This window comes from Cupressus sempervirens, chromosome 1 (assembly GCF_028749045.1).
Source record: "Cupressus sempervirens isolate cs-2001-9-10 chromosome 1, ASM2874904v1, whole genome shotgun sequence".
NCBI lineage: Eukaryota > Viridiplantae > Streptophyta > Pinopsida > Cupressales > Cupressaceae > Cupressus > Cupressus sempervirens.
Genome location: NC_143118.1, coordinates 243,047,179 through 243,119,267, shown reverse-complemented (window position 1 = coordinate 243,119,267; position 72,089 = coordinate 243,047,179). Strand labels below are relative to the sequence as shown.

General features: G+C 33.4%; 2 pseudogenes; one reads left to right on the top strand and one right to left on the bottom strand.

Moving 5' to 3' along the window:
- Nucleotides 1-15,317: 15,317 nt before the first annotated feature.
- LOC149577068 (putative LRR receptor-like serine/threonine-protein kinase At1g67720) lies at nucleotides 15,318-56,120 on the bottom strand (annotated as a pseudogene).
- On the top strand, nucleotides 18,700-19,786 carry LOC149577069 (S-adenosylmethionine synthase 2-like; annotated as a pseudogene).
- Nucleotides 56,121-72,089: the final 15,969 nt, after the last annotated feature.

Sequence of the window (72,089 nt, the reverse complement as noted above, 5' to 3'; positions counted from 1 at the left end):
GTCCAAAGCTATTGGCAAAGGAACTAGACAACTCTAAAAACATTATAAATGCCTTTATGGTCATAGAAAATTATATTCATTGTCCAACATACTTGAAAAATTTATCATTAGTCAAATACACAACATTCTACTTTGGCCATTCGACATTAACAAAAAAGAGAGAAAAGCCACTTATCGTATGCAATGTAAGGTACAACCTACATATTGACTAAAAAAAACATTTTGAAGAAAAGATTATTTTATGTATAGCTTTCATAATAAATGAACAATCACTATTACTTGGTCATCAAACATGGAGTGCAATATTGCATGCAAACCAAAACCAAATCACACAGCCTGAAAAAATGTTTACAATACAAGTAGGAACCAAATGGAGAGACATTGAATAAGCTACAATACAAAGTAGCAATGATAACTTCCCAACAAGATACCCAAACAATGAGTTTCATAAAATATGCATGAAAACATCATAGATAGATATAACATCATTGCTGACCTCAAACATTATAAAACCCCAAAAGATACATATGATACTTGCAACTCCTCGCACTTAGAAGTTGTGCACCTATACCTCCTTAGTAATGATGAATACTTCAAGTTACAAAGAAAAATTTATAGATAAAGAGAAACGACACTAAGAGATGTATTAATGTCAAATAAACTTGCACCTAACAAGCCCCTAAACTTGTTCTTGACAAGTGGCATTGGCACATGGAAATCCTTCACAACTAAAGTGCTCTTGAAAGAACTAATACGTATCTATGATAATAAATTATAGAGTGACCTACTCAAAGCTAAGGGAATTATCATAGCCTCTATGGGAAAATAAAAATTCAACACATGTGTCATAACAACGCATTTGATCTTCCACCTACCATGTAATTCTACAAAGAAGCTACCCTTAGACTCAAATGCACTAGATAGCCTAAACAAAAGACGTGAACAATTTAAAATCTTTCTCATTGATCAAGATTCACTTGTTGGCTCCCGAATGTTGCATAACTTTGACACAAAAATTTTCCAAATCAAGCATACACCAAAAAATCCCTTTGGAAATATTGATATAATATTTTACCGAAACCTATACCAAGCACAACCAATTTATGATGCTTGGATATTTGAACAACCAACAATAAAAAAGAAGAAGATACCATACACATTTTGGCTTGACAATATGCTCATCTTTGAACTAACCAATTTCATTAGGAAAAAAGATGAGCACTTCATTTTGATATTGAACTGTGCTAGAACTTCTTAACAAAAAGATCAAGACATTGCCCACTTGAATAGAACATGTCACAAGATCCCTCTAAATGATTCAATATTTCCTCATTTGTTTCAAAGAAACTTAGCTATTGACAAAGAAAATAAGAGAATCATGGATTATTTTGCCACTTAGCTCTACATATTCTAGCTAGATCATCCCTAGCTAGCATAATATATGTCAAGCCATACGTTCTAATGAACCAATAACATGAAACTTAGATGTGCATGATGGACTTGTCAATGGAGCTGACAATATCTTCTAATTGTACTTACCTAATAACCCAAAAATTGCATGGATACAATTCAATGACTTCATTATTGGAAACTTAAAATTCTAGAAAATACAAAGCCTATACACAAATTCCATTTCACCATCTTGGACATCAATATTAAAAATAGCTAAGAAAATTAAGACAAATACAAAAATTGTCGCACAGACACAATTTCCTTTTCAATTGGCATGTGCACGAACTATCCATAGAGAAAAATTCCTAACAATGGATGCTCTTGCATTTAATCCATATAAAATCTCCTAGCATGGCCTTGCATATACTACTCTGTCTTGTTTTCAAAATATTGACTCATTGTACCTTATGCATGAACTAGAATAAAAAAACTTCAAAATTTGTCCAAAAGTACACAAAGAAATGGACAGGCTCTAGACCTTATCCAAATGGACACCTTAATACAACTTTCCCTATGTACTGATACACCACTTCATTAAATGTTCATTCAATACTTAGAGCTTCGCAATGCATGGTCAAGAAAAAGCCCATGACCATGATCTAATGGGGTGTGTACACCAAGATGGTGTGCAATTTAGTGAACACCACAAAAGAAAACAAAATATCCATAACCTGATCAGGATACATAATATTTAAAAAAGTGGCTAGGCTTGGTTACCATGCCTAGCAAAAATAAATAAAAAACAAAACTCAATCAGGTTTCAAAGAAATAAAATAAGGCTCTACTCCGGAAGCCATAACTTTCACATCCAAACTCTGATTGAATCCATTCAAAATGAATTAGAAAGATATTAAAGATATCTAAAACATAATTAAACTAAAATAATAGTAGGAAATAAAGATTTTATTTTCCATCCTTTAGAATGAATCATGGTCTAAAGTAGGTAGTCAGTGTTTCCCAAACATGGAGCAAATAGGTAGGTTAGCATATTATCATATTTTATATATTTATTTCACCTCTCTCCCTCTCTCAATCCCTCTATCTCTTTCTCACACACAAATTCACTTACTCATTTATTCAATAACTGATAATCTCTCTCTTACTAATTTTTAACCTCTCTCATTCTCACACCAACTCCTAACCTCTCTCTCTCTCTCTCTCTCTCTCTCTCTCTCTCTCTCTCTCACACACACACACACACACACACACACACACACACACACACACACACACACACACTCTCTCTCTCTCTCTCTTAAACTCCTAATATTTGTCACTCTTACAAACTCCTATCCTCTATCTAAATGATAATCCTTAAACCTCTCTCTCCAACTAACCCCAACCCCCCTCTCTCTCATACCATTCTCTCCATATTTCTCACCCTATCTATCCATGTCCTATCCCCTCTCACTCTCTCCATGCTCTCTCTCTCTCTCTACCTTAAGTGTTGTCTCTCTCTATCTCTAAGTAATCCCTAACCCCCCATCTCTCTTTGTCAACCTCTCCCACCCCCTACTCTCTCTCTCTCTAAGTAAGCCCAAAGCTCCCCTCTCTCTCAAACACATTTCTAACCACTTACCCATCTCTCTTTGAGCCCTAATCCCTAGCAATCCTCTCTCCCCCTAACCTCTAATCCTTGAAGTGGGAACTTCATGTAGAGAGGGAGAGGGAGAGGGGAAATGACAAGAGAGAGTGGGAGAGAGATGCAGAGAGTGAGTGAGGGATGAAGTGATGGAAAGAGAGAGGGACATAGGAGAGATAAATTTGGTGATAGGATGGAGAGAAAGAGAGTAGGGGATAGGAGAGGGTGGGATAGATAACCACCGATCTCTTTTACTTTGATAATATACTATGCATCACAAACCTCTATATGATACCAAGAGCACCTGTAGGAGACTTTTTAAACCTAATGGAAAATGTTATTGCACCATTTCCACCCAATTCAAAGGTCATTGTCACTGGAGACCTCAACATTGACATGTGAAAACCATAAAACTCACAAACAACATTGCTACAATTCATGCATTCCCATAGATTTTATCTAACTATTGACTAGCCAACAACAAAGTTTGGAAGCTTGTTAGTTCACATTTGGATTCATGACATTGAAATTTCTCATGCCAAATTTACTATATTGGATATATTGGACAAACCATAATGTAGTATCTTTACAAGTTGACCTACAACCCATGTGGAAAAAAACTATAAAAGAATGACCATAGTTTACACATCAACTATGATATGAATTAGCACACAACTTTGTCCATAACTCTTTCATCAATATTTTATCTGATGTCAACTTATGCATATCCCTATGATTAAGAAATCGTTAAAGAAGATAAATCATAAAAAAGACAAATGAAATGAGCATGGGTTGCAACATGACTTGTAATAATTGAGAATGTAAATCAATCCACTGCACAACACAAATGTACAATGTAAGGGAATTCTAAGTTCTCCACATCGTCAATGATATGACAACTATATGTGACCAGAAGTAGTAAATAATGGGATAAGTAGTAAGTGGAAATGAATAATTGTAGCACTATGCTGAAATGCCTAAATACTTTGTGACAATGAATAAATTCTAGCTTTTTTTATTACAATAGGTTTAGTACTTACTCATAGGGGACATGCTTAAATTCTCAACATATTCATATATTTTTTCATAGCATTAATAACATCGCTAATAAGATGAAGCACAATGATGGAAGTAGAAAATGTCCCCATCTCGAGAGTAGGTAATGCAAATTTTGTAGCAATCACACCAACTTATTCATACTACTTAAAACATCAATAACTCTACTGATTAGTTGTGTCATCTTCCTACATGTACTTCTACTTTCCTTTGATGGAGGCAACCTCCTTAAATACCTATTTCTGACAACATATATTATCTTTATTTCATACTTTAATGCACTCATTACTTCATCACCACACTAAATTATGCCTCATATTTTGTAGGCTGAATGATACCAATGGTGTTGCCACTCAATCTGTCATCCATGACACAAAAGAACCAAAAAGGTAGCTTCTATACTTCACAATATAATCATACAACCTAATATTTTACCCATGCAAAAATTGACATATCTCTATACTATCTCCAAAATAAGGGTTCAACTAGATCACATATCCAATGTGTTGGACATTCATACAACCTAAACTGGAAATGCTTTCAAAGGTTATACACTACTTTCTTATGGCCCAACATTTTCCAAGGACCAAACAAGTTCACCACGATCACAAATAGCACACATAGACATGATTGATAGTGAAGGCTAGATGATGCTTACTACAAACATTACAAACAACCTAATCAAGACATTCATATCTAAGCTAAAACTAGGCACAAGTGTATGCCTAATAAATTTCTCCATAAAGAAAAGATTCTAGTTTGAAAGAGGAGATGTATCATATTATCTCTAGGTTCGATCAAACACAATTATTGACACTACATAGAGATTTTTTAAACCATAGAAACTTATTCCTAACACAAAAATAGTAGAGCTACTGAAATCACAAAACAACTACCCAATTGGTACATTAGGCATTATTGTAATGGATATAATCATCTAACAAATGAGTACTAGCTGTAGGTTCAAGATGGAAAGAAGAGTTTACACAAGGCAACTGAATGCTAACTAATCCCCATATTATTCTAACTCTCATTTGTAAAACATTGTCCTCATGCAATTTAGAGTAGCTAAAATATGGCTCTTCTTTGTAGGTCTATGACTCAGACTTCCATGAAGTGTATGGTAGACTACAACTCCTTTCCAAAACAAGAACTCCATTACTCCTAAAAAATGTCACTCGGAGCAATGCCAAGGACCCATGCAGTTTTAAATCCACCTCTACAACCTTCATTGATTAGCGCAATGATGACTATAGCCAAGCAACACTTAGCAACCTAATTTCTGCCATCTTCAAGCTAAACTATTTAATCACTTTTGATTTCTATCACTTCATCTCCTTCTTCCAAATTCTACATATGGATTTTTAATCACTATAAGTAAATATCAAAATTCCTACTCTTAATACTAACTCTCTAATAGCTTTCATGATTAAAAAAACAAGACTAGTAATATTCATAGTAGACATGATCATTGAGAGCCCAAAGTAGGGGATCAACTACATACAGTCATAGATGTGCTAATGCTTATTAGAAAATGCCAAAAACCTTTTATTTTGATTTTTCATTAATGAATCCATTAGAATATTCTACCTTTCTCCTTTATTAGAATGTAACTTTATGTATGTATGTATGTATGTATGGTAAGTGCACCAAGTTGTGGTGCCAAAAGGGTGGGTATAAGTGGCCACTTTTTTTCTAAAATCAATAATTTCTAAACTTCAAGAAGAATTTGAAGATAGTTACACTCAAAATTTTAAAATATTAAAAAAAAAAAGAAGAAATAGTAGTAGTCCTTTGAATCTAGTTTCTAAACTACTAATTTTTTTTCAAAATGGTTTAGTTTTAGGTCTTCAAAAAAGGGGACAACACAAAGTGGTACTATTTTTCAAAAAAAAACATAACATAGAGAAAAGTGTGGCTCCCCTAAAATTTTAACTTTTTTTTTGAAATTCTTTAATCACTCTGATCAAAAGTTACCTAACACCATGTAGTTTAGCCTAGATTTTTTGGCTAATTTTATAATACATAATTTTTTTTTTAATTTATGAATTTTGTAATTGGACACATCCCAAAAATGTGAAATATCTATGTGCTCTCCCTAGAAATGATTGAAAATTAATCTAAAATCAAAACTTTTTTTTTCAAAGTGTGTAGAATGGAGTCTAGTTTCTAAAAACCTAAGTTGTTTTGAAATTCGATGAATGAGCTAAAATCTGCACCCCAATTAGTGCATGTTAGTTTTTCAAAGAAAGTGGACATACATTCAAAAGAAATTATAGTTGAAAGGTTTGGTATAGTTCAAATTTGAAATAAATTATATTTTTATATAGCTAACATAGAAATCTACAATGTCATGAAACCTAATTTTATCGATGCTCAACCATGAGGAAACTTGAAGAAGAGTAAAGGTAAAAGTACAAAGTTGTGTCACCTTTTAAGCTGACTTATCAAAAAGATTGAATTTGAGTATTTCTATCTAAAAATCAATTTTGTTAAAATATATGATTTAGATAAGTTTATTCTAGCTAAGTTATATATGGTCTCGCACTTTACCAATTGGAAATGGCTATTAAATATATGTTTTATACTAGTTTGTATCCAATTACTAAATAAATAAAATTATTTCAGAAAAGTGGTGTTTCAATAACTCTTACTATTGTTTATGATATTTTTTTAATAACATATAAACACCATTTTATAGAGCTCAAAGTCAAAAATATTCTCATATAGAGTTTATAGTGTTTTAATTAGATATAGTATATTGTAATTAAAAAATTCTACAAGCACAGGCAAGAGCCTACAACACAATGGTGATTTGTGAGCCTCTCATGTGGTTGAAGTCTTGGGTTCAAATTTACTTAACAAATAAAAATAATTAATTACAACAAATACCAATAATCAATGTAGGCTTCAATCGTTTACCAATAAAAAAAAAAAATTCTACAAGCACATATTTTAACACTCGAAAAGATGTTAGTTTTGAGAAAGAAAAAAAATTAAACCATATCAAAAAAATCTAAAAATCATATAATGTTCTAGAGGAGAGAGTTATCTTCTAGAATGAATAATTTTTCTCTTGGTTAGAATAGATTTATTTTGAAAAATGTGTTGAGAGATGAAAATTATCAATTTCAGATGAGTTGAAATTTGAATCATTATAATAAAAGAGAAAATATAGGTCTAAAGTTGATTTTTATTTTTGATTGTTCTAGCTATGTATCTTATCTATAACATAGTCTGAGATCAAAAGGAAATAAATTTATTTCCCTATAGTTTTGTGGTGGGAACTAGACCAATAATTTTTAGCATTTTTCAACAGCTAAAAAATTGTCTATACAAATTAGGAAAATATATCAATTCTTATTCCAAATAATTATTAAAAATTATAATCCTAAACTTCATCCATTTCTACATATTTCATTAGTTTACTTCATTTTCAAATTCAAGACCAATTTTATGTCATTGAAGGTGAACAATTATACTTTTGTCATGTAATTTAATTTTATTGATGCTCAACCACGAGGAAACTTGAAGAAGAGCACAAAAGAAGAAGAAAAGAATTCTTTTTTGTATGCTTGCTACAAAACACAACTTAGACCAATTTAAAGATTCCAAATCTTTGGGTTGTATCCCCAAGGCATATTGAAGCCTTAGGTTTGGTAGAATCCAAAGCTTTAAATTGTGTGTATGTGTGTGTGTGTGCTATAGTGTCCACATGCTATTTAAAGCATTTTTAGATTCAAGCTTACATAGTGCATACATGATTTAGTGCACACACATTTTGTAAGTCTAGTTATCAATAGAGAGGGTAGAGAGTGAGAGGGAGTAGATGATGGAGAGAGAGAGTAGGAGATGGGAGAGGGTGTGATAGGGAGAGAGAGAGGGAGGGAGGGAGGGAGAAATGATGGGAGAGAGAGCTAGAGAGAGAGAGATGTGTGTGAGAAATATATTGTAAAACAGAGGAGTGTGAGAGAGAATTAGCTAGAGAAATATGGAGACCAGGATCAAGATAGATACATGAATACATATATATATATATATATATATATATATAGAGAGGGGGGGGGGGGGGGGGGGGGGAGAGAGAGAGGGGAGGGGGGAGAAAGAGGGAGATATAGAGATAGAGAGTATAGGGGATGGGAGAGGATGGGATAGAGAGAGACAGAGGGAGAAATGGGGGGGAGAGGGGAGAGAGAGAGAGAGAGAGAGAGAGAGAGAGAGAGAGAGACCATGGGATTGAGAGATATAGAGGGATAAATGGAGAGAGAAAGAGAGGTTAGGGGATGGGAGAGGGTGAGATAGGGGAAGTTATATATATATATATATATAGAGAGAGAGAGAGAGAGTAGGGGATGGGAGAATGTGGGATAGGGAGAGATTTTTCACATAGTGCATGTGCACTTTATAGTGTGGATGTGTTTATAATGAAAGTTTGAGTCTCTATTGAATCATATTCTAGTTTTTTTTCTGTTGTTTGTTCGGTTGTTCTGACAGAAAACACGGGTTTCATGCTGTTGGAAGCTAGAAAATACCAAATTTACACTATTTGAAGGCTTTTTAAACATTATTTAATGTTATTGGAAGCTAGCAAACACCAAAGTCAATCATTGGATACACTATTTGAAGGCTTTTTGAACATTCTTTCTATAGAAAAAGTTAGTGCGGTCCTTTTTTAATATTCTTTGTTACTATAGAGACAATTTCATTATAATTTGACAAATTGTTTAATATATAGTGAATTCGTTGAAATTTGTATGTTTGAATGAATTGTTATTTGGAAATGGTTAGAAATTTGACAAGTTGTTTAATATATATTTTGTAATCATTTAAATAATCGTAATTTATATAAGTATTTCAATGATTTGTTATTTACAAATTGCAAGTAATTCAGATGTTTGAATAATTTGACATATAGAAATCATCATCATGTCATGGAAGAAATAAAAAAACTCAAACAATGGAAGAGAGGGAGAGAGTTCTAGCAATTAAAAGAGATAAAATGAAACTACTACATGAACAAAGAAAATTGCACTTCAATAATGAATTATCTTTCGAAGAGGAACATGAACCACCAATACAAAGAAATAAGGAGGAAGAATTGGAAAGACAAAGAGAACAAATGAGACTCTTATGCTCAAAAAGACAATTGAATTGTGAAGCTACACCATCTTCCAATGTTGGAGTCATATCATCATCTCAGTTTAGAAGAGATGCTAATTTCTACATCTGACAATGTACACACTCCATCATGTCATGTTGAAGGCACAACATCAACATACAAGTAGGTGATATTCCATCTTTTTTATCTTATTGCTAAGGCACATCACCTTCAGTTCAAGGTATGTAAAACACTCAACCTTATGTTGATGTTCAAAATGTTGAGGGAATGGAAGAGATTATAACACCTTCTAGAATTCATTTTAGAAGACCAAAATATTTGATATTGATACTAACATTTTGAAATCAATGCCTGACAAGATTAGCAAGTGTACTTTTCAAACAAAAGTTAATCGTATGTGGAGATTATTCTTTGAAGAATTAAATATTATAGGTCAATGCCAATTATTTGTTGAAATGATGACAAATTTGAAATTTAGGCCCATCATTAAAATTATTGGGCTAAGAATGATGGATGATTCAAATGAAAAAACATTGCAAAGAATCTAATGAGTGCATATGACAAAGTTCAGAACTAGGTAGCTTCAAATGGACTTTCCCACTCTTTGGTACAAGGCACCTCCCTTTTTTTTGGTTCTTGAATTTTGTTAAGGGTTAGTTAAGAGGTTGTGTGTCTAATAAGTTCCAAGATTCCTTCGAATGCAACTAGTACCAATGTGTTTGTAAAAGAACCAAAATTTCTCATTAAGTCCTAACTTGCTCAATGAACCAAAAGTTGCTCAAATTTACATTGTTAACATTAAATTGTATTATTTAATTAGAAACATAAATCATTACATCTATTAAACTTTCCTATTCAATAATTGAATTTTCTTCTTTATTTGTCATATTATGTTCTATATTGTATGTAGTATAATACTTTTAATTATAGCTTTTTTTTTAATAAATGAAAAATGTGAAAAATCGTAAATGTTCAATATCATAATATTTTAATTTTTAAAATATTAAGAAATAAATTATAGAAAAGGTTATGGATGGAATTTAGTGAGGGTAAGTTAAAAAATTAAAAATTTCTTTTGACCTAAGTTAAGATGTTTTATGAAGTCATTTAGATTAATGAAATGAAAAGACATATACCACATCAATATTTCCTACCAACCAATGTTACAAAGTAAGTCTTCTAAAGAAACCCCCCAAAAGTATATACATTAAGTTTATTCTCCAAACACATTATTCTAGCATAACAATAAAATGAGTACTAGGTAGTAATCATATAGCTAAAATGATAACCTCTAATTGTGCTTTTCTTAGGCCAGTATTATTGCATTCACTTTATATGGTTAGTGAATTAGTTTTGTACATATCACTATATTTTTTATTTCTTTCATTTTATGTTATAGGAGCTCTCCATATTGCATTTTTAACACCAAGATTTAAGGGACTATAAAATTTGATAATTTTAATATTTAATTTTAAATTAGTTTTCCTTCAATTAATTATACTTTTTAAAAGTCCAATCCTATATCACCTTTCTCTATTTTTTGAAAATATAATATATTTTCAACTGTCATATAAAATAAGTATATAGTTTCTACAAATGAACTCTACTTTTTTAATATTCTTATATAATATTACAAAACTTAAATAAATATATCGATAAGATATAAATTCAATAATTTTTTTGATTACACTAAATATAAATATCTAAAAACCATTAATTTTTTACAAAAACATATGACATGCTAAATAATAAAAGTTAATCATATATTTATTTAATTAACTTTATTATCTAAACAAATTATAACTTTTATACTAATAATAAAAAAATTTCTTATTTAAAAATAGTATAAACACATTTCAACATATTTATTGAAAATGATAAGTTATTTTTACCATATTATTTTCTATTAATATCATCAATTTTTATCTTTAAAATTAGAAAATTATATTTTTAAAAATATCTATCTATATGAATCATGCATATATGAAGGTGGTGTCATTTAACTCAATTTTTTTATTACGAGGGTGACTAGTAAAACAGACTTAGGAGTGTTTTCCTTTGACCTAAGAGTAGAGTGTTTTCATTTAACAATCTTCACTCTGCCTCTAGCAATTTTAACAAGTATGTGATTTCTATTGGAGTATCGTAATTTCTTCTAGTAATTGGAGAGAGAGAGAGAGAGAGAGAGAGAGAGAGAGAGAGAGAGAGAGAGAGAGAGAGTAATCATCATCATCAACTAATCTATTCATATATCAAGTGTTTTTTTACTTTCTCTATGTCTTAGATTAAATAAAGCATGAGATTTTTTCATATAATAGTATGCAGAAGGCATATGGCATGGTACAAGCATGTTAGGCATGGAGCTAAGACATGTGTAGGAACAAAAACTATGAGTTATTTGGTATATAGCTTGGGTAATCTTGAAACGTTATGCTCCAAAATCTATAGTTTAATTAGGAATCTTAAATAGGAATAGAATTTAATGTTGAAGATAAAATACATGAAATTAATCTTTGTTCAATTGAAGAAATAAGGAATAAGCTCTTTTTAAAAGTTCTTAGAAAAAAAAGTTATTAAATCTATATAATTGAAGAAACAAGTAAATAAATATACTCTTAATCTTTAGAAGAATAATTTCTTTTATTTTTAAAAACTTTCTTTTAACAAGGTGAAAGATTAAAAAAAATTCACATTTTAACATATAGTATCTAAATATTAAATAGACTATGAGACAATGGACCTTGTACTTTTTTTGAAATCTTAAACTGAATAATTCCTTTCCTAAACAAGATGGTGTTAAGCACCTCAAAATTCTCAACAATCCCTTTAGCTGAGAAGACCATACTACAAATCAACCATTAATATATTGACATAATTGCTCTAAATGTCACTATAAGCATCAAATTTGAAAATGAAATTCTTAGGAAGAAACACACTCGTATTTATGATGTTTGAAGAGTCACATAAAAATATTAATAAAATCAAAACTTTTGACAAAAAGTGGCAGACAAAAGTGAAATACCTTGCCCGTGGCTAACTAGCCGACCCAATTGCCATTATTGTCCTTTTTTATTGAATAAAAAAATTAAAAGCAATGTAAAATATTTTGATTATTGCACATGGTTTTGCAGCTTTCTCTACTAATGAACTTTCCACCCATTTTCTAGATTCAGTGGTGTTCTAGTACGATTTTATTTTAACATAAAAATCTCATAATTAATTTTTTATATCTCATTTATTTAAATATTCCTTTCAAGTGTTTCCAATATAATCGGAGTCTCGAAGTTTATTTATCCATTCCTATCTATATTTCTAGTCTGAGAGATTACTTTTCTATATTTCTAGTCTGAGAGATTACTTTTGGTTTCACAGAAGTGCACTTGAGATCTCTCTAAATGTTAAGAGGAAGAAGTTGCCATGAAGGCAAGTTTAAGAGTTTCCTAAAATATTTTTCAGCACACTATTGAGTATGAATGATTTACTTCATCGTACTGTATTGAACAGACAATCCGCAATTAATTATGACGAGGAAAATTCTGTTTTATTTTCCTTGCTTGTGTTTTCGTGTGGAAAAGTCGAGGAAAGTTGCAATGGGTAATGATGCACTCCAATAAAGTCACGTCCTTACACTTCGCTCCGCAGAAACAAAAGAGAGCTTTGATCATTGCACATTGCGGGAAGCATACGTTCCTCTCATTATCCGCCACTATCTAGAATTTTTTGGCCGTGGAATAAGTCTATCTACTCTATCTACTCTTGCAAATTGACTAAAATGCAATGCAATTGAAGTTGTGATATTACTATCTACCAACATTCAATTTTAATAGTTTTGAGTCAAATTTATTGACTTATATTTCATGAAGAGTAGTAATTCACAAGAATATTTTTGATATAATACTTACATTCGTCACATTTAGATAATGTTTACATAAGTGAAGCAAAATTGACTAAATTTAAAATAAATATAATTTAAAATGGACACACTCAAGGATAAAGGTGAGATCTCACTGTTCCAAACTTCACTTTGCTTATAAGTAGAGAGGATTCTTATAGTGGAAGTAAAAGTATTGATTATTAATTACATTTTTAAATGAATTTGATCATTTATACAAATCTACAATGTTAAACTATATATTAATATCTCTTACTTATTCATTGATGAGCTTAAGGGGCTTTCTAATGAATGGTTCATAAGGCACAACACTCGGTGAAGGTTTTCAGTTTAACCATGATTTGTAGTAGTACTAACATGGGTGACCTCCCTATACTTCACGTCTTGAGCATCACCTAGATTCAATAAGTTATAAGTGTTCTATTTATTCTCATTAGAGACAAGTTCTTGCTTAAATCACTACTCATGAAACATAGATCTACGAGTTTGACCCAAAAACTACATAGTTAAATCCTGATAGCAATATTACTATATATTAGTATAAAAATAAAATCATAAAAAATACTATAATTATTAAAATGATTACAACTTTTTATTGGAGAAAAGAAAAATATTAGAAACAAATAATGAAAAAGCCATCATTAAAAGATGGTGACAAAAATACAAAATTGTGTTGTACGTGTGGTTTGGGTGCAATTTCTTTTGGTTTGCTCTTGCATTTAATTTGAATTGGGAGCTAGGCTCTCCATATGTTTAGCAGCAGTCTTGTTATTTGGTGTCAGCTTCTTTATGTTTTGGAATCATTATGTGGTGCTTCATTTTTTGTGGAACATCTAAGTGGTGCATGCTTCCTTGCTTTATTTCAAGCTACGGATTTAGCACTTACCTTTAGAATTTCCATTGGATCATTCTAACTTGTTTTATTGAATAACCTAAGAATAGTGCATTTAAATTAAGATATACCCCTCTCTAGGAATTAGATTTTGCATTGCTTAATGTGTTGACCCTTTGTTCTACAAGGTTTCACAAAATTTTCCATGTCTATGGTACCTTAGGAGTGTAATATATTCCAAAGCCTCCACACTTAGTATTGCAAGACAGAGCAATAATGTTCATTTTCTATTTTGTGCTACATTTATATCATTTTTCAAACATCCTTGATAAATATTGAAAAGCATTAGATTATATCATAAATTAATCTTTCTAATTGAGGTTTCTATCCACTCTCTGTTTGCTAGAGGCATTTAACCTTTTTCCAACTAGTGAAATGGTTTCTTAACAATCAATTAGAAGTTAATGTTCTTCTCTTAGATTATTTATCAATAATTTTATATTTAATAATACATAATCCACTAGAACAATTAATGAAGAATAATGACATTGATATCAAATATAGTAAAGATGAGCTTGTGGCTACAACATTCATGAAAGAAGGATATTGACTTCTATGAGATGTGCAATTTTCAGTAGCAATATATGCAGGGAGATACGTACCACCAAAACATAAAATCACCATTGATGAATGATTTGTGGATTGAGTATATCTTTTCTATTAGAAGATATATGGAGTGAGGTCTTGAACATTGGGTATATAGAAATACTTGGGAGTGTTAGGAAAAAAATTTACAAGATGGAAGGTGTTACATCTTTCTATTGTGGAGCATTATCAAACATGCATAAATAATAATCAAATATTGCATTTAAAAAATACAGCACAGTAAAAGTCAACTTCCAAACTTAGTATAAAGTTCCAAAAAAGTAGTCATACCCAATGACTCGTCTATTACAAAGAGCTATATTGAAAGGTTGTAGTTCTTAATTATGAAGCTTCTAGAATACAACCTCTTGTTTTCTCCCTATCACACCATTGCCAATATTATTATTCCCTTAAAAGTGTTATGACTACTGGACCATGTAGTATGCAAGGAACACTTGGACTATAATTGCAAATATCAAGATAGATCAAAATTCAAGGTAGATCAGAATGTGCAAAGTATCAAAATTTAAACCATTCTTAAACATCACAAACTAATAAAAATTAAGCTTAAAGAAACTAATCAACTTTGACTATTTAACACTTCTATTTCTTAATATATATTATTTATGCCATTCATCAAATTTATAATTATGAATTTCAAACTCCAAAATTATTAAAGTACATCCCGTGATCTTTTCCTAACGGACCCAACATTTGACAAAACTCTTCACAGCACCTATCAGAGGAAAGAGGAAAAACTGGCGGTGAAATTGAGTGAGAGTTCGTCTGGAACTTCATAATACTCTTCCTCAACTGTCACAGCTTCTCTGATCTGCGTCTCAACCTCACTAATGCTTGGTCTACCGGATGGCTCGCTTGCAATGCATTTCCACGCTACATTGGCAACATGAACCATGGATTTCATATTGTACCGCCCACCCAACCTTTTGTCTACCATTTCTGCAATGTTGACATCATCTTTATCTTCTCCCAGATATGATGCAACCTGTTCAAACAAGCATACAATCACTATTTTAAGTGTTTTTCCATTTGCACTTTTCTCTTCTGATTGGGAAATTACTGAAATGTCTTACCCATTCAGTCAATACTATATTCTCATCAGATACTTTTAAGTCTATGGGTTTCCTGCCACTTATAAGCTCGAATAATACGACTCCAAAGCTATACACATCACTCTTATCGGTCAGCATCTGAGTTCTATAATACCTGCACGTTGTAAAAGCATGAAGAATAAATATTTGAACCAAAACGACTCAGAACTAGAAGAAGAATATAATACTTGAAAGAAATGAATACATTGGATTTAGATATCCAGGAGTTCCTTTTATAGCTGTATCAATGTGAGATGTTTCTCCTTTGCCGGTCACTCTTGAAATACCAAAGTCGGCCAGTTTTCCTTTCAAATTACTGTCAAGAAGAATGTTGGACGTCTTAATATCTCTGTGAATTATTTTTGGAGGACAACCGACGTGTAGATATTCCAGACCTGAAAAACGCAAAACTTTAATTTAAAATTAAATAAAATTTGCATGTATAATTTTGAACACAATGACTTGTGATGATGAGACTAGAAATTGCTTTGAAAATAAACCTTGTGCAGCATCCAAAGCTATTTTAAGCCTGGTTTTCCAATCCAGCTTGGGATATTTCGGTGCATTTGGATCTGCAAACACAAGTTTAATGGATGTTTTGGTCATGTCACACAATAATATAGCGTTTTGTTAATATGAAGAAAGAAAATTAAGTTACCGTGAAAGTTGTCACTGAGGGACCCTGCTGACATATACTTGTAGACAAGCATTAGCTCTCTGGATTCATTGCATATGCAGTAACCAAGAAAGGACACCAGCTTCTTATGATTGATTTTTGACAGAAGATCAACCTGTACATAAAGTTATAAGGACTGAGGTTTCTCATATAAACACTACAACATGGAGGGGGTATAAAGACATTTGTTACGACAATTCCTTAATCAATTGCCTCTATCTGAGACAATACAAAAGTTATGTATCGTCTCACATCTTGTCTTTAACCGAGTGTCTTAAAAATTGTCGTAAAGTATTGTCTCTATAAGACAATATGAATGAAAAGTAATTTCGTCTCTATAGAGACAATTTACTTCAATCCCAACTATTGTCTCCAAAGGGACAATACATATTTACATCCGACTATTGTCTCTAAGAGACATTATTAAACGAATCTATTAAAAATATTTTTTTCTTACAATCTCTACATCTATTGTTTAATAATAGAAATATTAACTATAATTATTTTCAATAGTTCTTACAAGATAGTCAACAATGTACCATAACAAAATTCACAAGAAAAATTCGTATTAATTTATTTATTTCCAATGCTTTTCTTACAAAATGATGTGGAGTTGCTCCACCACAACCAATAAAATACATCATGGATATTAAATATCCACCGCAATGACTTCCCTTAACTCTATAGCCTCATAGTGAAGTGCCTAAACTAACCCAAACACCTTCATATTACACGACCAACAAGTTTAATGGTGTAGTACAAAAGATCCTTGCTGTAAATACACATTTTTATGAAGAAAATGATAAGGAGATTTCTTCTTTAGATTTCTGGAGTGATATGTCACTCTTTTTATAAGCTCATGAGATCTGAAAATTCCTGCACTTTTACTGCAATCTAATTGGCACGGTCCCTAATGACATGAATGTCCATCTCAGTGAGGTCTATGGCCTGCAAGTCATAGTGAACACCATCAAGCTCCCTTCTAAGTCTGTCTTTGGAGGTAGTATAAAACATCTTTTCCCAAATACAGGATGCAGCTGGAGACCTAATGATATCATTAAAACATTCATCACATTTAGATGTTGGAAGATAGACATTAATGTGCAATGTGTATAGTTTAATTGATAACAACAAACAAAGTAGATATACAACAGAGTAAAAAGCTGTGATTAAAGCCATGGTGCAATCTCAAATGTTTCCTAACTTAATGAAATTTGATTAGAGGGGAAAATATTCCCATCCATTTGAGCAGAAATTTTAACACCATATACTTAAATACTCAACTTAATTTGGATATTGAAAATTATTGTTTCAAATACCAAATGGTGCACCATATTTATGTATGAATCACATAGACATAAGAAAAATGAATGAAATGCAACAGAACTGACCCGACAATGAAGAATATCTTTCTCTTCTGGCAGTTGTGGTAATGTGCCCCATGGTTATTATTCTTATTCCATACTATCCTTATGTAGGTAAAATGAAGGGCAAATCCTGTAGCTTTAAATTGTTCATCTTCACAACAAATGCTCCAACTTTTATTATAACATACCCATCCAATTTCAAGTATGTGGATGCACACTACCTGCCATTCCATAATAAAAAAATGCACTAATATTCAAAGCCAGTAGTATGTCAATGAGTGGGATGAATATACATTGTGTTTTACTTACCTTGCAAGCAATAGTTGCCTAACTTTGATGGTTGCTTATGCATTCCATTAGACCTGAAAAAATAACTATAAAAGAAACTCATCAGATTGTAGTCACTTATAATATTTAGCCTTGTAGAACAACAAAATACAAACAATTGTAGAATGCATTAGTTGATTTAACACCGATGGAGGGAGATTTTTCATCAAAAACAGAGGCTCATGGAATTCTTGCATTTTCATAATCTTCAAAGGCACTCCTGATCATATCTAAGATTTCAGAAAATAAATCCAGAATGTTTACTTTATTATGTAATTAGCATACTTAAACCATGTCAGTTTACCTCCTACATGACTTATGAGATGTGCAATGATTAGAAGTTTAATAGGATTGTGCATATCATGTGTGGATTCAAGATGTTGTTTGTAAGACAACAGACAGGCATATTTAAAACAGACAACTTTAATATATGCATGTTTCCATATTTAATCATATATAATGATTAAAAAGACTCTGTTGCTCTTATTGGTCTCCTTGAACTTAACTGAATATTTTGTGCATCTGGTGTTATTTTGAATAATTTATTGTGCTCCATTCTTAATTTTAACTAACCTTCATATCTGAGCATTATCAACAGTATTGCTCCATATGTAGATGATCGTACTAATCATAGCAAAGATGGATTATTATGGTGATTTACACTAAGTTCAAGATGTACAGTTCAGATCGATGGGCAGTTACCTAATCAGAATCAAAGTTAAAAACATAGTGAGAAACCTAGATATGGGCTCAGTACACACCAGCTGTCCACGATGTTGATCTGGATGCTGATAACTACAAGGTGCAAATGGACATTAAGTAGTAGAGCCCTGAGAGCCCTGATATTACCCAGGGTGTGCACAAACATCTTACCAAGAGGCCCAAGGAAAGTGGAGCTTGTGACTAGGGTCACATGTTTGGCTATGCAACTGATCAAATGCCCAAGCTCATGCCTCTCACTCATATCTTGGCCACCAAGTTGAGTGCCAAGCTGACAGAGGTCAAACAGTACGGTACTTACCCTTGGTTGACGCATGATGGTAAGACCCAGGTCACCATGGAGTACATAAAGAAAGGAGGTGTCGTGGTTCTTGAATGTTGAGCACACCGTTCTTATCTCCACTCAGCATGAAAAAACTGTCACCAATGACTAGATTGTGGCAGATCTCAAGGAGCATGTCATTAAACCAGTGATCCCAGATAAGTACCTGGATGAGAACACTATCTTCCACTTGAATCCATCAGGAAAGTTTCTGATAGAACCCCATTCAGTGATAGTTATGGAGGTTGGGGAGCTCATGGAGGAGGGGCATTCTCGGGAAATGATCTAACCAAGGTGGATTTTAGTGGAGCATATATAATCAGACAGGCTGGCAAAATTTTTGTGGCCACTGGGCTTGCAAGACGATGCATCATGCAAGTTTTATATGGCATTGTGGTGTCACAGACTATATTTGTGGCCACACAGAGAACTGGAAAGATCCATAACAAGGAAATCCTCATCGTACTTGAGGAGACCATTGATTTCAGGCCTGACGTGATTGCAATCAACTTCGATTTGAAGAGGGGAAGAGATCAGAGGTTCCAAAAGATTTCTGCCTATGGCCAATTTGGAAGAGATGACCAGGATTTCAATTGGGAAATTGTAATGGCCCTCAAGGGTGATGGAGCCCAAATTTTTTGCCTCTATTTGAGAGATAATATTGGAGACTTGATGAAGTATTAAGGATGTCAAGGGCATTCATGATATTGTTGATCTTCATCATTGATGTCAACAGTAAGACGACAAAGCATATTGATGAATTTATATAAAAAAAATATGATTGTGTATTTAATGTATTACATAGATACCAATAACTTCACGATCACATCCTAGTCAGTTGTATCTCAAGATTGAGGGAGTAATATAATCTACATGCATATCAGAGAATGAAACTGGAAACTCAGAAATAGGAAAGTTTAGATGCTTTACCTCATACTCTGCCCTCATACTCTACTGTGAGTGGACATGGAGTTTGTGACTACTTTTTTCTGTGTAAGTACATGAAAATAAGAGGCTTCAAAAGATAATAGGTACATTATTATCAGGCATCATGTGGAACAGTGATTTGAAAGATTTGAATAAAAACTAAGGAACACTAGTTGAAAATATATACAATATCAGAAAAACATAAATAGAAATTAATGGTAAGTAATAGTTTGTTTAAAGATTTAATACAGAGGCCCATCTATTGTGACTTGTGAGCAATCATCAAAGTAATGATATGCAGTGACGAAAAGATGCTATGAAGTTTAATTAATGACAGAATAAAGAATGTACCAATGACAAATCCTATGATATGGAGGCATCAAAGATAATAATACTCGTGAGGAACAATTCTAGCAGCCTGATGTCCTTTGTTTTTTCTCCAACATTAAGGTCACAACGCATGCTCTACAAATGAATAAAAATTATATACAGAAGTTGGGTATATTTCTATTGAAGGTGGTGAATGGGATATCTCAAAGCATCTCATTCAATGATTTAAGCTACTCTAACCACCTCTCTGTCATATTCCAAATTCAAAGATAAGACATGATCATATAATATGAGATTGAAAGGAAGAAATTTTGATAGAGAAGGTATGATATCAATCGGGAACAAGGATGGGAGATTATGTGTGAAGTGGGTAATTAAAGATATGTCTAAAAGTTTCACAACCCATGTTATATAAATTGTGTGCCAAGATAAATCAAATGTGGCATGTATATGTAGGGAATGGGTGGTCATTGGTTGATAAACTTGAATTTGATACATGAACGCTTCATGCATTCACAGTGTCACTAGAGGAAAAAAAAATTGGGCTTCTTCAAGAAGTTTAAACAAATCTGATTATTGTCTTCCTATACAATATAAGACCACATGACTGGCACCAATATGATATTTTCATGATTTTTCTGTAAGGAAACAAAATTTTATAGTTGGCAGATAGTACTGTCATCCAGATTAGGTGGCCTCAACTTTATGGGTTCATCAAAATCCTCCCATCCCCTAATTGGTTGAACTCAGTCAATTTCAGGTTAGGGTGTTTGAAGATTTCAACTCCTTCCTAGATTGCATCTTCTAGTGGTAGTCCCTTACACTTGATTAAGTATTTAGGAATAGCTTTACTATGCTTTCTCTTTACCCTTACATCCAAAACGGATTCAAGTATCAATTTTCCTTCAGAAACTAGTGAAGGGAGTTCGTTGGATAGGTTGATCTATTGTGAAAGAGCTTTTTTTAAGTGTGAAACATGGAAAATATAGTGATTTTTGTTGTCGGGAGGTAATTCTAGTTCATAAGCAACTTGTACCACTTTTTTAATCACTTGGTAAGTGCAATAGGAATATGGTGTAAGCCTCTCTTTTGCACTTCCCTACATAGATAATTGTCTAAAAGCTGCAACTTTAGAAGCACCAAATTGTCCTCTTAAATGCTTTCTCTGTCTGATGTCCATCTGCATACAAGTTCTACCCACTTTGGGCTTGTTGGAAGTTCTCTTAATTGGATTCCTGAATATTTTTCATTTGGTGAGTCAAATCTTGAGCACTAGGTACTCTACTATCAATGAGATCTGTTCTACAAAAGAAGTTGCATCATAGCCATACAATGCTTAAAGTGGAAGATTCTAACTGATGGATGGTAAGTTGTACTGCAGCAGTACTCCCCAAAAAATGGCTTGTTCTCAAGCCATTACACATGACAACTCTACAGTGACTCCAAATACAGCAGCCAATACCCGAATTCCAAATTAATCTAGAATCTCAGTATGTCTTCCCTTGTACGTCTCTTTTAAACTTTAATTGTTGTACTCTAATTTAAACATCACCATATATCAAATTGTGAAACAATGCATCATGATCCCAATAATGAGAGATTTGGCTAAATGGCCTGCTGTAATCATTCTCAAATCAATGATGAGAGATTTGGCTGAATGTTTTTTTATTCATCCTCCTAACATGGTCAATGACAGACAAATGAAACTAGGACATTTGGTTTTTGAGTGTGGGGTTCCAGCAGAGGGTATTGATTTTGTCCTGATCCATCTTCTCTTGCACAAAATTGTTCAAGAAATAAACCCCCACAAAAAGTCCCTTGTTCCCAAGATGATCAGAACAAGTCTTGTCAACTTATCACTACAAATTCCAAGGATATTGATCCTGAGGGTCTTTTACATCATGTCAAATTGGGTAATGGTGATTCTCAGGACATGAATGTTATCAATAACCATCAGGAGAATTTGAACGTTATCAATAACCAACAGGAGGTTATGAATGTTATAAATTACCATCTGAGGGGGGCAGAGGAGGATTTGCAGCTTCAAAATCCCCTAGAAGTCTAGTTTCAACTGTTGCACCCAGATTTGAGTGTTCAACTTACATCATGCAAGGGGCTTCATTTTTAGGTCAAGGATTCTGTTATGAGTTCTTCACCCTCTGACGAGAGTAGGTCAGTCAAAGGACTTGCCAAGGTTGGGGCAGATTTGGAGATTCCCACTTTTGTTTCTGGGAAAGAAAATTATTTTCCCATGGAGGTTCAAGCAGTACCTGAGGGAGTAGTGCAACCTACATTTACCATAGAGGGTACTCTTTCGAAGGTAGAGTGCAGCTATATGTTGAAATCACAACCTGCCCCTGCTTCTCATATGGTCTCTGCTTTTCAAAAGGTTTAGTAACTTCAACACCCAATGTGTCTGTTGGATCACAACTATCGTACCCATTTTAATGTGAGTACAGAGCAGAGTCTTATCCAGTCAAGTTTTGTAGCTGCATATTTTCTACTTAGAGATTTGATTCCTCCCTTGGGTTTTCTAATCATTTACCCTCAGAATGGCTCAGAGGTTGTGTTGAAAGAGCGAGATCTAAACAAATGCTGATATGACAATATAGGGTTCGCCATGTGTAAGCAAGCATCCCAGTCTTCTTCGTCCTCTTGATGATCTAAATGACAGTCTCATTATGACATTGTACTTTATGTTGTTTTGACTGTGCTTGGAAACATTCCTACTGTTGTAATGTTTTCTTCTATCTAATAATAGTACGGGTGTATGGACCTTTTACGAAAATATATATATATATATATATATATATATATATATATATTGAAAAGCTGATCCCAATTAATAGTCTGTAAATTATGATAATCCAGTTATTGGCTATCATCAGTATCATTCATTGGTTCTTCAATGATGTTCGGAGTTGTAAGTGGCTTTTCATAAATTAAAAAATCAAATGAAATGATCAGAAATAGAGTATTAAACAATATGCATATGAATTTTTATTATAAGATATGTTATTACAATGTACCTCTTCTATATAAACTCCATATTTCATTCTATGGATACCAACAAGTCATCGCTTCTTTAGTTTCCTATTTTCACACCTTTTGCAAGTGCAATATATCATTTCATTGAAGTATGCATTTGTACCTGGAGCAAGTCTTGGTGCTCGTTCATTTGAATATTCAGATGATGACGATGTCCTATTTTCCTGAATCCACCATGTACTATCAACAATAAGTGTGCTAAGTTTTTAACTTGCATAGTATATATTCTTCAAGAGCTCATGATTGCAACTTGAGAAAATCAAAATTTGGAAAACCTAATTTGTATATTTTTATGTCTTTAGCTAACTCGAGATAATATGTTAGAATGATTTGTATTGTTGTTTAACACAGTTCTATAGCAAAAAAAGGATGTGACCATAGGTAAGCACCATCTCCACCGTCTCATCACACAACCGTACCTAAGCACCATCTAAAAAACATAGTTCTCTTCAAAAATCTCTCCTCAAACCTTATGATTATGTTGGTTCAATATCCCAAAGGTAAGATTAATGTATTTTTCTGACTTATTACGCATAGAATCATTGTATGGTAAGATTTTTGAAGGTATTTTCTAATTTCAAGGGTTTCATCACAGTCACAAAGACATTTCATAAATAGTGCAAATTACTCTAAATAAAACTAAAACTAACTAGTTTAGTATTTTAATCATATTAATGATGATATGAAATATTACTCTATGAGATAAATATTAAATTCTATTTACTATTTCATTTAAATAAAATGATATCAAGAGTACAAAAACAACATAAATACCTGGTCTACCATTTTGTGTGGACACCACGAATATTTCGAAATAGCAAGCTACAACAATAAAATTGGATTTGGAAGACTATGACACTCAATAGGAAAAATAAAAAACTTGATAGAGTTTACGATCATTCTAATCATTAGAATGAAGAAATGGAGTCATCATTCGTGTGTCCAAACTCATGCACACATACACTCTCCTCATATCATAGTCATTAGATCTTGTATTCATAAAAGAAGTTTATTTTGATTTGATAAATACCTTGTGTGAGCTGGTTTTATTCAGACAGCCTTAAACACTCTTCTTGCCTGCAAGATGAAAAAAATATTCAATTTATAGTAAGCCAATGTATGAAGTGAACCACGGCAAATAGAAACGCATGTGATCAAATAATAAGAAAGCATCTTCACTGATGAGAAACATAAGAATACAAAACTGAAATACATTGAAATACAACATTGGAAAACAAGATTGCAAAGAAACAATTTACCTTCAACCAATCAACTATCTATGACAGGTGAACATTTTTATTATATATTGACCCAATGAATTTCATTTCACCATTTTTACATATTGAACTGGCAATATCAGAGTAATAACTTTATATAGGATGATGACAATTTGTAACTTAGATCTACACTTGTAAAAAAGAAAAGAGTTTCTTCCAGAGAAAATAAGAAATTTTCTTTGCAAAAGGATTCTTTTATAAAGAATAGATTTCCACAACCACAAGAAAACAATTTAGTAATGAAACAAATTGTAATCCAAATCCAGCAAAATGGTCTGTAGGAATCACATTATATAAAATGATTTTCTAATCCTCAACTACAATACCGTGCTTGATTTTTGTGATTGTGACTCTAGTTTACCTCTCCTGCATGACTGATGAGATGTGCAATGATTAGAAGTTTAATGCATTCTACATATCCTGTCTGGAATCAGGATATTCATTGTAAGACAGCGGACATGCATATTTCAAAACCCTCTCATGTATAAATTGTTTCCCAATGTCACTTGCAGGATATAATATATATCAAAGTTGCTCCCGAAGGCTCTGTCCCAAACTAAGAAATACCCGGAGCTGATATGCCCCTCTTATTGGGTCATTTTTATTGTATTCATATGGATCTATTTCTGGATATTGGGCAGTCAGAAATATACAGCCTTGAGCATAATGGCGTTCATACTGTGTTTGGGATGGGTGATGGAGGTACTCAGAAATATAGTGCACATCACAACCGCAAGGGTTTTGGCATTGTTTTATCTGAGGGGAATGCAGCGAAACATTCATTTCTCTTTCCAGAGAGCCCTAACAACATCTTTGGGAAGCATCAATTTGGCATCAATCTTAGTACCTTTTCTAGAAGTTCTTCAAGTCCTCGTAATCAAACATGAACATCTTATTTCCAAAAATTATCCTATACAAAGAATCAAAATTAATTTAGCTTTTGTGGTGGGTGATAAGTCTATTTTTTGTATTGCAGGGACGGGAAATGAATCTGGTTGAAGGAGAAGATGAATTTTTCTTCTCCTGTGCTCACTGTTACCTGATATTAATGGAATACATTTTCCAGTTTGCTAACAACTGGGCCTTTGTTTAGGTATACTCTCATTTCAATGACATTATTTTTAGCAATTAAATAATTTGGAAGAATAGTGCCACGCCCAAAACCTCAAAGAAGACAGATGGTTATGGATTTGAATCTTTAAGCTGATTCGTGGAAATTAATGTAGTATTAGGGCCAGGTTACGATAGGAAACTGAAAAGGCACAACTTGAATAATATGTTACAATAAAAACAAGGCTCAATCATTTAAACCAAAAGAAGAGGGTAGTATTAAATATTGTAAAGTATACTATATAACAGAATCAAGACTATCAAAAACTCATGCCAGCAACTACTGTAAATCCTGATAAATTTCTAAAAAGCATTTTCCTGTTGTCTCACATATTTAAAGTGCACAACCTTCGAAATACTGCATTTCTACTTAAAAGAATCATCCATTCCCTAAGATTTACAACACTCTTTACAAAGACATTTAATTTAAAAATAGAAAGACACTTATTCAGCCATTAATAAATCAAAGTTTCCACGGCTTCTTGTTCAAACACCGTAAATCCCTTCAAATTCTCCACATATGTAAACTATTTTTTTCATATTTTCAAAGAATGCCACCATTTTGTAGCTATTTATACTAAACAATCACTCTCCAAAAAGAAATACAAACCATTAAAATCATTCAAAATAACAACACATTGAAGCAAAGAAGAAATTATATAAAAAATCATACCTGACGTTGCCATACTCGAACACTTTCCCTTTGGCTAAGATAATGACGACTGGAACCTTAGCAATGCAGACTACAAAAAGCTCCTTTGCCTTTTTCAGTATCCCTTGCCTCCTCTTCGAAAAGGTCACCTGTCAATTAATCATATTCTTCATATGCTTCATTACAACTTTCCCTTAAAACCTCATTACATATTTTATGCAGCTACAACAACTATCTTACCTCAACAAAAAAAAATTCAGCTAGTCCAAAGCTATGTGATTTCCACCACCAGACACGTCCGAAACCACCTATATGCAACACCTTCTAACATGTGAGAACATTCCAGCCACCCATTTTTTTCTAGATTAAAATTAAAAAATCAGCAAACCATCATTTTCAAACTCCAAGCATGTCCAAAGATCCATTAATCACACAAATTTAAGAAAAAAAGTCATAATTCTTTTACAAGCCGATCCATCGGAAATAAAACCCTCATTAATAAGCGAGCGAAACAAATTAAAATGACACATATATAATTTAGATCGATGAAGATGTAATTAACTTTGAATACTTCCAAATTTTGAAGTTTTCATTATTATGTGATAATGCAATGTCATTTGTCATTAGGGCATAATTACCAGAGTGAAAAATTTCCTCCAAGATAGCCAAATGAAGTAGCATTTTCAGAAAAAAATAAAGAATTCTTCCCCCAGTTCATGTGTTATTGACGTTTTGCAGGACCATATTAGATAGAGAAAACGTATGAAAAAACAAACATTGAACAATATACTGGATTCAGACACAGAAACAAGTATAGAACAAATAACTTATGGAAATACAAAGACAGTAAAGACTACAGTCATGATGGTGACTTGGTCAAGAGTGCAACTGCAATACTACCAATTGGAACTTTAAAGTCAACACTTACAAATTCAGATTGCAAAATGTCCAAGCATCTTGTCTAAAACCTAAGTTGCTGGTTCAGGTTCAGATTTGGGTTCGAGGAACCAATTCACTGGTATAGCTAAATTTTGAAGTGCGATGTAGGTTTGTACAAAAAACAATATATAGGTCCGTACAAAAAACAATCTAAAAATTATATATTTATTTGTCTAGAAGTGTGAAATAAGATTAGAATGTCACATACTATCATGTAAACTACCAACACACAACAAACATGTAATCATAGCTAATGTTCATACCATTGTAGCATCATTTACTTCAAATATTGGGCCATTTAACAAGAGAAGCAGAGTTAATATCATATATAATGCTTGAACAAGGGTATTAGAAAAGGGTTAAGTAGAATGGTTATTTATACATCATAAATGGGAAAACTCTGATAAGTTATCTAAAATATTAGAGAAAGCCTAGATTGATATCTTCTAGCATTTTTCAAATAGATATATTAAACACATGTATAGTTTTTACTAATTATCTGACCATCTATACTTCATAGTTCTTAAGCAGGGTAAACTTTATAAAAAATTAAATAGTTAAAATTAATGCCTCTTGTAAAGGAAGAAGCAACGAGATGGTAAAATTATATCAGAAACTATTCTTATTTCTTTGGCACTGTTAAAACATTCTATGATCAATGTGGATAAGGTGTAGTCTCCTACAGAATTCATTGTTAGCTGAAAATAATGACAATATAAGGCTCCATTGTAAAGCAATGGAGCTTTTTCTCAAGATGCTCAAGTAGATCTAGGTCTGCTAACTACTTATATATAAAATCTTATTTAAATGGTGTGCTCATGAATTCCACCAAAACGGTATTCAGAAACACCAAAGAGGGTTCATGACTTCCAAAAAGAAAAACTTTTTTTCCATGCCCATCTACCTTGGTTCGCCATGGATCTACGCGGGTATGCACAGGTTTGTCCCAAGTTCATCCTGTTGGTTGTTTTGAAAGGTGTTTTATATGGGGGAACTGAAGTGTCTAGGGTTTGAGTCTATACAATGGCTTAATGCAGATCTTTGGACTGACATGGCCAGTTGGTCAAAACCATGGGGTCCATTGAGGTAAGGTCCAATATTAGACAATGTTGACAATAGAGTAGGGTGTATTATTACTAATATGTTGACAATGTGCCTTCTGAGTTACAAATGATTCACTCTTTGGAAGAGCTCTATCTAGATAACAATCAGCTTAATGGTACCATACCCACTTCTCTTGGACATCTGACTCAGATTTATAGAATAAATCTCTCTAACAATAGTTTAGAAGGCCACTTTTTTCTCCATTTATTTGATAATGCTAAGAGGCTTGTTGAGTTACCTCTTTTGAACAACAAATTGACTGTTCATGCTGACCAACATGGATACCTCCAATGCAGTTTAAGAGATTGAAATTGGGTTCTTGTAATATTGGGGTCCCATTCCTACATTCCTTTCAAAACAATTGAGTTTGTGGTTTTTGGATCTCTCCAACAACCGTATTTATGGAAACACTCTACATTGGCTTGGGGACCTTCAATATTTGTGAGTTCTTTGTGTCAAACAATATCTTGCAAGGTGAACTTCCCTCCAGCTTTCATAAAAGCTACTATATAGGGATAGACTTGCATAATAATATGTTGATGGGTTATCTTCCCATTCCTTCTGTGCATGCATCAGATTTGGAACTGTTGGACCTATCCCCGAATAGATTCACTGGTATCATCCCAGCTGAGATTGGCTCGCTTCTTCCCATGCTGGAGTTCTTATCATACTCTCAAAATGATTTAGGAGGTGGTATCCCTAATTCCTTTGCTCTTTTGCAAAATCTTAAGGATTTGGATCTATTAGAAAATAACTTAAAAGGAAAAATACCATCAAGCATAACCAACTGCTCAGCTTTCAGAAGATTGAATCTGCCAAACAATAATTTGAGTGGAGAGATTCCATCACATATGGGAAGTTTGAGCCAACCTGAAAAGCTTCATCTCAGTGATAACATGCTTGAGGGAAACTTGCCATCTACTGTTCAAAACTGTTGGAAGTTGCAGATTTTAGATGTGGCCAGGAATTTCTTGTTCGGGTTCATGTCTCTTTGGTTAGGAAAGTTTTCCAAGTTGATGATACTTGTTATGAGGTCAAACAAATTCCATGGATGGATTCCACATACATTAGGCAATCTTTCAAGTCTCCATGTTTTAGATATCTCCCACAATAATTTGACTGGTTCCATCCTTCCAGAGTTGGGGAAGCTGACAGCTATGATAAATGGAGAAGTGGGAGGATCAGAAGTCTTACATGGCATGGCAATTGCTAAGGACACATTTTCATCTAAAAGTAACACCCAATCGTTCAAGACAAATCAGCTTACGGGTTATTCAATGGTCGGGGAGAAACTATTGTGGGCATGCAAAAAATTTCAACTGGTGCACAGTGGTTCTTTTAAACCCGCTAAACAGAACTCTAGAAATCTGCATCTGCAATTGTGCCTCAATATTTGAAGAGTCTCATAATAAACTAGAAGCAAATAAGATGATCACACTCAAATGCGCATATAAGGAAGCTATAAAAAAAATCTTACTGCTGCCAGAGCAGCCAAGCAAAGACATAACATAACAGTTCTTCAGCTTTGGTGTCAAAGGAAAACTAGTGTAATCAACTAAGGAAACAAGCTAAAGGGTTTCAAATATTAAAAATGAAAATAAAAGGGTTTTTTTTTCTTACTTCACCCATATAGTGAACGCAACAAGTGATAAAACATAATAACATTTACAGAATACCAACATTAAAAAAAAAACCATGAGATCTACAGATGGGTAAGAAAATTTATTACCTCTTTGATGTGTAGATCTAGATTTCTAGGGCATAGTCCTTGACTATACCCAACTTTAGATCCTACCCTGCCTTTGCCCCTCACTCTTCCTGGTCGTGAATCACCTGTACACCCATGTAAGAATATAGCTAGGGCATATAAAATTATAGCTGAAATGCTCCTACATATAGCCAGATCAAGGCTCTGCATGATTAATATCCTCTCCGCCGCACTATCGATTATGTCTCAGTCCTTGCCGCTAAATTCAGCCACTATTCTTGCCTTGGACCTTGCCGCTAATTTAAAATTAAAAAATTGCAGACAATGAGTTCCTCTGGCAGCAACCACTAGTTAAGTGCGCGGTCAGAGGATTACAGGGAAAACCCACTTCATGAAGGACCCCTGCATTGAGAACAGTCGTGAACGTGGCTAGGGCATAGGAAAAAATTGTATTGATCCGTGCTCACATCAAAAATCTGAACAACTACCAGCTGTATGATGACCCTTAATTCCCTGCATCGATGATCCCACAGTGCTTGCCGCTGATTCCAGAAGAAGCAACAGTTCCATGAATTCGTCATAGGAGAAGAGGTCGAGTTTGGGCGCCGTGAGCTGAGGAAAATGCGAAATGACACCGCTATTATTTGAAAGCTATTATTGATACTCATAACTATAGTGCCCTTTTCCTTTTGTCTTTACGGAACACGTTTAAAAAATTAAAAAACATTCATTAAATAAAAACATGTGTTAAAGACAAAAATAAAATATTGTCTCCAACAACTGTCGTAAGTACATCCACTCTGTAGTAGTGAAACGAGCAAGGAAAATCAAGTGTTTAACGAATATAAGCTGCATGATTACCTCATCTGAGAATTGATCAATTCCATGTTTGCTGAGAACAGAGAGTACTTTTACAGCTATTTCCTTCCCTTCCTGCAATTTGCCCATGAAAACACTTCCAAACGGCCCCGGTCCAATTTTATCAGTGAAATTTCCTGTCGCCGTTGTCATTTCGTCGAGAGTAAAAGCGCAAGATTTCGATGAATTTGCTACATTAACCATCAGATAATCTGGATTTTGTTTGTTTTTAACATATTAGAAACATTAATCAAGTTTCAATTTCATTTTTACATAGAGAATGGCATTGTGGCCGTGCATTGAATCGTAGATGTGGAAAACGTACCAAGAGGGCTCGTCCGAGTACAAGGATTTTTCGATTTCATTCGATAGATGAAAATACTGGCTGTTCCAATTATGGCTCCTGCTACTCCAAGCACAATCGAAGTGACACGACCACGACACTCTTTCTCTGTGCGGCAAAGCTGTTTGTTGCCATCGAAACTGTGCCATAATGTAAATCAAATTCTGCTATCAAATATTCTCAAATGAAAGATAAGAAAATGGAATCCGTGACTTACATAGAACATAATAAAATAAATACAAAATTACATGAATGTCAATTTTTTGTTGTTGAGAAGCTGTTCCGGAATGACACTTTTGAAATTATTGTTGGATATATCTCTGTTACAAATCAAACAAAAGTATAAAACTTGAACTAGTTCTTAAGTATGTTTTTCTTGACAAAGTATAATGAAGGGTGAGAGTGACATACAACTGTTTGAGGTAAGGGAGTTTAGATAACCAATCTGGAATTTTACCAGATAAATGATTGTTTTGAAGATGCCTGTATAATCAGTAAATTTAATAATTATAAAATTATTTTAGTTTCTATTTATAAGAAATAATATTTTATGATAAAATTATGATAATGAATTTTATAATTTTTGTTCACTTTGGAGTACATTGCAGTTTTTTAATCATTCATGACATTTTAAGAATAATTTTTATGCATATTGAAAGACTTATTAATTAAAGGTTTGATGTACTTACAATATGTGTATCTTGTAGAAGTTGGTCAAATTGGGTAACATTCCAATGAAGGAGTTGTTGTTGAGTGACCTAACAAGAATGCATATACAAATAAAAGTATAGAAATATTATACAATTAATTTAACAAATTTATAATCACAATAGCTCAAAGAAGGCAATAAAAAATTCTACTATGTTAAATTCACATTGAACCATATCTATCTAATGATTATAAGTTCCAACTTATCTGTATATATTGAATTTAAGCCAATTTGGATATAGAAATTGATTAAGTTCTCAATTCATAAATGATGGAATGCTAAAACATATACAATCTAGAGTTGAAAAGCTTGCTTTCTAACAAATTGAATGAACAAAATACATCAATAAGTAACAATAAATACTTCTCATGAAATGTTTGCAAAAGCCTAAATTATACTAAATGATGATTGATAAGAATTCAATAACAAGATGAAACTTCCTTCTACTATTATAAGAGAGAAGGAGCTCTAAAATCTATAGGGAAACAATTTAGTACTTCATTACCTATATTTTTCAGGTAATCAACTATAAGACTTTGTCTTTTATACCATTTTCCTAATATTATAATAATTTTGTAAAAGTTGAATGATCTATTTTATCATTTACAAGTGCATAACTTTCAATTTCTTAAATCTCTAAAACTTGGTATATTTTGATCATGATCTTCAAACAATAATCTTCATTTTCCATTAAATATAAGTATATTAGTGTCATATACACATATTATTTTAAGAAAACTACGACCACAATGTGTTTATAAGGTTAATTTATGTAAGATCTAACAATTAAAGTGGATATTTGCAATAAATATAATAGTATAAAGAAAACTAATAGAAAAATTCTAATAAGTTTATTTCTATTGAGCTACGTTAAATCAAGGATCATAAGCTAACTCATTTTTATTTCCCACATAAATATAACACATTAACAAATTAGAACAAAAGAATGAGAGAATCTTACAACTCTTTGAGGCAAGGAAGTCAAAATAACCAATCTGGAATTCTACTAGATAAAGAATTATTTTGAAGATATCTGCACATTCATCAATCTTAATAGTTGTAAATATATATATATATATATATATATATATATATATGTTGTACCCAATAGAACCCTATATGTACAGTGGTTGGTACATCTTGAACATTAAATTTGTGCATGCACTAAAATATTCACAAGAAAAATCTTATAGCTGAAATATTTATAATGATAGAATATGCATGGAGGGAATAAAAGAAATAATTGAAGTTATTTCTTATTAAATATTTAATATCCACTCACAATGTCTCTAATTTGGAGAGGTTGGTCAGATTAGGCAATGTTTCATTGAAATGGTTGTCTTTCAATGACCTGAAATGAATGCATATGACAATATAAGTATATGAATATCACACACTAATCATTTTTAAAGAAAAATATGATAGACATACAATGTTAGATCATAAGAGATCTCATAATCAAAGACCATTATTTCTTAGGAATATATTTATATGTAAAAATTATCAAAAAAATCTAATAAGCTTAATATGGGAAAACTGCATCAATCCAAAGATATTAAAATAAACAAATTTTCTTAGATAGATGGTTAAATTGTTTGCAATAGATATCTAGCCAACAAAATCTATCAAATAAAGAATTTATAATTATACAAATAAAATATGTCAAGAAAAATAGTTAGCAAAATAAATTTAACTTGATAAAATAAAAAATTAATTTAGACAATTAAATCTAAATATGAAAATTAAACTCTTAATATTTATTTAATTAGAAATATATCAAAAAAATATTATTTTGTATTGTGCCTTCCCCACAACTCAATCAACTCAATCCATTGTAACCCATCACACTTTTGGACTTATACTTTGTACCAAATTGGACTACCAATAGGTTGAGAGCAATATATTAGAAATTTGTACAACCACCTATTAGCCACATGAAACAAGTACCCAACTCTCCCTCCATATAGAAAAAGCTAAAACCTTTAACTATAACAATTTAGAATTAATTTTGAAATTGAAAATATAATTAAAATTTTGAAAATATAGTAAAAATTATAATAGGGTAAAAAAATATTGAGTTCCGTCTTGTACTAAAATTATACACTTAGGACTCACATAAAAATGAGTTCAGTTAACTATCCAAAGCCTAGAGGTATGGATCCTCGCAGCTGCCTTCCCGACAAGTCTCTGTACGAACTAGCTTATATATATATATATATATATATATATATATATATATATATATATATATATATATATATATATATATATATATATATATATATATATATATATATATATATATATATATATATATATATATATATATATATATATATATATATATATATTACGCCGAGAGTAATTGTTCTCGAGGCACCTATTTTCATTTAATCCCAAGGTTATTTTAATCACAGTTGGGATTTATGAAAATGAAAATAGGCGCCTCGAGAATGATTACTCTCGGCGTAATATATATATAGGTATATATAAGCTAGTGGCAGTCGCGGCGCAACCAAAAAAGTATTTAAAGATTTAAAGATTGCTGAAAAATATATTAATTAAGAATAAATCAAGAAAGTATGAACAATAAATAAGAGAATACATTAAAAAAATTATGAAAATATATTTTGTTAAAGAAATATACAAATATGAAGATATATAATGACTTTTTATTTATGAAACATTGGATAAATCATGTAAATATATTATTTTATTTATGAAAACCTTAGATACATCATTTTAAAAACCAATGGTCTAAAAGACCTTTTATTGCAAAACACATGTATACATGATGTCAAACTTTGCAATAGAAAATGGCAACACCAAAAATAATAGGTAATCCACTTTATGAGACAGTGAATTCCCATTTTCAAATACAATAGAGTAATACCCAAAAAAGATGTCAACCTCTACTAAAAAAACCCAATAACATATTCAATACCATTGTCTTAGTATCCACCTTCCATTAACCCATTCATGAGATCGACGTAACTGCACTCGAGAATAGGGTTGAAGAGTTTGAGTATGTGGAAAGTAAACTTCGTAAAATTGTCGTCGACTAAGTGGAGACTTAAATTTATCAACAACAATGCTTGACCACCAAGAATCATTCTCGAAGACGTCTACTACAAAATCCAATGGGATGTACTGTGGAAGAGAAACAATTGGAGGTGTAGGTCTAATATCCTTTAGAAAAAGCTCCTCTAGAAGAGGTTCTTATGTGACCTCGTCAGTTATAAAATTATCATATTGAATGAAAAATTTAGGCCTGGGAGATTTGGCCACATGTCCAATAATAGTGCCAGGGAACCATGCTCCCTGGAAACCATCCTCATGAGAACAAACTTCAACTTTTGTCCCATAATTGAAGTTCATGTTTTATGTATACCTTTAGCATTAACACAATAAATAAAAAATATTTCATTATTTCATTATAAACATATAAATCAATCCTCAACACAAAGTTAAATATTTCTAAAATATTCATAATAAAATGCATATGATCACATAGATGTAAACAAAGTAATATTTATTATTCTATGAAATATTTGCAATCTAATGTTTCAAATATGGTGACATTGTCATCCACTTTTGTAAAATTACATATATTTTTAATTACAACTAACAGTATAATAAATTGCTTACTATTATAATATTTAAAAAATGGCGGCATTGCCTTCCGCTTTTCAAAGATTGATGCCTAAAAATGAATTTTGATTCTTTTAAAATTGCACATAAAAATAAACATAAATTAAATGAATATATGGTTACTCTAATTTTCAAATAACAAAATTGAAAGTATAAATTTAATTTTTCTTATTTAGAAACAAATAAATTGATATTCTAATAAAAATATATGGCGGCATTATCATCCACTTTTGAAACATTACAAATATTTTTAGATATAACTAACATTATAATAGATTGCTTACTATTATAATATTTTAAAAATGGCGAAATTGCCTTCCACTTTTGAAAGATTGATGCTTTAAAATGAAATTTGATTCTTTTAAAATTGCACATAAAAAATAAACATAAATTAAATGAATATATGGTTACTCTAATTTTCAAATAACAAAATTGAAAGTATAAATTTTTTTTTCTTATTTACAAACAAATAAATTGATATTTTAATGAAAATATATGGCGGCATTATGATCCACTTTTGAAACATTACAAATATTTTTAGATATAGGTAACATTATAATAGATTGCTTAGTATTATAATATTTTAAAAATGGCGGCATTGCCTTCCACTTTTCAAAGATTGATGCATAAAAGTTACTATTTATTCTTTTAAAATTGCATATAAAAAATAGGCATAACTTAAAATAAATATATGGCTACTCTAATTTTCAATCAATTAAATTAAAAGTGTAAATTTAATTTTTTAATTTAAAAATGAATAAATTGGCACTTTAATAAAATATTTGAAAAATGGTGGCATTGCCATCCAGTTTTCAAATATTAATATATAAAGATTAAATTTAATCTAAATGTAAATTACAAAACTATTATAATTGAAATAGTAATCTAATTCAAGTACTCTAAATCAATATACTAATCTTAATGAAAACATTACAAATATTTTTTCAAATATAATTAACATTATAATAAATTGCTTAGTATTATAATATTTAATATTATTTATACTTAGAACTTCTTACATATCCTTTATTTTCTCATTTTTTAATCATATAAAAATAAAGACCATGTGTAACATCATTTTATTACTCATAAGAAAACATTATTTATTTATTTATTTCTTTATATTATGTAAACAAAATTTGTATTGAAAAACTTATTTCATGTTTTTAGGTGGTTGTTTTAAATTTTAACTATTAAAAAATGTTGTTTCCTTCTTTCTTTTTTCTTTTTACTAAAATTTTAGTCACTTTTGTTTTCAACAATTGTCATTAAAAAACTCATTTAATAGAAGAGAGATGGATATAATATATAAGAAATTAGATTGTCCTTACGGCTTCCTGTCGTTACATGAGTTATATTCGAATTCTTTAATTTGATCATCTTGAAAGAACGAAAAGAAAACGTTTGAAATGGCATATTTGCATGGCTAATACTTCAAAATGCAAAAACAAATTTAAATGCATGAAACACCACCCGCATAGCCCACCTCGGCGACAGTTATTGTCACTGCTTACTCTTGCTGTCAGTAGCATAATTAAAAATGCATTTATTAAATTTTTTTTAATTAAATTAGTGTGTAACGGCTTTCATTTCTTTTTTATTGACAAAGAATCTTGACATATTCTCGTGCTGGGCATTTGTGCTGCCATTGTATAGAATGCCTCTCGGCGTAATAATAATTAAATATAATAATCAAAATTAATTAAAAACTCCTATTTCTTCGAGATGTGAGACATGATTGGAAACTACAAATTGTTGGATAAGAAACTAACATTTGCGAAATCCTTGTATTATTGGACGCATTTTTACAGATGATTCCCTCCTAGGGAAAAGCAAAGCAAGGATCCGAAGTCCATTTGTTGAGGGAGAACGCTTTTTAAAACTCTGTAAGAGCTTTAACTGCAGCACCACCAGTTTTATGAAAATCTAGAAGAGGTAGGCCACACAGTACATTTTAAGTCCTAAATATAAATGTAAATGTAAAATAAAAGGATAAAAAAAATGGAGTCTAACCGTCAGGGGAAAAGGTTGGAAGCTGGGTTTTAAAGAGACCGTAGATCTCGTAGGTGTTAATTATAGGACGCACACCACGGGTATTGGACTATAAGTTCATTATTGCATCTGCTATTCCATTGTATTCGAAGAGCAGCTCCATGGATGTGAAATTTCCAACCAGATCAATTTTCTTGGCTCGAATGACGTTATTTATCCCAACGGAGAATGATGTTTTTTCGAGGGAATTAAGCTATGCAAAATAGAGTACCGCCAAGGCTTTCTTGGATGTGGATCGTCCAAGGTAGAAATACATGTCGCTTGTCATGCTCATGATGGCCGTTTGTATTACCTTAGTGGAAGTAAGTTTTTGGTTTTGTTTGCTGAAACTGAATTAGAAAGTTGAAAGCCATCTGTCGACCAAGCATATCACTGCTCAGTTTCAAAAGTCAGCAGACTTCTCAGACCAAGCGTCCATGTTTACACTGAAAGATGAGGAATTTGATGGAGTACTGCTCTGATACCACTGATGATGGGCCTCATTTGATACCACTTGATGAAGGTATGCTCTGATACCACTTGATGAAGGTATGCTCTGATACTACTGACAAAGGGCCACACCACCCTTACCAACTCATGACAAAGAATGCAACAAGATCTCTCAAGATCCAATCCAAACCCAAGCTAGCCCAGATCCACACTCTGGTAGAAACCTCTGAGATCTCAACTTGTGCTCGCAAGCCACCAAGCAACCTCCTTGTTTCTAAACCGCAGCCACTAGCTCTTGTCACAAACCTAATCCAAGATCCAAGTGTAAACTGCCTCACATTCGATGCTCTGTCTACACACTCACAAGTCCATCACAATCCTGCTGTAAACTGCCTCACATTCGGCGCTCTATCTACAGACTCAGGAAAACTCACTCTTCACTTCCTCTTTCTCTTTCACACTTTCCAAATTTCTCACCTTCCAACTTTCACACATTCAAGCTTTTCCTTCCAAAGCTTCTACTTCCTGAGCTTCCACTTCTCAAGCTACTCCTTGAGCTTCATTTAGAAATGCTCATATGCCTTGCTTAAATAGGCACTTACCACCCCATGCATGACTTATCCACAACCTTCTAGAATTCCTCCACAACCTTCTACAACTTCCATAACCTTCTACAATATCCACAACTTTCTACAATATTCATAACTTTCTAGAATTCTACCCACACACCTCGATAAATGGAATGACAACCATTTATTTTTTATTTTTTTCTATTATGCCACATATGCACCTCGAAAATAGAAATTCATTTTTTCCTTTCTTTTCTCCTTTTTCCCTTTTTTAATTTTTTCATTATTTCTCCTCTAATTTTCGTCACTTTCTCTCTCCTCCACAAATTTTTTTTTTTTTCAAATTTTTTTTTTCCCAATAATTTTCCCATGCAAGATGTTCCTGCATCAGACTCCCCCGGTAGATAGAAAAGTGTCCCACACTTTGACGCCAAAAGAAAGGTCTTCAACCATCTTCATCTTCACCAAAGGTTTCCACCTCAACAGAGACAACAAAACCATCCTGCAAATCTTCCACACCAACATCTCAACCATCCAATTAGCATGCTCACTCCCAAGAACAAATTGAACATAATGCTTCAACAGAAAACTCTCATCCACATCAGCAACTAGTGAATTCACACCCATAGCAACAAACCCCACATCAATAGCCACATGTAGATCTCCATCAACACATGCCAAAATCTCAACACCAACAATCTCATTGCTCACAACAAGATGCTCTGCAAGATATAAATCACCACCAACATCAACCAAATCATCCACAACTAAATGCTCCGCAGTCTCTATGTCAAACTCAACCAATTGATCATGAAAACCAACATCTGTCCCAACATCGATAACATTAGGAATATCTTCAGCAACAACCTCTAGTTGCTCTGCAGGTTCTGCATCAGGCTCCACAAACTGATCAGCAAAACCATCCCCTTCCACCTTGACCTTCTTAGCTTGATCAGCCAATCTAGCATCCAACCGAGAAATCATCTTAGAAAAATTCCTCTCCACTATATCATGTATTTTGGCAATCATCTTAGGGTCCAATCCTCTTGGAGCCACCTTCCAAGATCTTCATAAACTCTCTGCAAAAAATCCTTCCTACGCTCCTTGTGACAACCAAATTGTTTGCAAGTCAGATCGCAACCTGCCACCTCACACGAACAATCAGGAACCACATCACAAGTCTAGGACAACAGATCTGCAATCCACAAGCTCTGATAAACTTTTCCCAACCAAGGTCCTGGTACAAACTGCCTCACACTTCGGCGATCTGCTTGTACACTCAGGAACTCCTGCTCTGATACCACTTGATGGTGTAGACACCTAAAAACCTTTAGAAAATAAAGTATTTTTATTTTTTGAAAAAATCTCTGATGACATCATCATTTATTAATTAATAATTTAATTAATTAATTAATTAATTTTTATGCCATTAAATCCCTTTATCTTAATTAAAAATATTTAATTAAGGAATCCCTCCCAAAAATGTTTAAATCTTATTTAAACATTATTTTCTTATTTATTAATTATTTAATTAATAAATTGACCAAAAATCTCAAAATAAATAATTTATTTATTTTTTTGCCCAAAAGTTGGCCAATTTCCTTAAGACCAATAACCTCTTCCAAAATCTTCTAATCCTTCTTTAATTTCGATTAAAGGTTAATCTCATCATTTCCTACCCCTAATCCCAACTCAAAATATTTAATCAAGATTAAATATTAATCCTCATGTTTATTAAAAATATTTTAATAAATATCTCCTCAACCCAAACCCTTGAAATAAATAAAACTTTATTTATTTCATAAAATCTTATTCTAGGAAGTTCTAGACTCTTCTAGAAAGTCTTTATCCTCATCCTAAGAAGTTCTAGACTCTTCTAGAAAGTCTTCATCCTCATCCTAGGAAATTCTAGACTATTCTAGAAAGTCTTTATCCTCATCCAAAGTCTAGACTCTTCTAGAAGATGTCATTAACCCTAATCCTAATCCCCTCCTAACCTTGTCACATTCCCTAAACATGGGTTAAGACTTGCTAACTCAAGCCAAAGTTAACAAATATCTCCTCCTTCACCCACCCTCATTAATTGCAATCCACTTGCCATCCACTTGCCTAGTCCTTAGCCATCTCTAACCCTTCCTCTAATCATTTTTACAAACCTAAGCAAGCTTAAAACCCCCCTAAACCCTCAAATTTGAATTTCATGGTATCTCTCACAAATATTTTCAACCACAAAACTTTATAAAGCCCACAAAGTCATAAATGTTCTTACAAAGCACTTATGAAGGGTCTTTATGAAGATTTTATCTCTTGAGCCTCCTTTGTTGACTCATCCTTCCCCTTTCCTCCATCCTCTCACCATGTGACATGTGTCACTCCTTGATTGGCTATAAGGAAGAACAATCCATGTGCTCTCCTCTCATGCAATCTAAGCCCTCCATGAGCTTTTTCCCATCCTTGCATCTTAGCCCTCAATCCCTCAAGCCTCTTGCCTATAAATTGGATCCTTCCCCTTTGCAAAATAACACAATCCATGAAGTAAAGTCATAATGCCATTTTGAGAAGCCATTTTACATCAAAACCATACACTCACACCCAAATTCCAACTCTATTTGAAGCCCTTTTTGAAGCATAAAGCTTGAGCATACATCCTATCTATTTAGACAAAGCTACTCAACAAGAGAGCTTCTCATTGAGAGAGCCCATTAATGGCTCATATTCTCAATTGAGAGCTCATCTTAGTCTATCTTGAAGTTTATGAATTTTGTTTAGTTTGTAGAAGCTTTATTTAAATTTGGTTTCTATTAGCATACTAACATTGCTCATATACATTTTGGCACGCCCGGTGGGACCCCGCATGGGTCATCTTCATTAGCTTTTTTAGTCAAGTTTTGTATGTCATTTGCTGATTTTGGCTAATTTTGCTTGTTTTTGTGATTGGTAGGATTGTATAAATTCGTTTTGTAGGTCCACATGAGCATGAAGAAGACAAAGGAACTCATAGTCTATCTCATAGTATTTGCATTTTTTTCAAGCTTATAGGTGGACAAAGAACTTGAAATTCTTCTTCCTCTTCTTGTCTATATTCTTCTTATTCCATCTACTTCTTCTTCTTCTTCGTGTGGGAGATCTTGGCCATTTTTTTTTAAGGAAGCAAAATCATACACACTTCTTTTTAGTGCTTAAAATGAACCCCCAAATCATACTTAAATCCATTGAAAAATTAAAAATTTGCAAAAAAGAAAAAATCTTTTAACAAGTGAAACTAAACCAATCTAATCATTTTTATCCTTGCAACATCAAGGTTTTAGATGAATTCATGCAAAATTAGGAACACTTCATTTTTGGGAATTTAAAAAGAACTTCAAGTTTCCATTTCAAAAGGTTCAAAATCAACACTAAGTGCTCACTAAAATCTAAATCAAACTCAAAGCATCAATCAAGGATAAAATGAACCTCATTCGCAAATATGTTAAAGTTCTTTTAAAAATCTCATGAAAACTAAGAGTCCTAAATGGTTGCCAAAATTGTCCTAAAAAGCTTTGTTATTTGTTCCAAACAAATGTCTTGTTGCAAAATCTTGAATGTTTCTTAGGTTTTTTATGCATCAAAACAATCTAGGAAGATCATTTTTGGGCTTAAAACATGCAAACTAGAACACAAAATCTTGAATTAAAAGCAAAGTCCAAAGAGTCATTTTCACTTTTGAGTCCAAAAACAATCTTGAATGATCTAAGGTTAAAACAAAGCACTTCACTTCAAAGTTCTTAAAACAACACACAAAATCTCAATCTTGAATGCTCAAAGGAAAAAAACTTGAATGTTTAATCACTTATCTTTGAATGCATGTTGCTAAAATCACTCTTGAGTGCCATGGATTAAAATCAAAGTTTTTTTTTTTTTTATAATGCATGATTAAAACAACAAATCCAATCTTGAATGCCATAGATCAAATAATCATCTTTTGGAGCATAAAAAGAATCTACATTTTTGTAATCTTTTAAGTTATAAAAATAAATAAAAATGCTTTGAGTGAGTTTGTCGTTGGACTCACCCTCTTTAATCACCCATCAATTTAACCATTGGTTGCAATCTCAGTGCCATCTATGGGGATGGGTCCACCTAAGAGGGTGTTAAGTGCTCCACAAAGAACAAACTCCACTCACTTGGGTCTTTAGTGGTTTTTCTAAGTTAGAAAATTTCTTGAATGCGCATTAATCTCGCTCACACTTCGTTTGGGCATAAAAATTGGACAAATCTTGATGTGGAGGGCCTCCGGGCGCGCGCTTGGCAATCGAGTTTCACACATCTTTGTTTTGGGCTTAAAAAAAACTCACACTCAATCTTGAATGCCTAACAATCAATGAACATTGCATGGTTTGGATGCATTTTCAATAACGCTCGCATTTTTTATGTTGACGATCTCTCGACTTTCATTATGCTAACGATGCTATCAAATTGGAATGAACATTGTATGCCATAATCACAAGTGTCTTCAATCATAGCTTACAAAATCTAAATCATCAATTGGAATAAACATGTGTCTTTTAAAGCCCAAGATCATGTATGTGGTCTTGTTTTACACTTTTTAGGAGGCCTGCTTGGGGATTTCATCACCCCTTGGGATGACCTCAACTCCAGCGTTCCGACGGAGTATAAAGATCGGGAGGTGAATCCAAAGACACCTCTCTTGGGATCAAAATTTTGTCACTCGGGCTAAGCCTCAAGGAACTTTATACCCTTGAGAAGTGAAAGAGGAGAAGTGGGTTACCGCTCCTCTCGGCTGTGTGACATCTTTTTAGTTTCATCTATGGGTTTGGGCCTCACGTACCTTGCGTATATCGAGGACTCCCTAGCTATAACAAATTTCATCCTTCTAGAAAGCTTCCTAGGAAGTTGGTGTGTTTGACGTGCTTGCTCAAAAATTTTGTCTGCTTAATTGTTCATAGCTTTTGAATGAATGTTTGCCAACTTTGGTCAAAATCCCAAAAAAGCAAAAATCTCCCAGCTCAAGGCATACTTAGCGTAGTCACTGCCTCATCAGAAAATCATCCAAGCTCCCCCGCTACAACCAAATCTATCTAGTTCCTTGCTTTAAAACAATCCCAAATCCAAAGTCTCTCCAAATCATCCCCCCCTAGCCAGCTAGAAACCCAATCCAAAATCACACCCAAGCCTTTAGAGAGTTTTTGTCATTATGCTAGAATTTGTTATCCAATCAATCCGACCAATCCACCAGCCTCACCATGGTTATCCTTTTGACAAAGCTTTGTCTAGGGTAATCTAGCTTTGTCACTTGTTATCCCTCATCACCTTGAGCTAAAGGTTGGGATCCACAAGTGATCAATCTCGTGTCATGCCCATAGGATCATTAGTCTATTCTTAGGTTGACACAATCTCCACCAATCCAGTGCATAGGAAAGAAAAATTCTCACTTTTTGATAGCATGCCCTTGAAGTCTTCCATCCACAGGAAAGCCAAAAATCTCCAGCCAATCCTCCTTAGGTCTGTCATGTAACTTTGACTCTCCCTAGGAAATATTTCATCAGCCAATCCAAAATCTGTGCTTAACCCAAATCCAACCATGAGCTTCCGTGTTCATCCATACGCAAGACCCCATCCCCATCAAACTCATCATCAAAGCATGAAGTACCAGTCCTATCATGATGTGTTTGGTCGCATTGTCCTTGCTCCCGCCACCTCCTATTCCAATGATGATGAAAATCTTGTTGACTATGATGGGTATATTGAAAGCCTTAGAAACATTCCCCCAAGCATCCCCCAAAATCCAAGAGTTATTCCAAACTATCTAGTCATGCCATCTGATATTCCAGCTTCCCCTCCATCACCCCATCAACCAAGCTTCCAATCTTCCACCCCCATCACACTAGCTATTCCTGTCAATCCACCTCCACCTTCGACACATGAGTCTCCAAGGAATCTCCTAGAGGAAATACAAGAAAAGTTTCCTCCAACAGTCGATAAGCCATGTCATCTAATCCAACCATGTGAAGTAGTCAGTGATGAAGCTTCCCCATCTATAATATCACCTCCATCTCCCATAGCTATCATCCCCATACCATCCATCAAATTGCTTAAAATCCTTCCACTTCCTGCAAGCATCAAAATCCCACCACCTATAAAATCCCTCCAAATCCTATCCACATCACCTCCAAGCATTTCCCAAATCTCTCATAATGACCCTTATGCATCCATCTTCTACTCACCCATCTCCACTACTGAATCTCCCATCTATCCATCCACTGCCTTTGAAGAATCCATCCCTTCACCTCCTATCGCACCATCCACTCCAAACCAATCCTATCAAGATCCTGCCCAAAAGCATGTTGACATCCCCCAAAGCATAAATGAAGATATCATCGTACCATGTCTTCCATCCATAGTGCAGTCACCATCTCCTCCATCTCCAAAACCTCAAGCCATATCTCCTCCACTACAAGATATCTTGTCATCCCACCAGCTACATCAAGATCCTATCCTTCCATCTCCCCCGCTCCATGCTTCCATCTTACCACCTATCCAAGCTATTCCACCATCTATAATCTACCCTCTTGGTTCACTTACATTCATCCACGGTGGCCCTCTCTCAGCAAAAGAATTAAGAACAGTATCTCCCCATTGCAATACACCTAATAAATCACTTCTACCATTTTCTGCAAGCAAAAAGTTTCCTCAGCTTGTTCAAATGCTCAATCGATGGCATTATCAAGGTCAAGGTTTAGGACCACAAGAGCAAGGAATCAGAGAGCCTATTATTGCACAAAAAAATCTAGGATTTCATGGTCTTGGATATGTATCCAAAGGCTCACCATCTAAAGGTGTTGGTACACCACACCCCCAAACCAAGCCTATCTCCAAGCCCACCATGCCAGCCTCCCATCACTTCTTCAAGAAATCTTATGTCATCCCCCCTCCACCATCTTTGCAACCCAAAACAACCTACCATATCCCCCCTTCATCCGCTAAATCCATTTTGGGTCCCTATGTCCCAAAATCTACCATCCTCCATCCTCCTATTAGCCATCATAAAAATCCTATTCCATCCATTCCTATGCAAGATCAACAAAGGCACATATCAGGGCACATCATCCATCATCATCCCCCTACATGCTTTCTCATATCCTCTCCATCTCACAAAGCTTCTCCTAACCATCTTCCCAAAGCTTACCACAACAATGTAAATGCCAACTTCAAAATGCATAAAGCTAAAATTCCACATCCTAGGCAATCATATGTCTATTCTAAAAGACATACTCCAAAAAGGAAAAATACAATCAAAGAATGCAAAACAATACAAAAGCCTATGAAAAGAAAATCCAAAACCATGTGGATCCCCAAGAAAAAAGTTGAAACCCAATGCATAATGACATCCACCATTGCTAATCCCCCATCTAGTGACTCATGTCCCCCATCTCCTAACTCCATCTTGGGTGCATATATCCCCAAGCACACTTCCAAAAATCCTCCATCACGCCTGCATCTACCATCTATCGCCCATATGCTCTTTTCACACCCGTTCCAACATGTGCCAATGTTGCTCTTGCAAGCATCCCCATCTCATGCTCCTTTCCAGCATTTTCATCCCTCCATCTCCTACCATCAATCCCATCTAATCCCATCTATTGCATAAATCACACATCCGGTGTACCAATAGCTAGCAACAAAATTGAACATTCCAACAGCTAGTGAAAAATCCCAAAATAGCCAAAATAGCTAAAGAAAGCCAAAACCATTCCAGCTAAGTCCAATGTCAAAAAGTCAAAAAAGAAAAGAAAAATAAAGCGTCCACTGGTGAAAACTTGGCAATTCAAGCACCTTGGACAAGTACCATGATGAAAACTTGGCAAACAAGCGTCATGCGTAATCCTGCCATGCCCAGCTTAGCCTATCACCCTCATGCTTTGTTAGGATAAACCACGGACAGAAATAAAAACTACATGCAAATATAACCAATAACAGAAAATAATAGAATACACAGAAAAAGAACACAAGGCACCAAGATTTAACGTGGTTCACCCAATCCCTGGGCTACGTCCACCAAACAGCAAGTCTGATCTTATTACAATCCAGTGATTACAACCTGATTACAATCCGTAATCCCTTACAGCTCAATACCGCCGCAAGAACCAATTTCGTATCACCACACATGAAAAATACCCAACCCTAAGCTCTTTTTATACAAGTATTAAACCGCTTTAGGGTTATAACATGTCGGCCATATGTCGGCCATAATCTATTTATGAAGTATGTACAGTACTTTCCTGATCAGTCACCACAATCTAACATGCTTTTGGTCATCTCTTGACATCCACCTCCATCTTCCAATCTATCCACCTATCCTCCATCCTCCAGCTTCCATCTCACACCATCCACTAATCTTATGCAGCTTCAGCCAATTATCTCAGCTATCATCCATCTCCCTAACCCCTTCAACTTTTTCCATCCTAGCTTCAATCCTATCACATCCATCATAAGACCTCCTTCCGCATGTTATCTTCTGATTGGGGGCACTATATTCCTTGGAGATCTTTTTTTGTCCATCCTCCCTTGTCATTGGTAGCTAGCTCTAGGCTATCCTCATGCAAACCCAATGTCATCTCTTTATATCCATCATAATCCTAGCTATCTACCATCCTATCCAGCCATCTCATCCTGCTCCTCTAGCTATCCTTGGTCACAAAATCTCTCATCATCATTGGATGCATCCTGCCAAATCCATATCTTTCACTATCACCCCACCCTTAGCTTTTGCATCTTGCACAACATCGAACCATCCCGCTATCCTATCATCCTGAGCTTTTGCCTACTTGTAACTATCTTGGTCCGTTAGCTTGTACCATATCTTGATTAGCTCACTTGTAAATATCTTGGTATGTTAGCTTGTACATCCTCTTTAGCTTAGTACCATTGCATCTATCCAGTGTTCGTGTTAGTTCGTCCTTGATCAGCATCTTGCACCCATCGCACATCTTGGTTAGCTATTCCAATGCATCCTTTAGCTAGATTTCCTATCACCAAAGTGTTATCTTTCTTAGTTCAGCTTGCCAGACGCATCACTCATCCAAATCCACCAGCTTAGGTGCTCTCCGATAGGTCCTTGCAGGATATAGCTTTCCTCATGTCTGATCTTGGTCCGTTAGTACCTCGTCCTACCCATCTTGTTGGAAAACAGTTCTCTTTTGGATTTTCGCTTTCTTTTGATTTGGACTCTTCCCTATTGGGTCTTGAAATATCTTTTCCAAGCAATCCCCTTGTTCCCTCCTCAAGGTTTACACAATCTTTCATATCATGGTATACTGTGAATGGGGCAATCAGAGCGTAAGGTCTTGATCATGTCTTTTGCTTGTTTTCTTTTTTGCTTGTGGGTTACCCAGTGTCGTTTCCACACTGCTTCCTCTGAGATTCATGTGTGATACTGGGGCAATCCTTGCGTGTTTGTTTTGAGTCAGTTTGTCAGTCCTCTGGACAGTTGGTGAAAAGGCCTTGATGTTCTTGGTAACCTTGGCAATTAACCAACAGTCCTATAGCAAATCTAGTGCTCAACTACATGGTGGTACTTCTCTTTGAAGTATCCCCTTGCTCAAAAAAAAGCTTCAATGGTTTCCCTTCATCTCCATTATCCCCCATCCATAACTAGCATCTGTCTCTCCTACCCCAGCTTATGCATCAGTATCTCTTTGAATCACTCCTCACCTTTAGCTTTAGGGATCCACAATCCTAGTCTTAGGGATCCACCAATCCAAATCAATCCACCAAGCCTCATCTTTCGAGATCCACAATCCTAGTCCTAGGGATCTTCGAAACCCATCTTCCACCAATCTGACTCTTTGAAATCCTGTTGCATCAGCTTTTTAATCCCCTCATCCATCTCCCTATCCTGGACTCCTTTTTATAGCGCTCTGCTCCTTCATCCTCCACCTTCCCTAAAGTCTTAAGCTTGCTTCCTCTTGTGCATCTGATTCTCCTTTATCATTCTCCCATAGTGAGAGTTGGAGCTAATTCAGCCCCTTCTCTTTGCCAATCTGAGTTTCCTTGCTCATCCGAGATTCTTGTACTTTTCAAGAAGCCATCGAGCCTTGCTTTCTCTCCCCGCTGCCTTCTTGAGGGGGCATCTCATAGTCCATTATCTCCTCTTCTGCTCTAGCCTTGGGCATCTTATTTTCTTATCTTTGATGCCATGCCACTTGCGGCATCACATCAAAGAGGGGCAAAATGTAGACACCTAAAAACCTTTAGAAAATAAAGTATTTTTATTTTCTGAAAAAATCTTTGATGACATCATCATTTATTAATTAATTATTTAATTGATTAATTAATTAATTTTTATGCCATTAAATCCCTTTATCTTAATTAAAAATATTTAATTAAGGAATCCCTCCCAAAAATGTTTAAATCTTATTTAAACATTATTTCCTTATTTATTAATTATTTAATTAATAAATTGACCAAAAATCTCAAAATAAATAATTTATTTTTTTTTTTGCCCAAAAGTTGGCCAATTTCCTTAAGACCAATAACCTCTTCCAAAATCTTCTAATCCTTCTTTAATTTCGATTAAAGGTTAATCTCATCATTTCCTACCTCTAATTCCAACTCAAAATATTTAATCAAGATTAAATATTAATCCTTATGTTTATTAAAAATATTTTAATAAATATCTCCTCAACCCAAACCCTTGAAATAAATAAAACTTTATTTATTTCATAAAATCTTATCCTAGGAAGTTATAGACTCTTCTAGAAAGTCTTTATCCTCATCCTAAGAAGTTCTAGACTCTTCTAGAAAGTCTTCATCCTCATCCTAGGAAATTCTAGACTATTCTAGAAAGTCTTTATCCTCATCCAAAGTCTAGACTCTTCTAGAAGATGTCGTTAACCCTAATCCTAATCCCCTCCTAACCTTGTCACATTCCCTAAACATGGGTTAAGACTTGCTAACTCAAGCCAAAGTTAACAAATATCTCCTCCTTCACCCCACCCTCATTAATTGCAATCCACTTGCCATCCACTTGCCTAGTCCTAAGCCATCTCTAACCCTTCCTCTAATCATTTTTACAAACCTAAGCAAGCTTAAAACCCCCCTAAACCCTCAAATTTGAATTTCATGGTATCTCTGACAAATATCTTCAACCACAAAACTTTATAAAGCCCACAAAGTCATAAATGTTCTTACAAAGCACTTATGAAGGGTCTTTATGAAGATTTTATCTCTTGAGCCTCCTTTGTTGACTCATCCTTCCCCTTTCCTCCATCCTCTCACCATGTGACATGTGTCACTCCTTGATTGGCTATAAGGAAGCACAATCCATGTGCTCTCCTCTCATGCAATCTAAGCCCTCCATGAGCTTTTTCCCATCCTTGCATCTTAGCCCTCAATCCCTCAAGCCTCTTGCCTATAAATTGGATCCTTCCCCTTTGCAAAATAACACAATCCATGAAGTAAAGTCATAATGCCATTTTGAGAAGCCATTTTACATCAAAACCATACACTCACACCCAAATTCCAACTCCATTTGAAGCCCTTTTTGAGGCATAAAGCTTGAGCATACATCTTATCTATTTAGACAAAGCTACTCAACAAGAGAGCTTCTCATTGAGAGAGCCCATTAATGGCTCATATTCTCAATTGAGAGCTCATCTTAGTCTATCTTGAAGTTTATGAATTTTTATGAATTTTGTTTAGTTTGTAGAAGCTTTATTTAAATTTGGTTTCTATTAGCATACTAACATTGCTCATATACAGATGGAGTACTGCTCTGATACCACTGATGATGGGCCTCTTTGATACCACTTGATGAAAGTATGCTCTGATACCACTTGATGAAGGTATGCTCTGATACTATTGACAAAGGGCCACACCACCCTTACCAACTCATGACAAAGAATGCAACAAGATCTCTCAAGATCCAATCCAAACCCAAGCTAGCCCAGATCCACACTCTGGTAGAAACCTCTGAGATCTCAACTTGTGCTCACAAGCCACCAAGCAACCTCCTTGTTTCTAAACCACAGCCACTAGCTCTTCTCACAAACCTAATCCAAGATCCAAGTGTAAACTGCCTCACATTCGATGCTCTGTCTACACACTCACAAGTCCATCACAATCCTGCTGTAAACTGCCTCACATTCGGCACTCTATCTACAGACTCAGGAAAACTCACTCTTCACTTCCTCTTTCTCTTTCACACTTTCCAAATTTCTCACCTTCCAACTTTCACACATTCAAGCTTTTCCTTCCAAAGCTTCTACTTCCTGAGCTTCCACTTCTCAAGCTACTCCTTGAGCTTCATTTAGAAATGCTCATATGCCTTGCTTAAATAGGCACTTACCACCCCATGCATGGCTTATCCACAACCTTCTAGAATTCCTCCACAACCTTCTACAACTTTCATAACCTTCTACAATATCCACAACTTTCTACAATATTCATAACTTTCTAGAATTCTACCCACACACCTCGATAAATGGAATGACAACCATTTTTTTTAAATTTTTTTCTATTATGCCACCTATGCACCTCGAAAATAGAAATTCATTTTTTCCTTTCTTTTCTCCTTTTTCCCTTTTTTTATTTTTTTATTATTTCTCCTCTAATTTTCGTCACTTTCTCTCTCCTCCACAAATTTTTTTTTTTTCAATTTTTTTTTTCCCAATAATTTTCCCATGCAAGATGCTCCTGCATCAGAATTAGCTACATATTACGATCATAGCCTCACACCTACCATAAATTGTCCAATCCTTTAAATAATACACAAACGCTGTCCCTTGCAAGTGTAAGATATATTCCAACAGATAAACTTGAAGACAATGATAGTAAAAAAATAGAACAAACACATTATACTGTAAATTAAATTATAATGGTTTGACAAAACTTAGCAGGAAAATCTCTTATTAATCTTTTAATCAATACATTACATTCATATGGCATGTTATACATAGCTATCTATAGAAACATATACAACTAAGGTACAAGATGAAAGGTCATGGCCCATGGACTTCAAATATCGAACAACAAGGTCCATGTAGGAGAACTGTTAAGTGCAGAGGCGAAAGATCACATATGCAATCGAAGAGCAGAAAACTGCTTAAGCTCATTTAAAAAATAAAACTATGTAAAGCAATGATATTGCTATCAGGATTATGTGATTTTGAGTCAAATTCATTGACCCATGTTTTATGACTAGTGATTCAACGTGAATTCATGAGAATAAATGGAACACTTAGCACTCATTGGATTTAGGTGATGCTCATAAGTAACTAGAGAGTTTCCTCGATGGTTAAACATAAAGCTTGCAACCCCATTTGCCAAACCTTCACCAAGTGTTTATTGGTAAGGAAACTTAATTTTGACTTATTAAATATAATGCAAAATAAAAGCAATATAAGTCTAGGGTTTTATTCTCCTTTCTTTTTCCATTGTTGGAAAATGTAAAATACATTGTGAATAATAATATAAATAAGGCTTTTCCTTTTTTTTTTTTGATGAATAGTCCTTTTCAATTAATAAAATTTACTAAGATTACAATTCACAAAAAAGGGGCTAGGGGATACAGTATCACCCTGCGAATGAGTTCAAATGGCTGAAGCTGGAAAAAACAACATCGCCTCAGCCAGAAACTATAAACTATTCATCAAAAAAAAAAAAACACTTTTAACAACCTCAGGCTACCAAGGCAGTACCAGCAGAGAGAGGAGGATCATCTTTATCAGAAAATCCCCATGCATCAGTGGGATTGTGAGGCAGACTGGGAACAATCCAGCTGTCAGCAGCATCAGCAGGGTCTGGGGTAGTCGCAATCTCCACATCCCTCTTGTCTGGCCGCGGAGGAGAAATTGCCAAGGCCAGCCAAGGAAACTTGCCAAAGTGCGCCCATCCAGGGGGAGGAGCCAGAGACCAGCCAGAAGCTAGTCCAGGGGGGGAGCCGGGGACCAGCCAGAACCACCACGTGGTGGGGAAGTAGAGCGACGCCTCCAACTGCCATGACCACCGCTGGGAGAGCGGTGGCGGGGACCCTGGGAGCGCGATGTGTGTGAATGCCAGCCAGAGGACTGGTGTCGGGAATGGCGACCGCAAGACGAGGAGGCATCAACCGAGGCATCTGGAGGCACTCTGGCAATGGTGCAAGGAGCATTGCCCCAATGATTTAACAATTCCTATAAGGGTGCAACCTCCAGGGCAACTTTATTAGCTTGCACCTGTATCTGCATAATGACATTGTTACAAATGCATACCTTAGTGTACATTGCAATGTTAACATCCAAAAAACTATGAGTGAATAAAACTGCATTCCTATCTTTCCATAGAGAAAACAAAATTTCCATCCTAAAAGTATGCCAAATCTGGGAGAACTTCTGAGGAAATTTGGGGGAATCACCCAGCAGGATCATGTGCCATGAAAAAGGTTCGGGCCTAAAAGGCTTGAAAAAATCATGAATCCAGTGCCAATATTTCTGAGCACGCTTGCAAAATTAGAAAATATGCAAAAAGGACTCAGGTTGGCCACAGAAGGGGCATCTGGGATCAGGAACCCCAATGTGCTTGAGCCGAGGCCCTAGGGGAAGACCTTGGAAGGCAAAGCACTAAGCAAAGTGTGCAATCTTAGGTTCTGTAATGGCACTCCAAATGGTGTCGAACCGTTTTCTCCATTGAGAAAGCAAAGAATGCAAATGCCACTATTGATTAAGTGTGTCCACCATCGGAAGGTGGGGCAAAAGCCATCTGTATCCCATATTGGGCTTATAATTGGTAAATGGAGTGGCAGGAAACCACTTCCAATCATACCACCAAGGACGAACAAACTGAATCCCCACTTTATGAAGTAAGTGCACAGGGATGGAAGACAACAGAAGGTCATAAGTCTAGCGATCGGCACGAACAAGGCAGTATTGAACTTGCATATCCTCCCATGACCTGAAATTCATGGTGACTCTTGAAAAAATGTCCTTGGTAGTGCGGATGCCATGTTTAAAGAAACGCAGAGCACTGGCACCTTGAGTCTTGGCAAGAGGAGTACCCTAGAAGGCAAACAGGGGAGACCACCAAATGTTCTGTTGATTTAAGGACAACCCATTGCAAAACTCATCACCAGCCCAACGAAGCCAACGTTTAACAGCTTCCCAGGCTTTCCAGATGCTTTTACTAACAAAAGAGCCCTGTATGACCACTGGTTCATGCATAGTGAGAAGGGTCTGAAAACCAATCCCCTTCCACGTTGATCTGTTAGTAGGGAAGCCTGAAGAGATGCAATGCCTAACAAGAATTTTCCAGTCTTCATCTCCAGAAATAGCTCTGATAATCCATTTAGCACATAGGGCAAGGCCCTGATTCCCAGTGGAAAGCAGGCCGAGACCCCCAGATTCCCTTGGGAGACAACAGAAATCCCAAGCAACTCTGTGAAAACTATGATGGTCAGAACCAGAGGCCCAAAGAAAATCTCTGAGCAAACATTCTAATTTGAGATAGGAAGCTTTGGAGGGAGCCCAACAAGAAGAATAATACACATGGGTGGCAGCCAAAATCTTAGAACAAATCTGGAATTTACCAGCAAGAGAAAGCAGGTTAGTGATCCAATAATCAAGCTTTTTGCTAATCTTTGTAAGCACAACATTCCAAAGTTCCACAGGGGAAGCCTGGAAAACAAAGGGAATGCCAAGAAAGCGGAAGATTTCTCCATGAGTAACCCATTTCCATTGGAATTGGCTAAACCAAGGTGGAGCTGGCAAAAAAGACTGTCGATAGCAGGGCACTTTATGCCATTGAATGGCAGAGCTAGAGGCTTGACAAAAAGTGTCCAGACAATTTAAAGCATTTTTTATGTTTTCTTCATCTTCAATAAGAGTAAGAAAAGAATCATCAGCAAAATGACCATTGACTAACTGGGAGGAAGAATCAAGCAAGGAAATGCCACGGACCAGTCCTGAAGACACAGAGTGAGCAAGTAAATAACCAAAACCTTCAGTAGCAAGGACATAAAGTGCTGGAGCTAGCGGACAACCTTGTCTGATGGAACGAAAAAGTCCAAAAGCTTTAGATTGCGAATTATTGATGGTGATGCAAGCATTAGCGTCACCAAAGAGCATCTCCAAGGCTTTTCCTTTTCACCTATAGATTTTTAAAAAAAAAGCAATAATCAATTTGATTTAATGAGTGCTACTTATTTCTCATATGTAATTTTTATTATTTAAGGATCTTAAATGTAAAATTAAGAAATGAAATGGACTTAGATGCATGATAAGTAAAATTTAAATGTATTGGAACTAAAAAAAGTTCTATCTATTTACACATGATTTTTTTGAGTATTTGTGTTTGTTAAAGTTAAATGATATATGTTAAAATATTTTTTCACAAAGACATTTTTTTCTTTTTTTCAAATTATTTTGATACACTCAATTGTACTAACACAATTAACTCACCTCTAATTAATTTGTTATATATTCTATCAATATAAATAAACACTTTTAGTTAAGATAGTAAATCACTAGAACTCCAAAATCAAATTGATATGAAAAAACTTGAATAGAAGTATAAAAAGAATCTTATATTTCTATGATCATCTTTTAACCATAGATCTTTGACTATTTTTGTCCAATATATTTATTTTCTCTATGAATAGATTTTTTTTTAAAATTTATAATTATACTATTTTTTTATTTTTTATTTTAATATAAGTATATATATTTTTGGTATTATACATTTATATAAACATCAAGTTTAGTTGAACACGAAAAACAATAATCATTACTTTTCCTACCCCTATAAGAATCATCTTTTTTTATTGACTTTTTCCACACAAAAAGGCCAAAAGCGAACACTCTAGGAAAATGGGAGGAACTTATGGTCCCGCAATGATGAAAGATCTCTTTTGATTCTGAGTAGAAAAGTCTAGGGATGTGACTTGATTGGAAGAGTGCATCATTTTCCCATTTTCACTTTCGTCGACTTACTTTTCCACACGAAAACACGAGCAAGGGAAATAAGATTATTTTCCTCCCCATTATTAGGGGCAGATTGTCTGTTCAGTGCAGTACTAAAAAGTAAACGTGATATTAAAAAGAATCAGTTTTTATGTTAAAATGAAATGATACTTGGAACTGTTGAACACAATAGAGTCTGGAAAATGGGAGGAAAGTTATTTATTAGAAAAGTTATTTATTTAGTCAAAATGTGTTTTACTTTTGTCGGCTGCTTTTGTCAAATTTGATTTCATTCATATTTTTGCGACTATTCAAACGTAGAAAGAAAGCGTGTGTTTTATGACTTATTTGAGAAGACTTTCGTTTTGAAGTCTGATGCATATGCCCGTGGCTATACAGCCACGAAAATGCACTTCCTTTACATTGCTTTTTCAAACTTTTTAAAAAAAATTCTAAGTCCTCTCCTTCGTAAGAAAGTGCATTTTCGTGGCTGTATAGACGTTGCCTGATGCATATGGTGACGAATAGAACAGTTCTAGTAATGTCTTAACAACTTCATTCGAGATGTAGTCTTTCCGAAGTGGGGTTTTTGAGGGTTTTAAAGGCTTATCATTGTCTTGTATAAAACTCGAATAGGAGTTTTATAGATTATATTTAATGTTTAGATTTATAGATGTAAAAAGTTTTTCTTTTTTCTTTTTTCATTGTACTAGAGTTAAAGTCATGATAATGTTGTGGAAAATAGAAATAAAAAGTTTCAATATAGTTGTACTTTTAGTCATGTGTAAAATAATTAATAAGGAGTTGTCATTTTAGTAGAGTAAGAATATATATATATTTTTGGATTTTATTTGGAAGACTGATTTTGTAACAACAATTTGGAGGGAACAATTGTATATTATGACTTTTCATTTCACTCCACCTAAACAACTTCATAAAGCATCTTAATCTAAGCTAAAATACATTTCTTAATTTCTAACTTGCACTTATCACGTTTCATCCATAACTTTTTATATAATTTATTTTCTATTATATCAAAAGTTAGAATATTATAGTATTGAAAATTTATAATTTATCATGCATTTCATTTCATTCTAAAAATAATTATCATTAAAAGTATAATTTTAAAATATAATATGAAAAATAAAAATAAAAATTCAATAATTGAATAGAAAAATTTAGTCGCCAACTTGTCAAACATATATATATATATATATATATATATATATATATATATATATATATATATATATATATATATATATATATATATTATAGGTGAAAGAAAAGGACCATATCATTATGATATTGCTAATTACATAATGCAAATCTATGTTAACAATGTAAATTTGATTCAAACTTTCATCTATATATGTTGTAGGTGAAAAGAAAAGTCCATTTCATCATGAATGGTTTTTATTATTAGTCCACATCATTAGGGAAGGAGGCTATAGTTTCGATTGCCTCCTTCCATATTAGTTAGATTCTTGAAAAAAATACTAAATGATTTTTTTGTGCCTAAATCGATTTTTTTTTAATAATGTTGTAATTTCACTCAAATATTAATTTGAAATTATACTTTTCTTATTGGGTGAAGTTATTTTCTCATTGATCTTTTCTTTTCTTTTAATTCATAAGGATTTTACAAAAAATATTAAGAGTACATTTGGCATTTTTAGGTGGGACACATGTCCATCATGCATAGCATGGGGATTTTCATTTTAATCACTCATCCATTTCTTGCTCTATCCTATATAATGGCTACAAAGGAAGTGATTTTTTTCTAAAGGGTTTATTTGCATGTGTTGATATGTCAATAGAATGAATAGTACGATGCATCAATTGGTGTACATGTTTCTTAAAATTGTAGAAGGCATTTTTAATTATTCCTATTGAACTGTATTCTCTATGTCAAGACCTCACTTCACTTCTCTAAGAAATTTGAAATCTCTGTGTAAGTTGAAATAGAAAATTTGTTTTTCCACAAAATTTGCCTCCTATCTAGATCTCTTTTCGTACAATTATGATAACACCCTCTTGTAAACAAAGTGTGTTGCAAATTTGAAGAGCTAATTTCTACCTAATTCTCTGATGAAGAGTGTGTGTAGCTTATCCTGATTTAACGTAAAGTTTGAGGCATGGATTAAGATTTATTATCCAATAATAAATTTCCTCTTGTTCATATCATTATGTCTCTTTATCTTTTTCAAATGCTAGATTGTTTTCAAATTTAACTAAAAAATATCAACAACTTATTACATGTATTATTCATAGTGGAAGTTGTTAGAGGATATATATTTTGTCCTGATATTTTTCAATTCTTTAGACAAAGATTTTAATGCTATATTTGGTTTTTAGAGCTAGCTATTAGCATAGATTTAAAAGGCTTATAGCACTACGACGGGAACCATCTCAAATAGTAGGGCCTAGAATTTGGAAGGTCAACATCTAGTTGTCGCAAACACCTAGATTTTTTAAAGATATTATTATCTCATGCATTTCATATCTTCTCTGCTTACTTCCTTCTCTATATGGATATCACTCAAATGTGTTGAGTCTCCTACTAGACAAGGCTCTAGGGATTGATTATTTATTTGCTTTATTTCTATGCTCTATGACTCATACTATAGTTCACAATTACCTTGGTGTTTTGATGATAGTAGGCTTTATTTTAATCTTTTGTACGCATGAATTTACTTAGACTTCTTAGGGTAGTTGAGGTTTTCTTTTTACATTTGATATTTCTCTATACCAAACTCTTGCAACAACCACTTCATTATGGTTAGATTTATTATATTGATATGTTGGTTTTAATGTTTAAAAGACCATTTCCTCGCTAGATTTCTTCATTATTTCCTTTTAATGCTCAAGCCCTTGTAACTAGAAATCCCTAATGCTCTAACACTACAAAGTGCTAGTCTAGTCATGCAACTTTTCTGTCCCCATTTATACTGCATAGGTTCCTTTTCTTAATCATTCTTTAGCTTATTTAGAATTGCCAAATATGGTTATTATAGTGTACATTTTTGGCTTACATATTTGGAAATCAAAAATTTCAATTGATAAATGTAATCATTACCATCTTCAATTATAAGGGAACCATCTTTTCTAAGCATTAAAAAGATGTTCTCTCTGATTTTTGTTCCAAATTTATTTCATTTTGTAAGCTTTGACTACCACTATTGCTTAACAATCTTGAAATTCTAGTGTCACTGATAATGATCAATATGATACCAAACTCATGATTCCACTTATAAAATAGTTATGATTATAAAAGTAGGTAAACTATTGTCTATATAGTAATAATAGAATTTATAATTACAAGAAAAATGTGGTGGTTGCAATAAATTCACCCCTAGATAAATAATCAGTGCATCATTAACATTTTTATCTCTTGAATTATCCTCCTTGTTGACTTTAGATAGGAGATCTATGACTTCCTTTGCATGCTCAAGGATCTTAACAATTTCAAAGAAAGGAACTCAATTTTTTATTTGAGACAAATCATTTGAAATAAAGGAGTTAACATTTATCATCTTCTTACCCATTGTTTTCTTATTAAGGGGATGAGTTACCTTTGTTTGTTGTTGATTTGGTATGACCTTCTCATTATCCTTTTTATGCAAATTTGGTTTTGGCTTGTTGACACTTACTCTTGGTGATTTCTCATTTTTAGGATTTATAGTCCTATTTCTCAATTGATAACCATGTTTGGCTTGTTCCACTACTACAATGGTGTAAGATCTTTTTTCTTCCTCAATTAAGTGTCTTACTCTTGGATTTCCCTCTTCATCAAAGAAAACCTATTGTGAACATTGTTGCCTCATCCTCATCATGTCAATATCAGGAAAGTATTTATATTCAAAAGAATCATCATCTCCCTAAAGTGGATTTGATGATAGAGTCTCAATGGTTGGTTTCTTTTCCTACTCTTCTTCCTTTTCCAAAACACTATGAGTAATTACACATTGATTAGGAGCATGTGGAAACTTGCAAATTTCACACCAAGAACCATTTTCCATAAAATTATTATTCCTCTTTAGAGGGTTAGGGGTTTCATTTCTCCTTATAGGTTTTCCATCCTTCCAATTGGTATTTATGGCATATCTTACAATCTAAACATGTAGGGCCCATCATCTCTATTAGATCTAAAACCTTCATTTTTATTTTGTTTAACATGTAAATCTTATATCATATTCAACAACTTATCAATCTTATCCTCATCTTTATGGACGAAGCTATCCTCCCTGCAAACTGTACAACTGACCAATTTTCAAAAAATTGAAAACATCATGGATTTTTCTAAAAATTTCAACATTTGATCTTCATAATCTGCATAGTTTGTAGTCGAAAACAACAAAAAAATTGGAAAAAAATCACTACGTTTTTGTGAATCTAGAAAAAAAAAAATTACTTAGTTTTGTCTTTAGTGCATTTTATCCAGAGATTAGCTTGTCCTTAAAAGGACATAGCCATTCTCCCTACAAACCATACAACTGACCAATTTTCAAAAAAATGATAACATCATGGATTTTTCTAAAAATTTCAGCATTTGATCTTCATGATCTGCATAGTTTGTAGTTGAAAATAACAAAAAATTTGGAAAAAAATCACTATGTTTTCGTGAATCTGATAAAAATATTGACTTTGTTTTGTTTTTAGTGCATTTTTTCTAGAGATTAGCCTGTCCTTAAAAGGACATGGCTATCCTCCCTATAAATTCTATGAAAAAATCAAAAACATCATGGATTTTTTTTTTTAATTTCAACATTTGATCTGCATAGTTTATAGTCAAAAACAACAAAAAATTTGGAAAAAAATCACTACATTTTTGTGAATCTGGAAAGAAAAAATGTTTGACTTTATTTTGTCTTTAGTGCATTTTATTTGGAGATTAGCATGTCCCCCCTAAAAGGACATAGCTATCCTCCCTACAAATTGTACATTTGACCAATTTTCAGAAAATTGATAACATCATGGATTTTTTCAAAAATTTTAGCATTTGAGCTTCATGATCTAAATAGTTTGTAGTCGAAAACAACAACAAAAATGGAAAAAAAAATCAATACATTTTCATGAATCTGGAAAAAAAAAAAAAAAAGACTTTGTTTTGTCATTAGTGCATATTTTCTAGAGATTAGCCTATCCCTAAAAGGATGTGACTATCCTCCCTACAAACTATATAGTTGACCAATTTTCAAAAAATAAAAAATATCATGGATTTTTCCAAAAATTTCACCATTTGATCCTTGTGATTTGCATAGTTTGTAGTCGAAAACAACAAAAAAATTGAAAAAAAATCACTAGGTTTTGGTGAATTTGGAAAAAAATAACTTTGACTTTGTTTTGCCTTTAGTGCATTTTGTTTGGAGATTATCCTGTTTATCTTTCACCTTACTAAAGCTAAAAGAAAGTTTTTAAAAATGATCAAAAAAAATAATGAAATTGCAATGCACTATGTTATCGGTAGTATAAAAATAATTAACAAGTGCTATGTACTTGTCATTATAGTTATAGAATGCATGTGTAGCATATTTAGTTAGTAAAGGCTATTAAACTTATAAAGCTGAAACTAATCCAATTAACCAAATCTAACCAAAAACACTAAAGATAAATTAGAATAAAATTAAGAATGGGCCATAGAAAAAGAAAAAATCATTAGTGGAATGATTAAAATACAAAACTATTCAATTCATTAGTGTTAGATATTTTCTTAAATAATTTTTTCTAAAGATTAAGAGTAAACATATTTACTTGTTTCTTCAACCATCTAAATTTAATAACTTTCTACTCTAAGAACATTTAATTTGTCATATGTACTTTTTCTTCAACATTAAACTTCAATGCAATATTCTACAAAAATACAAATTTTTATTTAATTTTCTTCAATAAATTATTTGAAAAATTATATTACTGTTAAAGTTTGAAGTTAAAGGTAACAAAAAGTTAAAATATTTTTATAGTTCAACCCACCAACATTCACAGATTTGGAAAGAGCTTATTCCTTATTTCTTCAATTGAACAAGGATTTTTTTAATGTATTTTCTCTTCAACATTAAACTCTATTCCTATTTAAACTATAGATTTTGGGGCATAACGTTTCAAGATTACCCAAGCTATATACCAAAGAACTCATAGTTTTTGTTCCTCCACATGTCTTAGCTCTATGCCTAACGTACTTGTACCATGCCATATGCCTTTTGCATACTAGTGTATGAAAAAATCTCATGCTTTATTTAATAAATTAGTCGATGATGATAATATACAACTCAATATATGATTGAAAAATATATAACTAAATTTCCTCTTCAATTACTAGACGAAACTACCATACTCCAATCAAAATCCTTTGGATGCTTACATACTTGTTAAAATTTCTAGAGGTGGAGTGAAGATTGTTAAAAGAAAACACTTTACTCTTGGGTGAAAGGAAAACACAATTCTATTTTACTAGTCACCTTCGTATAGTAATATAATTGAGTTAAATGACACCGCTCTCATATGCATGATTTGTATAGATAGATAAATTTTTAAAATATAATTTACTTATTTTAAAGATATAAATTATTGATATTAATAGAAAATAATTTGATAAAAATAACTTATCATTTTCTTCAATAAATAAATAAATATATATATATATATATATATATATATATATATATATATATATATATATATACATACATATAGAAATATGTTTATATATTTTTAAAAAAGATTTTTTTATGATTAGTATAAAAATAATAATTCATTAAGATAATAAAGTTAATAAAATAAATATATGACTTTTTTTTATCATTTAGCATGTCATATATTTTGTTAAAAATTAATGATTTTTAGATATTAAGATTTATAATATAATCAAACTTTGTATTAAATTTATATTTTATAGTTCTTATTATATAAGAATATTTAAAAAATAGAGTTCATTTATACAAACTATATAATTATTTTATATGACAGTTGAAAATACATTATACATTATATATGATACGAATCTAGCCAATCATTTTTATACGGTAAATACAATAATAGGAATCTATCTTAACAATATAAATTTGATTCAATATATATTAATAGAAAAAATCATATACTGAAATGTATGGAAGCCTATTCACCCAATTTCCTAGGTTCACCTACTGGAGAGTGGGAGATTTTGATGAGGAACCCCTGAGATTACCTAGAGATATGCTCTTGATTATTTTATTTTAGCTGAACTTTGTCACCAGTTGGTTGTGATAACTATGGAATTCTTACTAGAAGAAAAAAAGGAGAGTTTTCTTCCTCTAAATTTGAATAACCTTTCATCTAAGTCTCTGGATGATGTGCTAAATATTGGGATGGATCTGTGCACTTTTGATTTCAAAATTTACTTTTAGAGACAGGGATTTGATAGTAAAGGGTTTGTTGATAGAGTTCTAGAAATGGAGGAATGGTTCTCGCCCATCCCTCACTCAGAAGATTTTTGGGAGGATTCTTTAAATGAGTGTGAACTTCATAAACAAATATACTCTAGACTCACCATTTCATATATATTTCACCTTTTGGTTTGAACTTAAGTTCAAATGGGGTTCAAGGAAATGGTTTAGAGCTTGTTGAACCTGATTATTTGAACTAACCTAATTAACCCCTACCTCCTCTAGATTTTTCTAAACCAAAAATGGATGATTTGATGCAGATATCTCAAAGTGTATTTCAATATATAAAAACATGGCCCAAATAGAAAAGAAAGAAGCCTTCTCTACCTCAAGTAGAGAGTGTGAATCAAGAATCTCCTCCTTCCTCCAATGCTAATGTGGTATTTTCTAATGGTATCACTTAGATTTAATGAAGAGTAACCCGTGTCCCAAAATATATTTGTGAGGGTTTATGTGAGGGTGGATTTGTCTAGGTAGATAATGTGCATTAATTTTAAGTTGTTGATTTTTTATATTTTTAATGAAAATAGATTGAGTATAAGTTGGTGGAATGTAAATTGAAGCTTCATTAGGATACTATACTTTTGGATGAACAATTTTTTTAAATAAAATATTGTTGAAATTTATTTTATAATTTATTTTAAAAATATTTTACCATGCCTACCATTACTTTGATGGTAAATAATATAAAAGAATATATGCTTAAGGGATAACTTCTAATGAGACTAAAGAATATTATTTGGAGGAGAACAATAATATAACATATATCAAAGTTTTAGAGGTTCAACAACTTCAAACTTGATGCACAGATAATTTGATTCCATAAAATGCTTACCATTTTCCATTTAAATGAAATATTATTAAATTGGATCATCCTTTACTTGTTATAGATATTCCAATTAATGAATAAGTCTTTGAACTACATCACTTTGGAATCTTTATAAACATCTTATGTATAATATTTATAGAACATGCATTGTAATGCCCATAGACACACTTAGGTGATGTGGGTAAGGTTAAGTGTAAGATGCACCTACATCATGCTTGAATGATGAATATAACTTAGAGAAACAACACTATACCCTAACATTTAAGTGTACAAAAACCATAGGTTTTATTATCTAACTTTATCATTTAAATTATTTTTAAATAAATACCACTATAAATATAGGTTTTTTTTCATTGACATAATGAGTTAAGTAATATAAAATATTTATAAGTTTGGTCTATGAATATATAGAAATCATCAAAATAGTTATTTATCTAGAGAAATTCTAGATTTGATATCTAAACTCCATTATTTCAAAGAGTTGTGTGTTTCTTCCATCCTTTGTTGTATTTTGTTAAGAAGAAAATGCATGATATGTATAAGAGTTTTTATTAGAAAAATTGTGTATGCATTTTGAATAATGATTTGAATTATACTCAATAATTCATCATCATAAGATGAAGATTAAAATAACATTTCATATTGCACTCAACAATTTATTATCAAAATAGATTGTTGAATGCAATATTGATGTAGTGCAAGGTAGGGGAATCCCTATAGGAGATGTCCTAGCCCCCAAAAAATAACCACATAGAGGGAATACAACACAAGATATAAGATTTGATACCATACACAACTCTTTATTCATAAAACAATTGATTACATGCAATGTTTTAGGCTGTAAGACATTCTCGATTACAGCCAAATACAAAACAAGTAATAGTAATTATTCAATACCTTGCAAGATCCAACTCCTAGCTAGTCCAAATCCACAGGGTATGTGCAAGATCATGGTGTGCCAAAAAGTGGCGATGTGAAAAAAAAAGAGTTTGAAGACGCCTAAAAGCGCTTCAAAATCCGCTCTGACTTTTTTTACCTATCCAGGAACCAAACCTGGAAGGTTAAGCCGAGCCTTATCAGATATCCGATATCATATCGGATATTCGATATCATATCAGATATCTGATTTGATATCGGATATCCGATTTTAAATCCAATATCCGACTAATAATTAAAATCATATAATAGTATGATATATTATTTAATATTATTATTATTGATATAAAATAATAATAATAATATTAAATAATATATCATACTATTATATTATAATAATATTATTATTATTTAATATTATTATTATAATTATTATTATACTATAATATAATAATATTATTATAATTATTATTATACTATAATATAATATTATTATTATTATAATAATTATTATACTATAATATAATAATATAATTATAATTATTATTATATTATAATCGTATAATATTATACTATAATAATAATATTATAATAACATATTATATTGTAATAATATAATATAATATTTCATATATTATAATATATAGTAATGTAATATAATATATATATATAATATAATATAATAATAAAAAGTAATATCTTATAATATAATATATAATAAAAAAGTATAATATATTATAAATTATAATAATATAATATAATAATAATATTTTATATTATAATATATAGTAAATTAATATAATAAATATAAAATATAATATAAAAATATATAAAATGTAATATATATGTTATATTATAATATCGGATATCCGATACCTGTGCATGGATTAAACACAAAATCACAGACCTGTGGCCCTTATTTTCACACGAATTTGGGCCAGTCAGATCGGATATTAGATAATAAATCGGATATCAAATAGCAAATCGGATATCAGATATCAGGTATGTTCCCCCCCCCCCCCCCCCCCCCCGCAGACTCATTTTTAACCTAAATTTAATAGATTTTAACAAGATTTTGTTTGTTTTAGTTGAATCTAGGGTTTTTTTGACAAAAATGGTTAAAATTTAGATTTTTTTTTAATATATATTACGTTTTGCAATTCAATAGGAATGGCTGATCAAAATGATGACACTGAGGCAAGGAATAATATTCCTCGCAACCCACCACCAAACAATCCAGTATCCCCACAAAACCGTCCACCAAATGATCCTCTACCTCCTCAAAACCCTCCTCGAATCGAGGATTTGATAAATGAAAATCTCACTGAGTTGAGAGGTTTGCATAGAACATACAATAATGTACCTGCACTGGCTCCTATGTTATCCACGTTAAACACCATAGTGGATAACATTGAAACTCTTACAAACCAACAAAATGTCGCTCTTCGTTGGCGTGATGAAATGCACCAAATGTTTGATGATGGTTTGGATTATGATGAGGTCGCGGCCCTCAACATAACCAAAGACGATTTGGCAAGCCTTTTTGCTAACCCAAAAATGGGTATACCAGTTGACCCAAAAAAAACCAAACTATCGATTAAATGGTGCACAAATGACGCCATACGTGCAAATTTTTGGGACCGTTGGTGGATGGTCTTTGATATCCCTCCACATGGAAATTTAGACATACCATTTTATTTCCTTAAAAAATTATATGCAGAATTTGTGTTGAAACTTAAAGTGAACTATTGGAGCATGAAGCCCAACATGGGCTTAGGAATAGGAGCTCCTCAGGATAGACCGTCTTCCCAGTGGAAGAAACTTGGCACTTTTGTCCCCCCCACTGATATCTCCCCCCTTCCTTGAGTGCAGCATCCAGATATTATGGCAGAGGCTAGTTCTCAGACCATCAGAGCCATTCATAGGCTGAGTAGCCTAATGATATCTCAGGCTAGGTCAGTCTTGCCTCCTCATGTTGATGATGTTGGTGCCAATTCATCATCGGCTAGCTCATCACACGTTTGTGTGCCTCACACTTGCATTACATGCAAGAATATTTGCCTGGGTCCCATAGGTGATCTTCCTGAGTATCATTTTGTATTAGACGAGGATACACCAGACGCACGTGCAGAGGCTACAGACCCTAATGCGAGAGAGGAGGGGAATGTAGAGGCATGGACTCTTTCGGTGACGGTACGTGTATACATTTTTTTGTTATGACATATGTGATTTAAAGTTAATTTTTATAATAGAGTAATTTTAATTTTTAAGCCATACTGACTTTTACATGTATGTGATCTTCATTCATGTTTAGTTGATGACTGAGGAGGAGCTCAGACAGATAGATGATGCTACACTCTCAGCCATTTCATTTGGCCTTGAGACATCTACGGTACATTATGTTGTGTTCGCATTTCTTTTTTCTATTTGATATTGTAGCATATATGGTTGCTAATCTTTCTTTTATCTTGCAGATACCACCTACCCCAGGGGGACAAAGTGCAGGGGGTGAGCCAGCATGCATTGACAAAGGAAAGGTAATTAGATGTTTTCTAATTGATTAAATATTGATGCATTCTTGTAAAATGTTTGTGGTAATCTCATTTAATTACATTATTTATTGTATAAAAGGTGTGGCTACTGGCGATGAGCCTGTACAGATTCGGCGTCCTAGATCATCAGGGATTTTCATTCGCATAGAGAGCCCCATTATATGTATAAGTATCATTTATTTTTTTTTTTTTTAATTGATGCAGAGGAAAGTATGATTGTTGTTCTATACAATTTCTATGATTTTTTCCATACCAATAATGATTCATGTCTTGCATATGTTCATTACAACTTAAATAGGCTTATATGCACCTGTCCAACTGACCAAGTTGGTTACAAAGGTTTATTTAATCAAACAAATACCAAATTACTACTTTCCCTCCAAAACTAATATGACCGTTTGAATTTGAAATTCAAATTTCAAACTATAGTTTTTATGCATTCCCTAACTTTCTAAACTATTCCATTGACTCAAAATTGGTCATATGGATTTATTAAATGCAACTAAGTAAATTTCCAGAAAATTGAAGTTTTTATTATTTTTTCTCCAAACCACCGTACACTCTGATCTCCCCCTTTCAACTAAGATCACATATGACATATATAAAGGTCTACATGACCGTTGGAACAACCATATAGGCATTCCCAACCATAAAACAAACAAACAACCACTTTTTGCTAATACTGTTTAGACTCTAAATACCCTTTTCTAAGGCCTTTTGGTCCCATGGAGTCACTTGGTTTATAACCACACCAAAATGCTTGTGGGCCTTACATGTGCCTTTATTACAAAACATAGACCAACTTGTAAAATATGGACCAAACCTTTATTCCAACTTCCTAATCTACTTGAATCCTCACTTTCATGGAGTGGCAAGGTGTCCGGCAACAGAGATACTTGTTCCCCCCTACCACATAGGTTAGGTGCCCTGCACCACCTTTCCTCTCTCTCATTCTGAACACTAGTCCACCAAGTGAGTGATGTTCCTCTCAGTCTTGTTGTTGCTACTTTTACCTTCTTATCTGCCTCTATGTCTTCAAGATCAAAGTAGTTCTCAAGGGCCTCTATCCACCCTAGCACTTCTTCACTATCCATTTTACCTTGGTATATTGGAAAATCAATATGGTTCTTCCCACCATTACCTTGTACTGCCTTAATGATTCTCATAAATCTCCTTTCTTCAGGATCATCTGTTGTCTCATGCTCTTGCCTTGCATTACCAACCTCTTCTTCTTCATGGTTCTCTCCATGATTTCTTCCTCTAACCTCTTCTCCTCTAGGTTCTTGCCTTTACTTTTCTAAGGATTCTATCCTTGCAATAAGCTTCAGCCTCTCTTGTCTCATTTGTCTTTCTTCCCTCACTCTAGATGCTTCAAGTTCTCTCCTCTCTCTTTTCTCTTTTGCCAACTCTTCTCTCAATTCTTCAAGTTCTCTAGCCATTTGATTTTTAGGAGGTATTTTCACAACAAGTTTTCTTCCTTCCCAAGGGCCAACTCACTAATTCTCTTTCTTTCCTCACCAAGAAATCTCTGGACACCACTTATGTACCTTTCAACTCTGGGACACACAAGGAGGAATTAGAAACACCAAGGCTTCAACAAAGGGACCAACACACTAAGGATTTTCAAGATTATAGGTCTTGGTCACACTCCTAAACACCCAAACTTCAAAACCCTCCTTAAAATGGCTTAAAAACCAGGGCCTGCTTGTTCAAACCCCAAAACTCAATTCTAGAACGTTTTGACTTGTCTAATGACAAGATATGATCATGACAACCTACATGAACCTATCAAATGACACATCTACCATATGAAATCCTAAAATCCTATCTCATGCCCAATTACAACTTTCTTCCACATATGAGTCCAAAATTATAACTTTGTATGCTTCCATGAGCCATAATTGGTGCAAGGATTGCCCAATTGACTTCAAGAGATGTTCCATGACCTCTGTAATGCCTTGGATCTTCAATGTTCCCCTGATGAGCATGGGATTCTCTTGCATCACTTATCTTCATAAATAAATTCAAAACTAATTTCCGTGATATTAACAACTACTATTTTGTATCTCATAGGAGACTCCTAGTGCACATGAGGTTCGACGGGACAGTTATGTAGATTTGATGACGCGACCACTCACTCCTGAGGAGGAGCCTACAATAGTAAGTTGTAGTTTGAATTCATGATTAAATATGTTATAAATTTAGCATGCTATGAATTATAATGTTATAGTTTAAATTGTAGATTCATCTGACAAAGGTATTTGAACATATACAACCCACAATCACAGAGGTACCAGCATTGCCGAGGGCATACGAGAGGACTCCTGACCAGCGCAGGAGGTCGACGAGAGAGGTATTTATTATGAAATTTTGATAGTATTAATCTTCAATACGAAAAAGATCATTATGAATTTGAGTAATTCAATGTTAGATACGTAGAATCATATAAATTTAGTAGTCTAACTTTGGGTTTTCCTTTTTTGTTTATGTAGGAGGCATCCGATCCACCTAGTGCAGTGAAGAGGCTGCATTTTGATCATCCACCAGCACCCTAGGATAGTATAGTTTTCGTAGGATGCATCATGAGACATTTTGAGATGGCATATGCCACATTGTATATAGAAACATTGATATTATACACATTCTGATGGCAAGATCAGCCACATTTTGTATATGGATCTATGTATTTTGATATATATATATTTGAGTACTTTGTCTATGGATACATGATCTTTGATACATATTTGTGTAAAATTTTGTCTATGGATACATGTATTTTGATATATATTTTTATCATTTACGTGCACAATGATATACATATTAATTTAGTATCTAGTATTGTTCAATTTATCGTGGATCATGTGTCATGCCCTAAATTTTACTAGTAAAAACACAACAATTTTTTTTTTTTTTTAAGCTTATGAAGTCGCATAAGAAATTACATATTGTAAAACAAGGTTATCATTGAATAGGAGTTCAAGACTCATGTGAATAGTGTGAAGGTGTTAACATTTTAGTCACAAGTGGTTTTCAAATAGATTGGATGACAGTCTAGTTTAAGTTAGCGTCACAAGTCAAATGAGCAAGTTCAAGATACAACACTCATAAATTAGTGAGGTAATTCATATCCTAACAAGCCTCTGATACTAATATTCTATTAGGGTCTATCAGTTGTATCATATGGACTAGGTCGTGATTCTAGCATGTAAGGGAAGGGGATCAGAATTACTTATTATCCTCATTACCAATGTACACACATTCATTAATCATTACAATATATATTAATGTGACAATTAGTATATTACTATATCCTCATTATCTATCAACATTGCTTCCTCACCAAATTATTGAGTGCACAACAAGATTGTAAGCAATCTACTAAGTTTTAAATTTATACAATCAATGGTATCACATAACATCTATGGATTGTTATTATCAACTAGTCATTTACAATACCATAAGGAGAAAACTTTCTTTCACATTTTCAAATGATAACAATGATGTCAAAGCAAATCTGTGACTCGTACCAATGCTTTCATAACAATATAAACTCCAAATGAAACATGCATATACAACCTTATCAATATTTTCCTCTACATGTACATTAGGTAACAATGATACAATCTCCTTCCATCACAATGGGGCAACATAAGGGACTTTTCAAATCATAAGGAACATGGACATTGAAAGATATGGACAATGAGTAGCATGAACATTGTCCAACATGATCATTGAGAACATGAACAAGCTGGTGAATCCTCCTTCACAAATGAGGGCACACTGTCAAGTTTTCTCATCCAACATCAATCTGCAAGATGATCATTCCAAGCCATTTCCATTGCTCCCTTGGACACAAATCTGCATATGCAACACAACAAAATAACAAGGACCATGGGTGCTTTCCACTCAACCATAGGCCTCAAAGAGACCACCCCCACGCTAGGGAACAAGGCTCAAACTGGGATACACATACAATCTTTCAATGCATAAACATTACATTTCAAACTTGAACAATTTCCCCCCAAGACTATTTCACAATGGCTTCACAGATGGAACCATAAACATAGGGTGAAGGTGTGTTCTAAAATGGAGACTTGCCATACCAAACCATATTTGCAATAAACAATTTTCATGCCCTCTCGGGGCCTCCACATTTCCTCCTCCAAACCCACTACCATCAACTGTAACTCCTCAAACTTCCTTTCTACACCATACTTTCCTTATCACCCCCAGCAAGATATGAAATGTTATGGCATACAATGGAGCCCATACTCCAAGGTTCTCAATACATTTTTCGAACCCAACTTAAGCCCTTCACCCTGGACTTCTCTTCCCTTCCCACAAGGGTGAGTGTAAGTCCCAATCCCATAACAATACTCAAGCACAAAACAAGAAAACAAAACCAAGTAGAAATAAAACAAGAAATTTTGGCAAACACCCCACTAGTTTGGCCAAGACCCTCTAATAAAGCCTTCCCACTAACTTATTTTAGCAAAAACACTAAGCCACTCCATCCTTATGAACTTGTCTCCTCTAACGGTTCATTGATAGCCCTCACGAGCTCTGAGTTATGACCCTCGAAGGATCGACCTCAAAATGCACTTAGAGCACCTTGAAGACTCCTCGGTACGGGGTGGCCGCAAATGATGGATGGTCTTCGTGGCTAGAACAA